We start from the raw sequence: 69501 nt of genomic DNA, 5'->3' as shown, positions 1-69501 counted from the left end.
TTGCTGGGGGTCCTGCAGTCCTCTCCTTGGAGGCATGCAGCTGCTCCTGGTCTGGCTGCTGCATCAGGGCAGTTCAGAGGGACCAGCAGTGGCAGGGGGAAGAGCCTTCCTTCTTCTCCCCCAAAATTCATGTGTGGCTGTGATGCCCAGGGATGCCAAGGATCTGGCATCTAACAGTGTGGGAGCAGTGAGTGAGTCTGAATGGGAAGGAGAGAAGGAGGTACAGTGGCAAAGTCACAGCCCTGCAGAAGTCAAAGGAAGCATCCCCACCCTTGCTGTGCTGTAGCCAGGACCAGCACAACCTTCCCTCCTCAGCCTCCCAGCAAAGGCAGAGTCACCAGAGGAGCAGCTTGCTCCAGAGCGCTTCCAGGGGCAATGGTAGCAACTCAGTACAGAAGAGAAAGGACACAGTCTAGGGGCTGAGATGTTCTCCAGCAATAACAGCAGTGCCTCTGTCCTCTCCCACCAGGCTCTTTTTCAGATGGAAGGGAACAACAAACTGGTGGGAACCATGAAAGGGATGAAGTACATCAACGAACTCAATGGAGATGTCATGACCAGTGTAAGTGGAGAAGAGAAGAGCATGGGGGAGTGGTGCAGGCAGCTGCCTTCAGGGGGCTGGCCCTAGAAAGCCTGCAGAGATGCTGGGGATCGTTGAGAGGTGCTGGAGATCTTTGGGAGGTGGTGGAGATGAGGCCATGCCTGCAGACAGGCTGTCAGCCAAATCTGGTCAGTCAAGCAGGCACTGAAAGCAGTTTTTCATTATAGTCTGGTTGCCAGAATGCTCTTCCAAAGCCCAGCAGACATTTCTGATCAGATCCTCAGGTAAGGAGGGCACATTCTCAGCCAAACAGAACTGTACCTGTGTGCCAGGGCCTGGCACTTCTAAGGAAGACATCAGCAGACTGCTCCCACCTGAGGGATGCCAGATTATCCCTGCTTGCTTTGAGGTACTCTTGAAGAAATCCAAAGCGTTACTAATTGAGTTCACAGGAGATAGACTGCAGGGCAGTGCTGCTTTGATTTGCATGTCAGACGCTGTACAGGCAGAGTCTGGAGCCAAGCAGCATGGAAAGCTAAACCCCTCCATTTGCTTTTCAGGTAGCCACCATGGGTGACCTCACCTACAAGAGGATCATGAAGAGAATCTAGAAGCCCTGCACACCTCTCTGTGTGAAATGTGTCTATTAAAGTCACCTTTGTACTAAAGGCCTCCTCCTTGTCATCAGCTTCTTCCCCCTTGCTCCAAGGAGATGCAAGGCTGGGTACGTTCATGCAAGCCCAGCTAGAGCCTGGGCAATGAGCTGAGCCAGAGCTGTGCTGCTGTTGGGAAATGGAGCTGGGCTAGGCTGCAGCCTTGCAGCCATTGAGTCACCTTCTGGGATGTGCTCCATGCTGCTGAGCACTCTTCCAGATGCTCCTTCCTCCCTGGGGACCAATGCCAGCATCCTGTGGTCATGCCAGTGGTCATGCAGCCACAGCTGCCCTGGCTGGGTGGCTGCAGTGGGCAGGGGAAGGGCTCTGTTCCCAAGAGCTTTGTTCATGGCCAAAATGAGCACAGGGCAGGGCTAAAGGATGCTTTAGGTGGGGCTGAAGGTAGCCTCAGTGATCCTGCCTGGAAAGCTGCCTTGGGAAAGGCAGCAGCATGGGGGGAGTTCAGGTGTCTCAGCCATCATCTTCACCCTCACACCTCTACAACAGGCTCCAGCCCCACAGGCTCTGACCACTCCATCCCCATCACCTCCCCATCCCTTCTCACCAGCAGGAGGGCCTAGACAGTCCTTAGGTGCCCTGTGTGTGTTCCCCCCCAGACCATGGCTGGTAACTGCCTGAGCTGGGTCTGCACAGCTCCCCCAGGGTGAAGGACAGGTTGTGTCTCCTGGCAGGAGATGGGCACTGGCTGCTCACAGTGTAGATACAGAAGGAGCACCAAAGTCATCTCCCACGCAGTTGCTTGCTGCTGAAGGCTGTGTGCAGATGTGGCTTTCTGCTGCACAAAGGAGAGGAAACTTCTCTTCGCTGCCTTTTCCAAGCCCTGTGCTGGGATGACAACTGGGAATGATCACTGGCAGAAGGGTCCATGGCTGGTGTGAGGCACCTAGCAGGGATGATGGCCTTACAACTGCTCAAAGCTGATGAGGATGTTAGGAAAACCAGACGAGGCCTTTCCCACCTCCTTCTGCAACCCCAGCACATGCCACCAGTTTGTCCTCAGGTGCAGCTCTCCCCTGACTCCTCTCTCCTCTGGGGAGGCTCTCCTCTGACAGGTCAGCATTGATCCTCTTGCTGAGAACTTACCAATGCGGATTGCCACAGCAGATGGGCACCTCAAGGACAAACCAGAGGGCTGAGCTCAACAGCACCTACAGAGGAGATGCTGGGCTACAGTGAACTCAGATCTGCAGAAACATGGAAGCCAATAGAAGGCATCTCCATGGAGAAACTACCAAAGTTTCCTTCCATACTTGTCAATTCCAGAATCCTTTGCAAGTGTCCCTAGCTGTTTTGTAGCCTTGTCACCTACTACTAAAGCAGGAGCCCCTGTGGCATAGCAGCTTCCCAACCAACTCATTATTGGTTCAGTTTCTCCTCTGAGATAATCTTTTCTTACATGCCTGATTTCCTGCCTGGGTGCGTTAGCTGACTGTATATCATCCTTATCATCATTCTCATTTTCATCATCCTCATCTTCTTCATCCTGCTGTCTCTTAGACATCAGCATCTTCCCTGATAGAAGCCTCTGTTAGATCACCTTAAGTTCAGAATCACCTTGGTTCCTGATCTCTAAGAATTTTTACCCTGTTTTGTATCTTCATCATCTATTGGTGGCTTCACTAATTCAGCAAGATCTTTAAAACAAACTTTCTTTTCCTCCTCATCTCTTTGATCACTCCCTCCTTTCTCACCTTTCTTACCTTTCTTGGCTTGACTTCTTGTCTGCATTTGAGCGGAAGTATCCTCAGACATACCCTCCAAGGGGTCATCTAAGACTGTTTTTTTTTTTTTTTTGTCTGGCAACTCAACTGCAAATCTTCCAGCAGAAGCATATCAATTTGCTATTCCTATTGCAGAAGGTTGCGTGAACAAAGGGAACACTAAATTGATTTTTATGCTAAGCTTGAATCTGATGTTGTAGCAATTATATGACTACTGGCAGCAGCTGTATCAAGAAAGACATTCTGGCAGTTTGCACAGATGTAAAAGAAAACTCAAGAGAGATCTGGAATTAGGTTCAGATTCTGGTTACAGTGTTCAGGGATCACAATTAAGTACAGAGAAGAGAAGGCTTATGAGAGAGCTGCTGATAGCTTTGGCTCAGAGCCAGTAGCTGCAGGAACTCTGCCAGAACCTGAAATGGCTACCGTGGTTACACATGCAGCTGCCATGAATGAGGCACAGTCGTTTCCGCCCTCTGCTGCTGAGATGGAATCAAGCAGTCGCTACAGGGTCCAAAGATACCTGCTGACTCTGCACAGAATCTCTTTCTTCCTGCTGACTCTGCTGTGAACGTGAAAGCTAAGCCAGTGAATTTGGTTGCTGCTTTCACCAGAAAGCGCCAAGGAGCTGCAGGAGGAGGTGCAGAGACTGTAGGAGGAGGTGCAGAGCATGTAGGAGGTGCAGAGCGTGTAGAAGGTGCAGAAGGAGGTCAGGATCCTTCTGTTCAGGGACCCTCTGTTAAGAAAAATCCTTCTGATGAGGAAGAGAAAGTTATCCTTAAAAGTCTAGCAGACCTCATGAGACCACACATAGATGATGGAGATGTAGGACAGGATATGAGCCCTAGTAAATCATGGAAGTGTCTCTGAATTCCAGGAAATTGCACACAGGCTTGCAACAGGAGCACGAGGACAGTGAGTTCAAGAAGAAGATGAGGATGAGGATGATATACAGTCAGCCAATGCACCCAGACAGGAAATTAGACATGTGAGGAAAGATTACATCAGAGGAGACACTGAGCCAATCCTGTCTTGGCTAGGGAGGAGCTTTGATATGGGAGCCCCAGCCTTGGTGGTAGGTGACAAGTCCACATCCCAGTTGGGGATGCTAGGGAGGTGCTTTGGTAAAGTTTCTCTGTGGGCACGCCTCCTACTGGCAGTCCTTATGAGGTATCCCAGCAGAGATGATTTACCATGGAACCCTAAGCCTTGGACCACAATAGCTGAGGGAATCAAGCGTCTGAGAGAGTTTGCTGTGAGAGAAGTACTGTATGGAGATCATAAGACTCTGAATCCTGATGAAATTCCTGTTGGAACAGGCCTTGCCAAAAAGCTCATTAAGCTTGCTCCTCCTAATTATGCTACTATTCTGGCAAGCAGGATTGTGGCAAGAAATTATGGTGGAGTGCCTCCCACTGTTGGCCATTTCACTGAACAAATGAGGCAGTTGGAGGATAGTCTCGCACATGCTTCTTTGGTTTCAGCCATTGAAACTCTGTCTGGACAGCTAAAGAATTGCATGAAAGAGCTGAAGGAGGAACTTAAGACCTCCATATCCAACTTGATGAAGGGGGATGATTCTGATTCCCCTTCCTCCAGATGGATACAAGTTTCAGCTGTTAGGAACAGACGTGCTCCAAGGAGGCCATTCCAGAACAGATCAAACCAAAACAGACAGCAGAGGCAATCACGTGGCAGTATCTGGATAACTCTGCGTGATCAGTTTGGTGAGAACATGAACAGATGGGATGGTCAACCAACTTCTGATCTTTGCAAGAGGTTACAGGAGCTGCAGAGTGGCAGAGCCTGAGGTAACAACACCAGAAGGGTAGCTGTCGCTTCCTCAGTTTCCCAGAACTCTAATAGCTCCAACAGTGATTCCAATTCTGGACGTTGTGCCAGCTGTACATGTGGAGGTAATCCCCACCATTAGGGGTGCCCTGCCTTCCACCAGGGGGAGGTAAGGGATAATGGAGATAACAGAATCTATTGGGATGTGTACATCCAGTGGCCTGGCACTTCAAAATTTCAGAAGAACAGGGTCTCGGTTGACACAGGAGCTCAGTGCACCATAATACCATCAAATTATCAAGGGGGAGAATCTATAACTATTCAGGGAGTCACTGGTGGATCTCAAGAGTTGTCTAAGATAGAGGTTGATATAAGTTTAACTGGGAAACAGTGGAAGAAAGGTACCATTCTAATGGGACCTAATGCACCTTGTATTTTCTGAGAGAAGGGTGTTCCAAAGACCCTAAGGGTTACAAATGGGCTTTTGGAATAGCAACTGTAGAAACTGATGGAGGAAAATTGAAGTTGTCTATCAGACCTGAGCTTTCAGATGAATCTGCAGTTGTGGGACAACATGAGATAGAGGATGTAAAGCTGCCGGTTGCTTCTCAAACTGTGCATCACAGACAATACAGAACCAACCGTGACTCTTTGGTGCCCATTCAAAACTTGATTCGTCAGTTGGAGAGTCAGAAGGTCATCAGCAAAACTCATTCACCTTTCAACAGTCCAATCTGGCCTGTGAGAAAGCAGAATGGAGAGTGGTGTCTGACAGTTGATTTCCGTGCCTTGAATGAAGTAACTCCACCCATGAGTGCAGCTGTGCCAGACATGATGGAACTCCAATATGAGCTGGAATCCAAGCAGGCCAAATGGTATGCTACCATAGACATTGCTAATGCTTTCTTCTCTATTCCCATAGCAGAGGAATGCAGGCCTCAGTTTGCTTTCACCTGGAGAGGCATTCAGTACACATTCAATCGTTTGCCCCAGGGGTGGATTCACAGTTCAACCATCTGCCATGCAGTGATCCATGATGCTTTGGAGAAAGGTGGAGCTCCAGAACACATTCAGTTCATCGATGACATCATCGTCTGGGGTGAGACTGCTGAAGAAGTCTTGGAGAAAGGTAACAAAATCATTGACATTCTCTTGCAAGCTGGTTTGGCTATCAAGCGAGACAAGGTGAAAGGACCTGCCAGAGAAATCCAGTTTCTGGGAGTGCGGTGGCAAGATGGTCGCCGTCACATCCCAATGGATGTGATAAACAGAGTCTCCACCATGGCAAATCCCATCAACAAGAAAGAAACTCTGCGTTTCTTAGGCATAGTGGGATTTTGGAGACTGCACATTCCTGGATACAGTCAGATTGTGAAACCTCTCTATGATGTGACTCGAAAGAGAAACAGTTTCCAGTGGGGTCCTGAGCAACAAGCAGCCTTTGACCAGATAAAGCGAGAGGTAGTCCAAGCAATGGGTCTGGGACCTGTCCGAACTGGTCCAGACATCAAGAACATTCTGTACACGGCCGCGAGTGACAATGGTCCAACCTGGTGCTTATGGCAAAGAGCTCCAGGGGAGACACGAGGACGTCCTCTTGGTTTCTGGGGTCGTGGCTACAGAGGCTCAGAGGCAAACTACACTCCAACAGAGAAAGAGATTTTAGCTGCTTATGAAGGAGTGAAAGCTGCTTCTGAAGTGATTGGAACTGAGTCACAACTTCTTCTAGCTCCTAGATTGCCAGTTCTGAATTGGATGTTCAAAGGCAAAGGTTCTTCACCACATCATGCAACAGATGCTACCTGGTCTAAGTGGATGGCTCTGATAACACAGAGAGCTCGAATGGGAAATCTCGAAAGGCCTGGTTTGGTGGAGGTGATCACAAACTGGCCAGAAGGCACAAGCTGTGCAAAACCTCCAGAGGAGAGAGTAACTCGTGCTGAGGAAGCTCCTCCCTACAGTGATCTGTCTGATGATGACAAGAGATATGCTTTGTTCACAGACGGTTCCTGTTGTCTGGTTGGAAACGAGCGGAGATGGAAATCTGCAGTGTGGAGTCCAACATGCAGGGTTGCAGAAGCAAGAGATGGAGAAGGAGAATCCAGTCAATGTGCAGAGGTAAAAGCTGTCCAGCTAGCTCTTGACATAGCTGAACGTGAGAGATGACCAAAGCTTTATCTCTATACTGATTCATGGATGGTAGCCAATGCCTTGTGGGGTTGGCTAAAGGACTGGAAGAAGAATGGATGGCAGAGAAAAGGAAAGCCAATCTGGGCTGCAGATCTGTGGCAAGACATTGCTGCTCGCATGGAGAGAATCCCAGTGAGAGTGAGACACATTGATGCTCACATTCCTAAGAGCAAAGCTACTGAAGAACAACACCACAACCATCAGGCAGATCTAGCTGCAAGAGTTTCTCAAATAGATACAAACTCTGATCTGTGGTGCAGGCACCCTATGCCCAGAATTATGGCCCCAAATACCAGCAAAGTTGTCCCAACATGTTTGGGCAAGTCCCCTCTTCCACCCTCCTTTCTGGAGTGGGGGAACAAAGGCCCAGGCACCATCCTGTCTCCTAAGGGGTAAACAACTACATGAACCCATCGCATGGCATGCTCATGTTCCTTCCATCTAAGGGCATAATTCTAACTTCACGCTTTTTATAGGCTAAAGCAGGTTGTTGACAAGAGTGCCCATCGGCCAGATCCAGCCTCGAGAAATCTATAACTATTACTCTCATTTGTTTACAAGTTGCTCTTTCCTTTTGCTTTCTCTCGCTTTGCTTGAGCTACATAAGCTCGCAGCGCCTGTAAGTCTTCTCACTCCCACATGCAAGCCTATCAGCAGCCTCTGCAACATGGAGGAGAAGCCAGCTCCCCGAGCTACCCAAGGAACCAGCAAAGGAGATCCCTTCACTGAAGCTACGAAAGCCAGCATCGTAAGTCCAGTCAATCTCAGCGAGGACTGGAACCCTGAGGGTAAGCTTTAGCCCAGAGGCGGAAGGACTAGCCTAAGCTTGGCAGTCCAACATCTGCTACAGCTGTAAGCAGCTGATCAAGCAGTCACGCGTTCTGCGTGACCCAGCTGTTCACGGGGGAAAACTAGAGCCCTGCCGCCTCAGCACTCCACAGCACTGTGCCATCAGAGTAATGTAACCCAAGATTTCCTGAGAGAGAGAGAGAGAAACCCTCTCCTTTGAGTCAAGCCAAAGACTGCATTGTAACCTTAATGGGAAGCAGTCACTGAGAGATTCGGCATTGTCAGCTTCACTTCGAGCCGAGGGGAAGCTCAGCTCCATTGTGCCCCTTCTCCAAAGCCCATCTCCGGGATCGGAGACGTCAGACCCCTCCTACCGGGAACCGTCACCCCACCCCACCGTACGGGCCGAGTTTGAGAGGGCTGACCCCAAATGGCCTGACCCCACCATGCGGGACCACCCTGCCAAGGGAAGCCACTGATCAGCGGAAAGTCTCCTCCTGCGGAGGTGGGAGGAGAAGGAAAGTCGCCATCTGGAGGAAAGCCCCCCCCGTGGCCCACCAGCAACTCAGCCACAGCCTCAGCCCCCAGAGCCTTCCCCCGCTCAGTCCTGGGCCAGCCCTGGGCAGACAGACAGCAAGCAGACAGCAGTGAGCAGCCAGCATAACCCAGCAACTTGCTTCGCTGCAAAGAAAGACACAGTGTATTTTTTCATGTGTGCAACACTCGGTAACATTCAGTTCAAAGCAGCTGTGTCTCACCGCGTGGTATTGCAGCTTGAATTGCCTCTTGATAGCATTGCAAAAATCTCTGTATATAGTTACAGCCGCCAAGCGTCTTGTCGAGTCGCCATCTGGTGGACAAGACATGGAACTGCACCCTTTGTTCCCTTAATAGAAATTGGATTCTGTAAATATTCTAATTGGGTCAAATTGCATATACCAGTTATGGAATATGTTTTCACAACCATGCATTAGAATCAATATATAAAGTGATTAATAAATTATTAATAGTTTTAATAACTAATAAAATATTTTCCAAAATTCATAAATTAATAACAGCCTCTTCATCCCAGATCTTGAGCTTGACTGGAAACACCGAGGTGAGCTGTTCTTAGCTCGGTGGGCTCATGACTCCCAAGACATCAAGGCAGAGATGCAACCTACTGATGGGCTCCTGACAGATCCATTGACATTTCCATGGATGCTATCACACAACTCATCCATGACTGTGACATTTGTGCTGCTATTAACCAGGCTAAGCCAATCAAGAACTTATGATATGGTGAGACATGGTTGTGGTGAATGATGCCTGTGCCCAAGGCTATATCCTTAAAGTGGTGGGACATGGCCCACGTGTTCAGCTGGAACCCCCTCTCCCCTCTGGAGTGGGGGGGGAAGGCTGGGCGCCACTCTGTCTGAGTAGACAATTTCCTGGGTCATTTGGGACAATGGCACTCCGACGACATGCCCGTTGCCCTTTGTTCACAAGTTATGTTCACATTATATTTGGGTGAAACACCAGTTCATTGGTCAATTGCTCTGTTTGACAAGGATGCTCACTAGACCATTGTCCGTGTGGCAAATGTTAAATAGGGGTTGTTTTGGACAACTCATGTTCCGTGCCCGGTATCCGTGTTCGGTGCTCCGTGTTAATACCCGCGCCTGTTGCCGTGTGCGTGCCCGTGTTTGCCTCGTGCCTTCTGCCGCCGAGAGATCCGCCTTGCCGGGGACTCGAACCGGCAGAGTTCGAGTGCATTGCTGCAAGTCGCCGCTTCTGCCCAAAGGACCGGCACCCTCCCCAGCCGATCTCCGTAAGATCGCGGAAGGGATCGCTCCAGCTTCGCAGAGGAGCCGCTTTTGGCCGTATCCTGCGGCCGCATCGACAGGGGTTTTCCCCTGGAGCGGCAAGCTTGTTTACACAGCGCACTCGGCGAACTGACTTGCAAAGCCTCCGGGAATCCCCGGTAATCTTCCAGGACCCTTTGTTCCGAGAGAAGCCGCTACCACGCGGCACGGCACCACGCGGCCGGCGCCATTTGTATCACGTTGTTAGGATACATCCGTGCTACGATTTCCGGGAATATAAACAGTATCAAGAAAAGGACCTCCAGAACTTTCTTCGGTTAGTGAGTAAACTGAACATTTCTTCATAGAGTTTCTGGGGCAGTTTGTGCAAACTGCCTGTTTGTGGCCTTGCCGATTCCCGACAAGCACTCACCCCACACACCACACCACCACCCCCCCCCCAATTTAGTTTCACTTTCTAAACGTATAGATTTCCTCAAACTATTCAAAGTTCCTCTATATATACATTCTGTAGAGCTGATTCTTTCCGACTGAATACTAGAACCTGTAAATACCAATTGTATATCACTTGTAATATAGTGTTAATAAATATTTATTAAACATTTATAAATATCTCCGCCGTTTATTTTCGGTGAGAATTTACATTTCACAACAATGGTCTAAGTACAAGTATGGTGAAGCCTCGCAGATTGACTACATCACTCTACCTCGTTCTCCATCTGGTAAGCAGTATGTGCTGACTATGGTAGAGGCAAGCACTGGATGGCTGGAAACTTATCCAGTTCCTCATGCAACTGCACCTAACACCATCCTTGGTCTGGAGAGACAAATCCTGTGGAGACACGGAACTCCAGAGAGGATTGAGTCACACAACAGAACTCATTTCAAGAACAGTCTTGTAAAGAACTGGGCCAAAGAGCAGGGCATGGAGTGGATATTCCACATTCCCTACTATGCACCAGCTGCAGGGAAGATTGAATGTTACAACAGTTTGCTGAAAACCACTCTGGTGGATCTTTGAAAAACTGGGACAAACATTCAGCACAAACAACCTGGTTGGTGAATAGTAGAGGTTCAGTAAATCGAGCTGAACCTGCTCCTTCAGATTTGTTACAAAAGGTAGAAGGTGATAAAGTTCATTTTATTTGAGAAAAGAATCTGTTAGGAAAAACTTTTTGGGCATTTTCCCCTTCAGGAGAGGCCAAACCAGTCCAAGGCGTGGTCACACTTACTGGGTAATGCAAGAGAATGGCGAAAATCAGTGTATTCCACAAAGAAATCTCTCTTTATCTGAGAGAGTTTAAACTCAGGGTGTATAGTTAAGCTGTTAGGAATTTCTGTTTCAGGTACAACATCATGAATCTATGAGGAATCTATGGTGCATAAGCACGAACCCTGAGAGACCTGAGTCACTAAGGAGAGCTTGTTCTAGTCCTCACCTCATCTGCAAAGAGATAAAACTGTTTTCTTATTTCCTATTTTTTGAACTTTTGAATCACCTACATCTAAGGTAGCCAAAAAGGAGGATGAACACAAAATATGGACTTTACTGCTCATTAATGTAGATATTGTTTTAGATTAGATGGATAGTATTAGCAAACAATGGAATTATTTAGAAGGGATGGATTGTGGCAGTTTTAGGCTGTGCCTAGGAAATTTTCCACCGATGTTGTGTAGAAAAGTGGTAGAATGTAAATAAATTACCACTGGATGCAAAAGAAAAATAATGATGATGTCTACCTAATGCCATTGGTCTGAATATCTAACATAAAGTTAGTTTTGAAAAACGAACTCTTGGTCTTTTCAGCTTCCCCAGATACCAGCAGATACCAGCTGGTAGCTTTTGCTTGGCTGTGTCTGACCTTGGCTGCGTTTCTCATTGTGGCTAAGTGCCACAGCTGCTCTCTGCTCTTCTCTCTGTTTTACCTTGTTGTATTGGCTTTGGCTCAGCTGGACTTAATTGTCCTCAGAGCATCCTTCTAGTGCTGTGTTTTGCAGCAGTATTTGATAACACAGCGGTGTTTTGGATACTGTTGAATAAGTATCCAGGCTATGTCTTTTCAACATTTCCCTGCCTCCAGAGTATGCTGAGGGGTGGGCGAGCTCTTGGGAGGGGACACGGCTGAGACGGCTGGGCCAGACTGGCCAGTGGGGTATTCCATGGCATATGAAGTGAAAGAAGGAAGTTGGGGGGATTGGTCCATGGCGTCTGTCCTCCTAAGGAACCACCAAGCTCAGAGAGCCCTGCTGCCCGAGGCTGACCATGTCCTGCTGATGGGGAGCAGAGACTAACAGCTCTCAGCTTTTGCTTCTGTGCTATTGCCTTTGCTTATTATTGTTATTAAATTGCTTCTGGGCGTCTGTCCCCTAGGCCAGGCCCAAACCACCACGCTGGTATACAGTGGGGGCAGGGGATGCTGTTGGCAATCACCTGGTTTTGTCCGGGGGGGGGATCTTGTGTTCTTTATAAATTGTAAATCTACAGAAATATTTTGTCTATTTTGTACATAGTCATGGCATTACATATTTCTAGATTGCAGTTTTGCTTGTACATACAGCTTAATTTGTTTCCACTAAGCTGATCTGGCAATTTTATTATGGGGGGTAATGTCAACCCACCAGAGAGCCAGGTACAGAGGGCATTTCCCACCCACAGCTTGGCCTTCACCTTAGCAGTGGTTCATCAGAAGGGCAGGAATAACCTCCCGTGGGAGGAGGCAGAAGAGAGCAGAGTGATGCTCAGCCCCTTCTCAGCCATGCAACAGCTGCACCTCTTGCATCCCAGGACTCATCAGGAGCACTCATTCCCAGTGCTGCACTACAGCAGAGGCTCAGAAGAGATTTTAGGGAATCCTTTGCACCTTTCTGTGAGTTAATCCAACCCTTGGCCTTGAGCTGGGAGCACAGAGATAAGCATGTGCCAGTGTCCATTCTTCTCCTCCCAAGTAGGTGGGAAGGGAGATATGGAAATGGAAGTGCTGGGCTCAGCCTCTGCCATCCATAGGAAAGCAGTCAGCAGCCAGGTTGGCCTTGGGTACAAGGTCCTGGTGATAGGAAACTACACTGATAAAGGTTATAGCTTTGCTGCAATGCTACAATCTTAGAGCACTGTGGCTTGAAAGCTGCTGGCAGAAAGGGACCTGGGGGTGCTAATGGGCAAGAGCTGAAGAGGAGACAGCAGTGCCCAGGTGGCCAAGAAAGCCAAAGGCATCCTGGCTGGGATCAGCAATGCTGTGTCCAGCAGGAGCAGGGAGGGGATTGTCCTCTGGGACTCATCTCTGGGGAGGCCACACCTGGAGTGCTGGCTTCAGTTTCGGGCAGCTCAATCCAAGAGAGATGTGGAGGTGCTGGAGCCAGGGCAGAGGAGGGCAAGGAAGCTGTGAAGGGCCTGGAGAATAAATCTGATGAGGAGAGACTGAAGGAGCTGGGAATGGTTAGTGTGGAGAAGAGGAGGCTGAGGAGAGACCTCCTGGCTCTCTACAACTACCTGAAAGGAGGTTGTGGAGAGGTTGGTGCTGGTCTCTTCTCACAGGTGATTAGTGATGGAACAAGAGGGAATGGCCTCAAGCTGTGACCACATAGGTTTAGACTGGACAGTGGGAGAAATTTTTCATGGAAAGAGTGGTCAGGGATTGGAATGTGCTGCCCAGGGAGGTGGTGGAGTCCCCAGCCCTGGATGTGTTTAAAGGTGATTTGGATGTGGTGCTTGGGGATTTGGTTTAGGGGTGACCCTTGTAGAGTAGGGTTCTGGGCTGGACTTGGTGATCCTGAGGTTCTTTTCCACCCTGAATATTTCTGGGATTCTGTGACATTTGTATTCATTCCAGCCTCCTATTTTATTAAAACCCTGTAGCAGCCTGTGAGCTGGTTAGGTGATTTGGCTCTCTCCTCTAGAGAGATAATTAATCTCTCTGCACATTTATGTTGCTATCAGCTCTCTATGGATGCCATGTTGCTCCCTCCATAAAATGGGCTGTCAGGACTTTCCCTGCTAATTCCCCCACTGCAAATCCAGGCCTGCACAATGCAGAGCCATTTATCTCTGGACCCTGATCAATTTGATGTTAATGTTTGAACAGATCCATAAAATAATTGCATCACCTCACCTCTGCCCAGCCATGGGGCATTATAAAGCAAAGCTCTGCTGCCCAGCACAGCACCTTCTCTTGGCACAGGGGACACAGGGAGCCCTGCCACCATGAGCTTCACTGGGAAGTACGAGCTCCAGTCCCAGGAGAATTTTGAGCCTTTCATGAAAGCCCTTGGTAAGTGCCTGCATGTGCCCTGAGCCTGCATCTGCCATCTGCCTACATCTGCCTACATCTGACATCTGCCTGCATCTGCCTACATCTGCCTACATCTGCCTACATCTGCCTGCATCTGCCTACATCTGCCTGCATCTGCCATGTGCTGCTTTGCCTCCTGAGCTCCCAGTGCTCCCTGGCAGCCCAGCTCTGCTGCTGCTCTAGACTGAAAAGTTCTCCCAGTTTCCCTGCCTCTGTGCTATTGCAGTCCTTGGGGCTTTTTAAATGCATGTGCATGGAGATATGATCTCAAAACAGAGGAGAGAGCATCTCTGCCTGGTGGCTGGGGTTCAGGAGACCCTCGGTGAGATTTTGTGGCCTGCAGGGAACTGGTCCCAGCAGGCTGTGCAGCTGACAAGCAGTGACAAACAGTGACAAGCAGTGACAGCAGTGACAAATGGTGACAGCACAGACAGCAGTGACAGCAGACACAGCAGTGACAGCAGGAACAGCAGTGACAAACAGTGACATCAGGGAGAGCAGTGACAGTAGTGAAAGCAGTGACAAGAAGTCAAAAGCAGCGACAGCAGTGACAAGCAGTGACAGCAGTGACAAGCACTGACAGCAGTGACAGCAGTGACAAGAAGTGACGGCAGTGACAAGCAGTGACTGCAGTGAGAAGCAGCGACAGCAGAGACAGCAGAGACAGCAGTGACAAACAGTGACAGCAGTAACAGCACTGACAGCAGGGACAGCAGTGACAAACAGTGACAGCAGGGACAGCAGTGACATCAGTGACAGCATTGATAGCAGTGACAAGCAGTGACAGCAGTGACAAGCACTGACAGCAGTGACAGTAGTGACAGCAGTGACATCATTGATAGCAGTGACAAGCAGTGACAGCAGTGACAAGCACTGACAGAAGTGACAGTAGTGACAGCAGTGACAGCAGAGACAGCAGTGACAGCAGTGACAGCAGAGACAGCAGCAACAGCAGAGACAGCAGTGACAGCAGTGACAGCAGTGACAGCAGAGACAGCAGAGACAGCAGCGACAGCAGAGACAGCAGAGACAGCAGTGACAGCAGTGACAAGCAGTGACAGCAGAGACAGCAGAGACAGCAGTGACAGCAGTGACAGCAGTCACAGCAGCGACAGCACAGACAGCAGTGACAGCAGCGACAGCAGAGACAGCAGTGACAGCAGTGACAGCAGCGACAGCACAGACAGCAGTGAGAGCAGTGACAGCAGAGACAGCAGTGACAGCAACAGCAGTGACAAGCAGTGACAGCACTGACAGCGGCGACAGCAGAGACAGCAGTGACAGCAGTGACAGCAGTGACAGCAGCGACAGCACAGACAGCAGTGACAGCAGAGACAGCAGTGACAGCAACAGCAGTGACAAGCAGTGACAGCACTGACAGCAGCGACAGCAGAGACAGCAGCGACAGCAACAGCAGCAGCGACAGCAGTGACAGCAGAGATAGCAGCGACAGCAGTGACAAGCAGTGACAGCAGTGACAAGCAGTGACAGCAGTGATAACAGTGACAGCAGTGATAACAGTGACAGCAGTGACAGCAGAGACAGCAGTGACAGCAGTGACAAGCAGTGACAGCAGCGACAGCAGAGACAGCAGCGACAGTAGTGACAGCAGTAACAAGCAGTGACAGCAGTGACAGCAGTGACAAGCAGTGACAGCAGTGACAAGCAGTGACTGCAGCGACAGCAGTGACAGCAGTAACAAGCAGTGACAGCAGTGACAGCAGTGACAAGCAGTGACAGCAGCGACAGCAGAGACAGCAGCGACAGCAGTGACAGCAGTGACAGCAGTGACAGCAGTGACAAGCAGTGACAGCAGCGACAGCAGAGACAGCAGTGACAGCAGTTATAGCAGTTATAGCAGTGACAGCAGTGACAGCAGCGACAGCAGTAACAAGCAGTGACAAGCAGTGACAGCAGAGACAGCAGTGACAGCAGTGACAGCAGTGACAAGCAGTGACAGCAGTGACAAGCAGTGACTGCAGCGACAGCAGTGACAGCAGTAACAAGCAGTGACAGCAGTGACAGCAGTGACAAGCAGTGACAGCAGCGACAGCAGTGACAGCAGTGACAAGCAGTGACAGCAGCGACAGCAGAGAGAGCAGCGACAGCAGTGACAGCAGTGACAGCAGTGACAAGCAGTGACAGCAGCGACAGCAGAGACAGCAGTGACAGCAGTTATAGCAGTTATAGCAGTGACAGCAGTGACAGCAGCGACAGCAGCGACAGCAGTAACAAGCAGTGACAAGCAGTGACAGCAGAGACAGCAGTGACAGCAGTGACAGCAGTGACAAGCAGTGACAAGCAGTGACAGCAGTGACAGCAGCGACAGCAGTTATAGCAGCGACAGCAACAGCAGCAGCGACAGCAGTGACAGCAGAGATAGCAGCGACAGCAGTGACAGTAGCGACAGCAGTGACAAGCAGTGATAACAGTGACAGCAGTGACAGCAGTGACAAGCAGTGATAAGCAGTGACAAGCAGTGATAAGCAGTGACAGCAGTTACGGCAGTGACAGCAGTGACGGCAGTGACAGCAGTGACAGCAGTGACAAGCAGTGACGGCAGTGACAGCAGTGACAAGCACTGACAGCAGTGATAACAGTGACAGAGACAGCAGAGACAGCAGTGACAGCAGTGACAGCAGCGACAGCAGTGTCAGCAGCGACAGCAGTGACAGCAGAGACAGCAGCGACAGCAGAGACAGCAGAGACAGCAGTGACAGCAGTGACAGCAGTGACAGCAGCGACAGCACAGACAGCAGTGAGAGCAGCGACAGCAGAGACAGCAGTGACAGCGACAGCAGTGGCAGCAGTGACAGCAGTGACAGCAGCGACAGCAGTGACAGCAGTGACAGCAGCGACAGCAGAGACAGCAGTGACAGCAGTGCCAGCAGCGACAGCAGAGACAGCAGTGACAGCGACAGCAGTGACAAGCAGTGACAGCAACGACAGCAGAGACAGCAGCGACAGCAACGACAGCAGTGACAGCAGCGACAGCACAGACAGCAGTGACAGCAGCGACATCAGATACAGCAGTCACAGCAACAGCAGTGACAAGCAGTGACAGCAGTGACAGCAGCGACAGCAGAGACAGCAGCGACAGCAACAGCAGCAGCGACAGCAGTGACAGCAGAGATAGCAGCGACAGCAGTGACAGCAGCGACAGCACAGACAGCAGTGACAAGCAGTGACAGCAGCGACAGCAGAGACAGCAGCGACAGCAACGACAGCAGCGACAGCAGTGACAGCAGTGACAGCAGTGACAGCAGTGACAAGCAGTGACAGCGGTGACAGCAGTGACAGCAGTGACAGCGGTGACAAGCAGTGACAGCAGCGACAGCAGAGACAGCAGCGACAGCAGCGACAGCAGCGACAGCAGTGACAGCAGTGACAGCAACGACAGCAGCGACAGCAGTGACAGCAGTGACAGCAGTGACAGCGGTGACAGCGGTGACAGCAGTGACAAGCAGTGACAGCAGCGACAGCAGCGACAGCACTGACAGCAGTGACAGCAGTGACAGCAGTGACAAGCAGCGACAGCAGCGACAGCAGAGACAGCAGCGACAGCAGCGACAGCAGTAACAAGCAGTGACAAGCAGTGACAGCAGAGACAGCAGTGACAGCAGTGACAGCAGTGACAGCAGCGTCAGCAGAGACAGCAGCGACAGCAGTGACAGCAGAGATAGCAGAGACAGCAGCGACAGTAGCGACAGCAGTGACAAGCAGTGATAACAGTGACAGCAGTGACAGCAGTGACAAGCAGTGATAAGCAGTGACAAGCAGTGATAAGCAGTGACAGCCGTGACGGCAGTGACAGCAGTGACAGCAGTGACAAGCAGTGACAGCAGTGACAGCAGTGACAGCAGTGACAAGCACTGACAGCAGTGACAGCAGCGACAGCAGTGACACCAGAGACAGCAGTGACAGCATTGATAGCAGTGACAGCATTGATAGCAGTGACAAGCAGTGACAGCAGTGATAACAGTGACAGCAGTGACAGCAGTGACAGCAGAGACAGCAGTGACAGCAGTGACAAGCAGTGACAAGCAGTGACAGCAGTGACAGCAGTGACAGCAGTGACAAGCAGTGACAGCAGAGACAGCAGAGACAGCAGTGACAAACAGTGACATCAGGGAGAGCAGTGACAGCAGTGACAGCAGTGACAGCAGTGACAAGCAGTGACAAGCAGTGACAGCAGTGACAGCAGTGACAACAGTGACAGCAGTGACAAGCAGTTACAGCAGAGACAGCAGTGACAGCAGTGACAAGCAGTGACAAGCAGTGACAGCAGTGACAGCAGTGACAGCAGTTATAGCAGTGACAGCAGTGACAGCAGCGACAGCACAGACAGCAGTGACAGCAGAGACAGCAGTGACAGCGACAGCAGTTAGAAGCAGTGACAGCAGAGACAGCACAGACAGCAGTGACGGCAGTGACAGCAGTGACAGCAGCGACAGCAGCGACAGCAGAGACAGCAGAGACAGCAGCGACAGCAGCGATAGCAGCGACAGCAGTGACAGCAGTGACAGCAGCGACAGCAGTGACAAGCAGTGACAAGCAGTGACAGCAGAGACAGCAGCGACAGCAGTGACAGCAGTGACAAGCAGTGACAGCAGTGACAGCAGTGACAAGCAGTGACAGCAGCGACAGCAGAGACAGCAGTGACAACACTAACAGCAGTTACAGCAGTGACAGTAGTGACACCAGAGACAGCAGTGACAGCAGTGATAGCAGTGACAGCAGTGACAGCAGTGACAGCAGTGATAGCAGTGACAAGCAGTGAGAGCAGTGATAACAGTGACAGCAGTGACAGTAGTGACAGCAGTGATAGCAGTGACAGCAGAGACAGCAGTGACAGCCGAGACAGCAGTGACAGCCGAGACAGCAGTGACAGCCAAGACAGCAGTGACATCAGCGACAGCAGCGACAGCAGCGACAAGCAGTTACAGCAGTGACAGCAGTGACAGCAGAGACAGCAGCGACAGCAGTGACAGCAGTGTCAGTGACAGCAGTGACAGCAGTGACAAACAGTGACAGCAGGGACAGCAGTGACAGTAGTGACAGCAGTGACAAGCAGTGACAAGCAGTGACAAGCAGTGACAGCAGTGACAAGCATTGACAAGCAGTGACATCAGTGACAGCACTGACAGCAGTGACAAGCAGTGACAAGCAGTGACAGCAGTGAGAAGCTGTGACAAGCAGTGACAGCAGTGACAAGCAGTGACAGCAGTGACAAGCATTGACAAGCAGTGACAGCAGTGACAAGCAGTGACCTCAGTGACAGCAGTGACAGCAGTGACAAGCAGTTACAGCAGTGACAAGCAGTGACAAGCAGTGACAGCAGTGACAGCAGTGACGGCAGTGACAGCAGTGACAAGCAGTGACAGCAGCGACAGCAGTGACAGCAGAGACAGCAGTGACAGCAGTGAGAAGCAGCGAGAGCAGAGACAGCAGTGACAGCAGAGACAGCAGTGACAGCAGTGACAGCAGTGACAAGCAGTGACAAGCAGTGACAGCAGTGACAAGCACTGACAGCAGTGACAGCAGTGATGGCAGTGACAGCAGTGACAAGCAGTGACAAGCAGTGACAGCAGTGACAGCAGTGACGGCAGTGACAGCAGTGACAAGCAGTGACAGCAGCGACAGCAGTGACAGCAGAGACAGCAGTGACAGCAGTGAGAAGCAGCGACAGCAGAGACAGCAGTGACAGCAGAGACAGCAGTGACAAACAGTGACAGCAGGGAGAGCAGTGACAGCAGTGACAAGCAGTGACAACAGTGAGAGCAGCGACAAGCAGTGACAGCAGTGAGAGCAGTGACAACCAGCTGACATGCATGTGACAAGCCGTGGTAATTTTAGGCTGCACATTTAACATGTTCCACAGATCTTGAAAATTAAGTGGGAGAATGTGAGTAAATCACTTGGGTGTCCCAAGGAGAACAGTGATAGTTCTACCCAGTCCCACTGGGAGACATCTACTACAACCGTTAGTCTGCACAACTTCCTTTCTCTTTTTCATTTTACTCACTCTGGGAGGTAGGAACTTTGTGCTCCTGTTGGCTTCTGCTCACCTTGGCTGCAATGTTTTGGCTAAGTCTAACAAAAGGGCTCTCTGCTCTTTGGTCCCTTTGTGTCCAGGGGACAACGGGGAGCAGGGAGTGGAGAAGCTATCAGCTCCCCTGGTTTTTGGCCAGGGGGGTTCTTGTGCTGTTTATCAATTGCAAACCCCTGCAAATGTTTTGTACACATTCACTGCATGCTATTTTAGTTTTGCTTTGCTGCTCTGCTGCCAGCCTGATAGTGGCCCAAGGGAGATGGCTAGTTCCCGTGCAAAAGCCAGGGGGATAGCATTTCTTCTCCAGCCTCCCCAGCAGACTCAGGGCCATGTGGTCCTTGGGGAGCCATCAGTACTCTAAAGCTTTTCCACATGACAATAGAAACCCTCCCAGATGTGGGTCCCCAGATGCCACCACATTAATTTGGCATTACCAATGGCTCCACCTAACAACTCTTGTTCCTGGGCAGGACTTCCTGATGACATGATCGAGAAGGGCAAGGACCTCAAGAGCACCTCAGAGATTGTGCAGGATGGGAAAAAGTTCAAGGTCACTGTGACCACTGGCCCCATGGTGATATCAAACGAGTTCACCATTGGGGAGGAGTGTGAGTTAACAATACCAACAGGAGATAAAGTCAAGGTGAGTCCCCAGCTCCTCCTCTGCCATGGCTGGGGAGGCTCAAGGATATTAAGTTTCCTTTCCAGCCACTGCCTCTGCACTTGAGCACAGGGAGGGACCAGAGCAGAGGTATTAAAGCTGACAGAGGGAAGAGCCCTGGGCAGTCTCTCACAGTTTGCATGCAGGACTTGATGTGATGGGAAGGGGCAAACTGCTGAGACCAAGTCTGCAGGCGTGGCAGCCACTGCCCTGCTCCCTGCAGGCCCTCAGTCCTCTCAGGAACACTTCCTGGAAAGGAGAGTCCATTCTGGAGTCACCTTCCCAGGAGCCCAGGGCTCTGAAGTTCCCCAACCAGCACTTCTGCAGCTTGGCATTTCTACAGCTACATAGCCAGGTAGCACAAGGCCAGAGGCCAGAGTCTTCAGAGCCCATGTGGGGATGGGGGATGGAGATGCTTTGGTAAACTTTCGTGACAGCAAAAGGTCTGAAAGCTTTGAGGTGGGAAATGGTTGACTTTCTGTCCTGTTGCAGTATTGAACATCTCCCACCCAAGTTTTGCTAACTCAGAGGCAGTGCAGGACAGGTAGCCACTCAGTCACAAACCAACACATCTCTCCTTCAATCCCAGCAGCTGGCAGCCTCTCTGCCAGCCTTTTCCACTGCTGCTGTTTCCACTGGGGGAGATGATCTGGTGAGGTGAGGATTTGTCACCCTTGAGACTGGGTCATCTCCTGTTCCTGGACATTAGCTTCCAATGGGTCAGAAAATGCCAGGACAACAGCACCAGCAGCAGCAAACATTGCCTAGAGGCCTGCCTTGGGAGAAGTTGCCCCTGCAGGGACCTTGGTGAGCAGGAAGGATGATCAAAGAAATGCTCCAGTGAGCCCCAGCAGCTCAGTCACCATTTCCAGCATCACTGAAATCCCTAAGCAGAAGCTGTGGGGAGTTTTGCCCTCTGTAAATCCGCAGCTGCAGGGCAGAGGAACATGTCTGAGAGATGGACAGACAGAGGAACAGACAGGGGCCTTGCTGGGGGTCCTGCAGTCCTCTCCTTGGAGGCATGCAGCTGCTCCTGGTCTGGCTGCTGCATCAGGGCAGTTCAGAGGGACCAGCAGTGGCAGGGGGAAGAGCCTTCCTTCTTCTCCCCCAAAATTCATGTGTGGCTGTGATGCCCAGGGATGCCAAGGATCTGGCATCTAACAGTGTGGGAGCAGTGAGTGAGTCTGAATGGGAAGGAGAGAAGGAGGTACAGTGGCAAAGTCACAGCCCTGCAGAAGTCAAAGGAAGCATCCCCACCCTTGCTGTGCTGTAGCCAGGACCAGCACAACCTTCCCTCCTCAGCCTCCCAGCAAAGGCAGAGTCACCAGAGGAGCAGCTTGCTCCAGAGCGCTTCCAGGGGCAATGGTAGCAACTCAGTACAGAAGAGAAAGGACACAGTCTAGGGGCTGAGATGTTCTCCAGCAATAACAGCAGTGCCTCTGTCCTCTCCCACCAGGCTGTTGTTCAGATGGAGGGGAACAACAAACTGGTGGCAACCATGACAGGGATGAAGTACATCAACGAACTCAACGGAGACATCCTCACCAGTGTAAGTGGAGAAGAGAAGAGCATGGGGGAGTGGTGCAGTGACCAGTGGTGCATTGATTTGCATGTCAGACCCTGTCCAGGCAGAGTCTGGAGCCAAGCAGCATTTGTCTTTCAGGTATTCACCAAGGGTGACCTCACCTACAAGAGGATCATGAAGAGAATCTAGAAGCCCTGCACACAGCATCCACCTCTCTGTGTGAAATGTGTCTATTAAAGTCACCTTTGTGCTAAAGGCCTCCTCCTTGCCATCAGCTTCTTCCCCCTTGCTCCAAGGAGATGCAAGGCTGGGTACGTTCATGCAAGCCCAGCTAGAGCCTGGGCAATGAGCTGAGCCAGAGCTGTGCTGCTGTTGGGAAATGGAGCTGGGCTAGGCTGCAGCCTTGCAGCCATTGAGTCACCTTCTGGGATGTGCTCCATGCTGCTGAGCACTCTTCCAGATGCTCCTTCCTCCCTGGGGACCGATGCCAGCATCCTGCCAGGGATGTGCCAGTGGTCATGCAGCCACAGCTGCCCTGGCTGGGTGGCTGCAGTGGGCAGGGGAAGGGCTCTGTTCCCAAGAGCTTTGTTCATGGCCAAAATGAGCACAGGGCAGGGCTAAAGGATGCTTTAGGTGGGGCTGAAGGTAGCCTCAGTGATCCTGCCTGGAAAGCTGCCTTGGGAAAGGCAGCAGCATGGGGGGAGTTCAGGTGTCTCAGCCATCATCTTCACCCTCACACCTCTACAACAGGCTCCAGCCCCACAGGCTCTGACCACTCCATCCCCATCACCTCCCCATCCCTTCTCACCAGCAGGAGGGCCTAGACAGTCCTTAGGTGCCCTGTGTGTGTTCCCCCCCAGACCATGGCTGGTAACTGCCTGAGCTGGGTCTGCACAGCTCCCCCAGGGTGAAGGACAGGTTGTGTCTCCTGGCAGGAGATGGGCACTGGCTGCTCACAGTGTAGATACAGAAGGAGCACCAAAGTCATCTCCCACGCAGTTGCTTGCTGCTGAAGGCTGTGTGCAGATGTGGCTTTCTGCTGCACAAAGGAGAGGAAACTTCTCTTCGCTGCCTTTTCCAAGCCCTGTGCTGGGATGACAACTGGGAATGATCACTGGCAGAAGGGTCCATGGCTGGTGTGAGGCACCTAGCAGGGATGATGGCCTTACAACTGCTCAAAGCTGATGAGGATGTTAGGAAAACCAGACGAGGCCTTTCCCACCTCCTTCTGCAACCCCAGCACATGCCACCAGTTTGTCCTCAGGTGCAGCTCTCCCCTGACTCCTCTCTCCTCTGGGGAGGCTCTCCTCTGACAGGTCAGCATTGATCCTCTTGCTGAGAACTTACCAATGCGGATTGCCACAGCAGATGGGCACCTCAAGGACAAACCAGAGGGCTGAGCTCAACAGCACCTACAGAGGAGATGCTGGGCTACAGTGAACTCAGATCTGCAGAAACATGGAAGCCAATAGAAGGCATCTCCATGGAGAAACTACCAAAGTTTCCTTCCATACTTGTCAATTCCAGAATCCTTTGCAAGTGTCCCTAGCTGTTTTGTAGCCTTGTCACCTACTACTAAAGCAGGAGCCCCTGTGGCATAGCAGCTTCCCAACCAACTCATTATTGGTTCAGTTTCTCCTCTGAGATAATCTTTTCTTACATGCCTGATTTCCTGCCTGGGTGCGTTAGCTGACTGTATATCATCCTTATCATCATTCTCATTTTCATCATCCTCATCTTCTTCATCCTGCTGTCTCTTAGACATCAGCATCTTCCCTGATAGAAGCCTCTGTTAGATCACCTTAAGTTCAGAATCACCTTGGTTCCTGATCTCTAAGAATTTTTACCCTGTTTTGTATCTTCATCATCTATTGGTGGCTTCACTAATTCAGCAAGATCTTTAAAACAAACTTTCTTTTCCTCCTCATCTCTTTGATCACTCTCTCCTTTCTCACCTTTCTTACCTTTCTTGGCTTGACTTCTTGTCTGCATTTGAGCAGAAGTACCCTCAGACATACCCTCCAAGGGGTCATCTAAGACCTGTTTGTTCGTCTTTTCCTTTGCTTTGCATGGAGGTGGGTTTGGAGCTAGATCAGAAGGATCCTTTTCCACAGAGGCAACCAGGTTTACAGACACTGCTGCTGCTTGGAACAGCACAGCTGGTTTGGCAGAAGCAGTTGGCATAGCAGAGCATCACCAGCTGCTCATTGGGTCCCCGATGCTGCCAGTGCTGGATTCACTTCTATTCCAGGCACTGTGGGCAGAAGTCTCCATGCCTTGGTAATGGTCATGGCCGCTGGAGTTGCCACCCCCGCTGCCATTGCCGCCGCTTGGGCAGGGTCTGCCGGCAAAGCTACCGGGACCGCTGCCTTCACAGGTGCAGCCAGGCTGGCCACCGCTGCCAGGCACAGCCAAGCTGGGAGCAGGGCTTGCGGGCACAGCCGGGCTGCCGTGGTGTCTGATCTGGTTCAAAGCAGTTTTCTCATTAACTCATGTCTGCCAGCTACTACCTGGCACTGCTTCAGCTTCTCCTACCTCCACCTCTTCCTCACTACTAGAACCACCTGCATTAGACCCAGATCTGTTATGTCTCCTTCTCTCTTTAGAGACAGCGCAATCAGCTGCACGTCTCTCTCGGCATGATGCTATTAACAGACCTATCATTACCACCACAAATAGCAAATTTAGGCATAATGAACAGACCATCTTGAAAGTCAAATCACCAAGATAACTCTCACTTACAGGCACTCTAAATTCAAGAAACTCAGAAGGAACACTCACAGTCTCCTCAAGGCCAAACCGGTGGGCTTAGCTCAACAGTACCTACAAAGTAGATGCTGGGCTACAGTGAACTCAGATCTGCAGAAACATCAGCAAAATCTCTGAGAAAAGGCAAAGAGGAAAATTCTACTTCTGTTTTCTTGCTCTTCTGCTGAGGAGCAGGTAGAGAAGTCTTAAATAAACCTTCTCTTCATCTCCTGGCTGCCACCAAACGTCTGGAGCAGACCAGCTGGACTTGAAGATAGACAGACTGCAAAGGCCTGGTTCTATCTAGACCTCCAAGCACTGTCTTGTGATGTTTTCTTAGCTCTGTGTGCTGTCCACTGGCAGCTTGCCCATGGACCTTCCCTTTTTTGCTCAGTGCAAAACTGGTTGAGCCCCTGCCCAAGCTGAGAGGCAGGTGCTGAAGGACAACCCAGCCCCCAGCTCACCCGGGGGGTGAGCAAAGGTGAATTTTCCTCCCTGGAAACCACTTGTGCATGCAGAGCAATCCACACAACCAGAGCAACTGGCCTCTGGCACAGACTCCTCACATCCTTCTGCTGCCATCACTGCAGCCATTTGCTGGGTTGTAGCTAAGGAGTCTCCTTCACTGATTGATTTATCCTCATGGAGGAATTCCACCAAGTGCCACTTGCAGCATTAGCTGCAGAAGCATTTTGCAGCATCAGAAACACAACCCCTGGCTCTTGCTCAGACTCCACTCCCACAGGCATATCTGACTCTTTTTGGAATCAGCTTCCCAGTCCTACCATTCCTTGTTCATCACCCATGAACATCACTGTGAAGAAACAATGGCAGCATGAGCAAGTGATGGGGATACAAAAAAACACTCAGGGAAGAATCAGTTAAAATGTAACTGAGACTTCAGGGTCAGGACTGGTGTAGAGAGAAAGAGTTCCCCAGCAAGAATGGAAATGATTTTGCAACAGGCTTTCTGGCTTTGATTTTAATGCTGGTGGTAGAAAAAAGGATGTTGTTTCTGCCAAGATCTCTTGTGCTTTGCACCCTCAGCAGAGCTTTCAGGACTCTCTCCCAGCAGGTCCATGCTGTCAGTCTGGAGCCACTGGAAATAAGAGCTGAGGATAGGCCACAGCATTAGTAATGATGGGAACATTATCCACGGGCATGGATTTGGGTCAAGGCATGGGTTTACTCCTTCTTGTGGAAGAGGCTTGGTGAGGTCTCATTGCTGGGTTCAGGCATGATTTGGATCTTTTGGTTTTTGAGGGCAGCTTCCCTCATCTTGTAGTACATGAACTCGTTCTGCTGGAACATGCGCAGCTCCATCTCGGTCTGGACACGCATGACCTGCAGGGCACAGCAGGGCACAGCCTGTGAGGCAGAGCATATCCAGGGGAGCAAACAAGGGGCACTGTCCTAGGCCATAGTATGGCATGCAGCTGGCTTTAGATGACCCTTCAGCAGGACACAGGACACAGGAATCCAGAGACTTTCTCCAACCTGGCTGCCTGTGAACTCTGAAGGTGATGAGGCCCTTCCTGCACCCACCTTTTCCAAAGGCTGCTGGGCAGCCTCATTATGCCAGACCTGGCACAGGACCTGGAGGTGATGCCATGCAGAGAAAGGTACAGAGGGCATTTCCCACCCACAGCTTGGCCTTCACCTTAGCAGTGGTTCATCAGAAGGGCAGGAATAACCTCCCGTGGGAGGAGGCAGAAGAGAGCAGAGTGATGCTCAGCCCCTTCTCAGCCATGCAACAGCTGCATCTCCTGCATCCCAGGACTCATCAGGAGCACTCATTCCCAGTGCTGCACTACAGCAGAGGCCCAGGAGAGATTTTAGGGAATCCTTTCCACCTGCCTGTGAGTTGATTCAACCCTTGGCCTTGAGCTGGGAGCACAGAGATAAGCATGTGCCAGTGTCCATTCTTCTCCTCCCAAGTAGGTGGGAAGGGAGATATGGAAATGGAAGTGCTGGGCTCAGCCTCTGCCATCCACAGGGAAGCAGTCAGCAGCCAGGTTGGCCTTGGGTACAAAGTCCTGGCGATAGGAAACTGCACCGATAAAGGTTATAGCTGTGCAGCAGTGGGGACTAAGCAGGAAAGGATTTCATTCACAGAGTCACAGATTGCATTGGGGTGGAAGGGACCCTCAAAGGGCATCTTGTCCAATCATCCTGCAGGCAGCAGGGACACCTCCAGCTAGAGCAGGCTATTCAGGGACACATCCAGGCTGATCTTGAATGTCTCAACCACCTCCCTGGGCAGCCTGTTCCAGTGTCTCCCCAGCCTCACTGTGCACAACTTCCTCCTGATGTCCAACCTAACTCTGCCCTGCTCCGCTTTCAAACCATTGCCCCTTGGCCTATCCCCACAGCCCCTTCTGAACAGACCCTCCCCAGCTTCCCTTTACGGTCTCATGCACTTTCTTTTTGTTAATAAAGGAGAATTCTGTAAAGCCAACAGATCAGGTAAGTTAAAGCAATGGCAGATCTCCCCTGCAGCTGTAAAGAGTCCATCACAGCTGAGCAGCTGTAAGCCCTGGGACCTGCAGCTCTCAGCCCTAAGCTAGGGCTGCCAGTCACCGTGCAGCTTAGAAGGACTGGGGAGTGGGGGAAAAAGAGAAATGGACACCAGTAATGAAAACCAGTTGGTATACTGGGAGCATCCACCACATGTCAAGTCAGTACAGTCAGCCTGTGATGCTATCCACCCAAAAGCTCTGTGCAGAATGGGAGACTCTGGCCTTGGGCACAGCAGTGCCAAAGAAGATTTAGGGGCTCAGTGGCCATTTGTAATGGTGCAGGAGAAAAGCTGTTCTCTTGTGACTGGTGGCCAGTCACAAGTGGTGTTCCCCAGAGCAGGGTACTCTGTTTAACACCTTTATCAATGAGCTGGGTGAGGGAGTTGAGGCAGGTGACACCAAGTTGGGTGGCAGTGGTGATCTGCTGGATAGTAGGGAGGCTCTGCAGAGAGACCTGGCCAGGCTGGATTAATGATCTGAGGTCAGTGGGATGAGGTTCAACAAGGCCAAGTGCTGGGTCCTGCACTTGGGTCACAACAACCGCAAGCAACACTCCAGGCTTGGGGCAGAGTGCATGGAAAGCAGACAGCAGAGACAAGACAAGAGATGACACCTACCTCCAGATCCTTGGTGATGGGGTGGGAAGGTCCGTGGGTTATCAGGAGGATGGCATAGGCTTTGCAGATGAGCCCATGCCCTGCTTCAATGAGCCCAGCATGCCAGTGAGTAACCCCTGCCCGCATCACCGCCATGCCCAGCTGGGCATTGTTGGGATGATATATTTTCCTGGGAAAATAATGGAAAAATTCAGCTCAGGAAAGCTTTGGGTTGCCAGCTGTTTGTCAGTGAGGTGATGTGTTTGGCAGGGAGCAGACTGTTCACTCCAGAGGCTGTTGTGTTCAGTGCCACTGAACCAGGGAGCCCTGCTCGGAAAGGGGCAGGCATGAGTGACCCAGGGAAAGGGCACGAGCTGTTGTGAGAGCAGGTGAACACCCTGTGAGCAGGGACAGTTGGACACCTGGGCTGGAGAATGCCAAGCTCTGTCATTCCATGTTGTTTTTGCACAGAGAGAATCCACATCTGACCCTGCAGCCCAGATGGCACCAACTGAACTTCAGACATTCAGTGCAGTGCCTAAACTGAGACTGCAGCAGCCACCAGTGTCTCATCAGAGTGAGCAGAGAAGCAGGCTCCAGAAACTCCAGAAATGTTCATCTCCCCCCTGGGAGACACATGCCTGCCTCTGGGGACTCAGATCACTCTCTATGGTCAGTACCCAAGCTGGGAAAAATGAAACTTGGTCTTTACATCTGACTTGAGATCTGAGATAGTGTTAGAGGCCACTTGGACTTACCCAAAACCCTGCCTTCAAGGGCTTGCTTGGCACCTTGAGCTGGCAGACCTTGAAGCAAGGAAGGGAGGTACTTTTTTCTTTTGAATACTCATTGGCCTTGCAGTAAAACCTCTGTAATACTGAAGTGCTCCAGTTTGACTCTGAACTTTGCCCTGCATCTGTGTGAACTAAGCCTGAATTCATTTCTTCTCACTGAGCTTCTTCCACAGAGCTGTGTTAGTTAGCCCAGACAAAAATCCATGGATTAATCAGGAGTGAGGGGAGCTGGAGCTCTGGAGCCTGGAACAGAGGAGCCTGAGGGCTGCCCTTATTGCTGGGGATAACGATGTGCAGGGCTGGAGCCAGGCTCTGCTCAGGGATGGCCAAGGACAGCACAAGGGGCACTGGGGGCAAGCTGGAGCAGAGGAGGTGCCATGGGAACAGAAGGGAAAACTTTGTCCCTGTGAGGGTGCTGGAGGCCTGGAGCAGGCTCCCCAGAGAGGTTGTGGAGTCTCCTTCTCTGGTGACTTTCAAACCCCACCTGGATGTGTTCTGTGTGCCCTGCCCTGGGTGCCCTGCTCTGGCAGGGGGTTGGACTGGATGAGCTCTGGAGGTCTCTTCCAACCCCTCCCATTCTGTGGCTCTCTGCTATCTTGAGCAGCAGCCATTTTGCCATAGTTTACTCTGCAACTTCCGCCTGCAGGGTGCAGTGCAACAGGACGTCTGTGGTGACAGCCCCTCTGTCCTGCACCTAGGATGGGTCTTGCTACCGGGGCAGCCCTAAGATGCTGCTGAGACAGAACAAAAAGGCTAATGAAAGATGTACCCAAACACTTTGTCTGTTACAGTGTAGTAAATCAAGATGTTTGGGAGCTCTTGTGCATTCCAGAAGGGGTCCCTCTCTGTCTGGTGATACAATCAGGTCACAGTCTGAATGCCAGTGCTGATGGGAGCACATGATTCCTGTAACACACTGCCTGGCATTGCATAACCACAGAGAGCTGCCAGAAATAAGGCACAGACATACAGGTAGCCATCCACCATCCTCTTGGCGTAGTCAGCTGCTTCCTCAAACATCTGGAGGTAGGAGAGCACCTCAGAGGCAATGCTGAGGATCCTCAGGAGGTAGATGTTGGTGTCCCCCAGCACAGGCTCCTGTTTCTTCAGACACTCCCGGCACAGCTTCACGACCTGTGCCCGGAGCAAGCAGGCAGAGGAAGAGCAAAGTCAGCCCCCCAAAGGCCTGGGTGGTCTGTACCAGTCCCAGAGGAGCAGTCAGCCTCCCTGAAGGCTGGGGAAGGCAGGACATGCTTTGATTTGCCAAGAAACATCAGCCAGGCAAAGTGCTTGGTGCTCAGAGCACTTTCTCCCAGTTCATAACACTGGTGAGGAAGAAGTGATGTTAGCACCCAGGAGAAGAGAGCTCAGCAAGCTGGGTCAGGCACCAGCTGCCTGCAGAACTCCAACACCATCACTCAACCTCCTACAAGCACTTGATGCAGTGAATGCTCCTAAACACCCCACAGGGCTGGAGACATGCAGTCACACTGTGCCCTGCCTGTCTGCTCAGCGGTGTCACATCTGCTATGACCCATGTCCAGAGATCTGCTTGGGGGAGCTTCAGCCTTTTCCTGCAGTAAGTTCAAACCCAGAGATTGTTGCTCAGCCTGGAGAGTTTTACTGAAGCTGTAACACTCTGAAGAGAACCATTAAATACTTCCTGGGTCAGCAAAAGAGGGAGAAAGGAGGAAGTGATTTGAGTTCTCCTATCCTTTGCCCTTGTGGCCTGTGCTCCAGGTGTGCCATGGGTCTCCCACACCACACATCCACGCTCAGCACTTAGCAAACAAGCACCATGCAGGAGCCAGGAGGTGAGGAAGAGATCAGCACAGACAGTCACAGCCCACAGCTCAGTGGGGCAGGGCCACTGACCATGCTGGCCCTCTCCCCAGCTCCCCATCCCCCCTTTGCATGAGGCTACCTGACCCAGCTGACTCATCACATTCTCTCTGGGACTCAGGTCTGCCACCCAAGAGGCCCTTGGTTCAAGTCAGCTGAGTCTCCTTGTGTCACCACTCCCCAGTGAGTCAGCCTGGGCTGCTGCCCTGGGCTGCTCTACAGAGGGCAGAAAGGGACAGAGGGAGCAGGAAGCAGACAGAGATATTCAGGGCACAGCAGTGGGGGTTTGTTTCATCCTCCCAGCACCAATGCAGAGGGGTCAGGACCTGCTGTCCCTGGCAGTGCATTCTCAGTAAGCTGCAAAGCGCTCACCTCATGGTACAGTCCCTCCATCCTGGCCTTGTTGATCTTCTCCAGTGTGTCCTTGGAGAGCTGCACCACCTCCTTCACTGCTTCTGCAGAGGGCTGGGGACAAGGTCAGGGAAAACAGTGAGGAAAAGGCAGTGCCTGGCACATGCCCAAATACCCTGGCTGAAGGGATGCTGGTTCCAGAGTCTGGGAACCCAGACCAGTTCAGTGGGCTGCTTCCCACACCACCTGCTGGTTGTACATCCCAGAGTGCCTCTCAGGCCTGCCCAAGGCTGGGCTGGAAAGGTCTCACCACCAAGCTGAGAGCTGAAGCTCCTGCTGACTTCAGCAAGAGTGGTGCTGCTCAGGATGGTGGCCAGGTACATCTGGCATACAGAACTTGGTTCCTTAACTCTTCTCCCTACTTCCCTCCACTGGAAAAGGGTCAGAACTGACCTTGCAACTGGGAGTTCTCACAAGACTCCCAAGAGCCTGTGAAAGCCAATAGCTGGTGTGTATCAGCTTGCTCCTAGTGCAGCTGCTTGGGAGGAATGAGGATCTTGAGTGAGGGCTGGGTGCAGTGAGGCTAAGAAAGGCCACCACACTTCCCTCCTTCTGCACAGTGCTGTTCTTAGCTCCAGACACCATAACGTACTCAGCCTCAGATTTCAGCTGCACCCAGAGACTGAAATGTGGTTTCCCACACACTTCAGAGGAGTTTGGATCTCACCATGCATTTGAAGATGTGGTACACATCTAAGTTTGCCTGGCAAAGCACTGCCTAGCTGCATGCCCTCCCTTCGTGCAGTGCTGAAACATGGCACAGTGATACCCAGCCCCATCCTTCACCTCCTGCTGCTCTCAGCCTTTGAAACTTGCATTTCCAAACCATTCCATCTGATCTTCCCTTCTGGAAACCTGGCATCTCATATCAGCCCACCAGCACAGGACTCCAGGAGCTTGCAGGAAGGGCCTACTCTGGAGACATGCAATAGGGAGCAGCCATGAGCTCAGGACCTCTGGGTGTGGATCAACAGAAGCTCAACATTGCAGTGAAGGACACAACGATTTGGAGTCAGAACTGTAGGACTGTCGCATTGTCTTCTTCCCACATCTGGTCAATCAGACTTCTGATAAGGCTGAAGGACAGGATGGTGCCATCCAGAAGGACCTGGACAGGCTGGAGAGGTGGCTGAGGAGAACCTCATGAGGTTCAATAAGGACAAGTGCAAGCTCCTGCACCTAGGTCAGGGCAATCCTCAATATCAGTCCAGGCTGAGGTATGATGAGACTGAGAGCAGCCCTGCAGAGAAGGGCTTGGGGGTGCTGGTGGGGGAGAAGCTGGACAGGAGCCAGCAATGGGCACTGGCAGCACAGAAGGCCAAGAGCAGCCTGGGCTGCATCCAAAGCAGTGCGGCCAGAGCTGGAGAGAGAGGATCCTGCCCCTCTGCTCTGGGGAGACCTCACCTGCAGGGCTGGGTCCAGATATGGGACCCTCAACACAAGAGGGAAAAAGGAAGAAGTGACTTGAGTTCTCCCACCCTTTGCCCTTGTGGCCTGTGCTCCCCAGCAACGTGCAGGAGCCAGGAGGGGAAGATAAGATCAGCACAGACAGCCACAGGACTCCCAGAACAGGGACTTCAAGCAGCACTTCCACAGTGCCCAAAGCCTGCTGGAAATATAAACAGTGAGAGCTTTGCTGCTGGTTGGCAGGGGTGAAGGATGGGAGGTGAGAACTGTGTTTGAGCAGGCAAGCTGAGCATCTGCTGGGCACTGGCAGAGCCTTACATAGAATCATAGATTCATAGAATGGATTGGGTTGGGTTGGGTTGGGTTGGGTTGGAAGGGACCTGAAAGTTGATCTACTCCAAGCCCCTTGCATGGGCAGGGACACCTCCCACCAGCCCAGGTTGCTCAAGGCCTCATCCAGCCTGGCCTTGAACACCTCCAGGGAGGGGCCTTCCACATCCTCCCTGGGCAGCCTGTGCAAGTGTCACACCACCCTCACTCTGAAGAATTTCTTCCTCATCTCCAGCCTCAGCCTCCCCTGTTCCAGCTCAAAGCCATTGTCCCTCATCCTGGCACTATCAAAATTCCCTCCCCAGCTCTCCTGGAGCCCCTTCAGGTACCGGAAGGTTGCTCTACAGTCTCCCTGCAGCCTTCTCTTCTCCATCCTGAACAGCCCCAACTCTCCCAGCCTGCACCACAGGAGAGATGCTCCAGCCCCCTGATCAGCTCCATGTCCCTCTTGTGCTGGGGGCCCCAGAACTGGAGGCAGTAGTGCAGGTGGGGTCTGAGCAGAGCAGAGCAGAGGGGCAGAATCCCCTCCCTGTGCTGCTGCTCTCCCTGCTCTGGATGCAGCTCAGCACACAGCTGCCTGCTGGGCTGCCAGGGACCATTGCTGGCTCCTGGGGAGTTTGTCACCACCTGACACCCCCAAGGCCTTCTCCTGCAGCCTGCTCTGGAGCCACTCCTCACCCAGTTTGTGTTTGTGCTTGGCATTGCCCTGACCCAGCTGCAGGACCTGGCACTTGAATTTGTTTAACTTCATGAGGTTGGCTTGGGCTCAGCTCTGCAGCCTGTCCAGGTCCTCTGGATGGATCCCTTCCCTCCAGCCTGTCAGCCACACCACACAGCTTGGTGTCATCCACAGACTTGCTGAGGGTGCCTCAATGTCAGTGACACAGATGCTAAACAGCACAGGTCCCAGTACAGAGCATTTGGACACTGAGCTACTGACTGCAGCCCTCTGAGTGCAGCCCTCCAGCCAGGTCCTTATGCAGGCAGTGGCCAGGACCTCCTGGCCTGTCAAAGGCTTTACACAATTTAGGAGAGCCAAGAGGCAGCTGTGAATGTAAACAAGGGGAACTTTGCTGCTGGCTGGCAGGGCTGAAGGGCAGGAGGTCAGAGTGGTGGCTGAGCTTACAAGCTGAGCATCTGCTGGGCATTGGTAGAGCTTTTCCAAGCAGCTGTGAGAGAAGGAGCCTGAGCTCAGCACATGGCATGGGCACCAGCCTGCTCCACGGGTGAGCTCGGGCTGCACACCTTGGCTGTGCATGGAGGGCAGTTGGAGCAGCTGAAACCATGCACCTGGACAGCTGCAGGCTGCTCCTGCACAGGCACTTCACACCCAAAGGTGCAGGTCTGCCCACAGCGTGCCATAGTGTCACAAAATTCCTGCTCCTCCAAATGTTTCACAAGGACAAACTCAGACTCAGCAATCCCCAGCTTCTCCTGACACGTACATGAGACAAGAGTCACAGGAGGAGGCCATGAAGATGCTCAGAGGGCTGGAGAACCTGCCCCATGGGGACAGGCTGGGAGAGTTGGGGCTGTTCAGGCTGGAGAAGAGAAGGCTGCAGGGAGACCTTAGAGAAGCTTCCAGTACCTGAAAGGGCTCCAGGAGAGCTGGGGAGGGACTTGTGACAAGGGCTGGCAGTGCCAGGATGAGGGACAATGGCTTTGAGCTGGGAGAGAGGAGATTGAGACTGGAGATGAGAAGAAATTTTTTCTAGTGAGGGTGGTGAGACACTGGCACAGGTTGTCCAGGGTTGCTGTGGCTGCCTCCTCCCTGGAGATGTTCAAGCCCAGGATGGATGAGGCCTTGAACAGCCAAATCTAGTTGAGAGGTGTCCCTGCCCATGGGAGGGAGGGTTGGAGTAGATGATCTCTGAGGTCCTTTCCAACCCAAACCATTCTAAGATGCTGTGATGGACCATGTTCTACACACCATGCAGCACGGGTCAGTCCTGTCCCCAAGAACCTCAGAATTACAGAATCCCAGACTGGTGGTTGGAAGGGACCTCTGCAGATCATCTAAGCCAACCTCCCTGCTAATGCAGGTTTGCCTTTAGTAGGTTGCCCAGGACCACATCCAGGTGGGTTTGGAGTGTATCCAGAGAAGAAGACTCCATCACCTCTCTGGGCAGCTTGCTCCAGGGCTCCAGCACCCTCACACCAAAGCAGCTTTTCTTCATTCACCTGCAACACATTTTCCTTTCTGCTGCCCTAAACTTTTGATTCCCTTTCAGTTCCCAAATCCCCACAATCTAAACACCATCATTTCTTCTCAGCTCTAGACCTAATTTTCCAATATTTTAGCATTCTGCTTGTTGATGGACTTTTAGGTTACAGTTCAAGGCAACTTCTGTGGGCTTTTTGAAATTAAAACCTGCCCTTGTGTTGCATAATAGGAAAAAAACATAAGGAAAAACTTCTTCCCTGTGAAAGTGACCAAACACTGGAGCAGGCTGCCCAGAGAGGTTGTGGAGTCTCCCTCTCTGGAGAACTTCAAACCCCACCTGGATATGTTCCTGTGTGACCTGCCCTGGGTGCCCCTGCTCTGGAAGGGGGGGTTGGACTGGATGAGCTCTGGAGGTCCCTTCAAACCCCTCCCATTCTGTGATTCTGTGATCCTGTAAGCTGGCCTTGCATGGTGGGCTCAGGTTGGTGCTGGGCTCAATAAGGACTGAGTTCTGCTCTTGTTTGTTACATTGGCAGTAGTGAGGCTGCTGCCAAATCCTGACTCTGCTCTGCACAATAGTGTGTCCATCAGCTGAGCAACCATGGTCACAGAGACACACACAGAGGCCTTGATGGGGGAGACAGAGTCACCTCTGGGTTTGGACACTGCAGGACAACCCATACCTTGCTTTCCCCTGCCTTCACTGCCAGCATCAGGTCGTCCTTGATCTGTTTCTTGCAGTGCTCACAGGTGCAGTCAAAGTAGTACTGCCTCCTCAGCTGCCGGCGCCGCTCCTCGCTCAGGCTCAGGAAGTCCACGTAGGAAACACTCAGCTCCTCCCCTGCAGAAATCTTGCTCAGTGCCCTCAGCTCGATCCTGGGTGCAAAGGAGCCGAGAGGTGGTCTTGGAGAAGCAGCAGAAGCAAAGGTGCAGCCACAGAGCCATTGTCAGGAACTAACGCTGGGAGCTGCCCTTGCCCTGAGCTCCTGCTGTAGCTCTCCAAGGAGGCAATGTGCAGATGGTTGACTGAATACAGGCCAAAAACATGGTCACAGCAGCTTCTCCTGCCCCTCTGTGACTCCCTGGCAAGGATACTTAAGGGTCTAAACGACAACCAGATTACAGCTCCACTACTTTACCCAGATGGGGGATGAACCTAGACATAAACTATCATTATGTGCAGGGGATTTCAGCAGAGGAAAGCCTTGGGATCAGGACTACCCCAGAGGCCTTGCACGACGCTGAGCTTGGACTCTGGGGCTTTTTTAAGGCACAGCTTTGCATGCTACCCACCCACCCCTGGCTAGGCTCCCAGCTCTGAGCCATCTGCTTTCAGTATCATCTTCACTCTGAAAAGTGAAAGCACATTCTCTCTAGTTGCCAGGTAGGAGATGCCCTCAGCCTGTTCATGAAGGCTTAGAAACAGCTCTCTGGGAACAGTCTGATTGTTCTATAGCCCTCTGGGTGCTTGTTCTATAGCCCTCTGGGTCTGATATTGCTAATATTAACCAAAAGGAAACTGCATGTCCCTGTTGCTAAATCAGAATTCCCAGCAAATCCTTAACAGCAGGCTTCTCGAGAGCCAGATTCCTACCTTTCTGGCATGGCTTTCCCTGCAAAAGCTTTTCAAATAACACTCAGAACTATTCCCTTGATGTTTCACTTCAGCTCCCAGTTATCCTGGGCCATCTCCCACTTACCCTGGGCCATCTCTCAGTTGCAGAGGCTGGAGGAACATAACTGGCTGAAGAACTTGGCCAGAGAAGGCAAAAGTTCCATCAAACACCAGCTGTGAGGTGATTTTTCTCTACCCACCTCTCCCCACCTGCTAGTGACTCTAATCATGGTTAGAATTTGTTCCCTGCCCTTGAGACCTCTGCCCTTGGGCTCTGTGCTCAGAGCAGTTGGTTGGTTAAGCACAGGTTTGCAGGTAGCCAAACTTACTAGTCAGCAAAGCGAGGCCAGTCCTACAGTCTGAGCTCCCACCCTCCTGTCCTTGTCACCCTGCTGCCTGCTACCTCACTGCTGGGGCTCCCTGCCCACAGGCAGCCTGCCTGGATGGCTCTGCTGACCTCAGCAGCATGGTTGCTCTACACCCCTGCTACGAGATGGGCCCGGGGGCACCTCCTGGCTCCCACCTGAACACAATAGCTTTAGGATGGACCCAGGGATGGGCTGACCAAAAGCACAGGTGGCACAGAACCCAACGGTCTCAGCAGGTGCACTTAACAATAAGCCTTAGGAGGAGGACAAGACTTTTTGTGTGTGAATCCACTCTTGCAGGCATTGTAACTCCTCTGGAACTCCTGCCACAAACTCTCAGCACCAAGAACGTAGCTCTGAGCCCTTCAGCTGTGCTAAAGCTGCTGTGAAAACTAGTCTCCAGGGCTGGCCTTGACCATCCCCAGGTGTTACATGACATCAACAGCACATTTCATACAGAACTGCTCACTGCACATGCCATGGTCACAAAGGGCAGCTGTTAGTCATGGTACAACCACAGGGAAGTGCCAGCCAAGAGAGGGTGCAAGCCTCACCCCAGGAGAGTGTGCCTGGAAAGAGCAACTCCCTCAGGAATGGTTGACACAGAGACATTCCTGTTCACGCTTCCCAGGATGCTTGTTAGTTCGAGTCATGCAACCAGAGAAGCAAAGCCTCTGATTTTTATGATGCCCCTGATAGCCTAAGCACCACAGGTATATTTTAAGCACCCAGCCCTTGTGTGGAGGGGATTGTTGGGGATAAGCCTCGGAACACATGGCATAGCTGAAATGCTGTACTTAAAGAGACACTGCCAGCTGCCAGCTTCTTTCCCCATTGTCTGCCCCAGCACCCAGGACCTTGAAAGACACAGAGTCCAACAGCTCAGAACAAAACCTGCCCCGAAATAGCAACTCTCATCAGAACTGAAGATCTTTTGCCCCCTTTTGTAGTCCTATCTCTAATGTACCCAGGGAGCGTCAGTGGTGAAGAGGAGCATCTCACATCTCGCTGAGGAAATGTCTGTGCTTGGTTGAAAGGAATGTTTGAAGACAAGAGAGTCCCTCCAACAGGACTGGCTGTAGCACACCGAGCACAGTGAGCTATGCAGAGAGCTTTAGGGGGGTTAGCATCTGTTTTCAGGATTTCTTCCTTTGGATCAGGCAGCAGTGGCATCATGAAAAGGTAAAACATTCCTCAGGTGTTATGATACAGAAAGGATGAAACCTCCAGTTCCTGTGATGCTGCTGGAGGTGCTCAGCAGGCAGGGCTGGTGGCAGAGGAGTGTGAGCTCTTTAGTATGTCAGTAACACACTCATTGCTCATCCCCCTAGGACCATGGGATTTATTTTGGGCTGTCTAAGATTAGCAAGACCTTGTTGCAACTTTCATGCTCTTGCCATAATCAGGGGAGGAGAAATGAGACATGGAAAGGGGAAATACTGACAGGGAGGAAGCCAAAGGACAGAGTGGGAAGGCAGAGAAGGAGTTTGCTGGGGGGGGAGATAGTCAGAGGATTACCACTACTGTTTTAAGGTGCTACAAAGTGCAGAGTTAAGTGAGGTTTGGGTTTAGTGGGGCTTTAGACAGGGGAGAAGGAGAACTTTGGCAAAGAGGGAAAGTGAATTTTTCTACAAACAGAGGAAGCCCCTTGGGCTGTTTGCAATTTTTCCATTAAAGGTGGGGCATGAGGGGAACAGGGCAAGGGGAAGAAGGATGCTTTCAAGACCAACCCACCTCATCTGTGTGTGGAACATTGATCTTACAGCCTCATGACTGAAAGACAAAACAAACATCTGCAGTTTACACAGGTAGAAGTACGACAACAAACTGATGGGCACAGAGGGTAGGGCAGCAGGATGTGGTCCTGCTGGGAGGCAAGGGGGTTCCCTCTGCCTGGCTCATGTGTCTTTCCATGAGAGCTTTGCTTTGGCTGTGCAGCTGCCATAAAACACAGCCTGGAATGGACATCAGCCTGGGATATCAGCAACAAGGGCTGTGCTCTGTGGGATGGGTCCTAAAGTCCAACACTGTGCCTCAAATGTTTATAGAGAGCATAGTCCCCACAACAGAGGCTCACCAGCAGGTTTCCACAGAAAGAGAAGAAACCTTCACAGACCACAGCTAGCCAATAACCAGCTGCCCAGGGGTAAAGTCAGGGGTAGGATACATGTGGGAGGTTCAAGGAGCCACCAGGCAAACAAAATGTCATTCTTCTACTTACCACCCACAAACTCAGACTTCAGGGCTGCTATCCCTGCTGGTTACCTTCTCCACTTCCCAGGCTTGCTGGGGAGGCTTTCCATCATTCCATTATAGATCTGATCCAGGGCAATTGGATAGCAGAACACAGACTCCAATCCAACTTTGGGTCAGCCCCTGTTGCCCTCCATGGTAATCATTCTAAAGCAGTTTGGTTTTCTCTTTGCTCCTTATCAGCTGCTTGATAAACATTGGCACAGCTTAGCAGATAAAACCAGCAGGGATAACTGGAGGGCTCAAGCAATGTGTTAGTTACAGAAGCAGGGAGGGGGGCCCTCGGGTGCTACCTTACACCACTAAAGTTTGGTGAATATGGGAATTTGTAACATCTTAATGGAGAATGAAGATTAAATACTGTGGCTGTGCAGTCTGGGGCAAGCGTGTTTCCCAGTTATGTCTTGCACGTGATGTAGCTTGCAGGATCAGCAGCAGTTTCCACCTCTTAGAGCCTGGAGGCTGGGAGGGCAGAGCATGCCCCCACTGCAGAGGGCAGAGCATCCCCCCCCCCCCCCCCCCCCCACTGCAGAGGGCAGAGCATCCCCCCCCCACTGCAGAGGGCAGAGCATCCCCCCCCACTGCAGAGGGCAGAGCATCCCCACTGCTGGCTGGCTGCAGCAGCCTCCACTCCCTCTGCTGCTGAAGTATCCCTGCTTTTCTCACTTCATCTCTTTCCACCCCTGCAGAAGTTTTCTTTTATCATAGATTATCACAGAATGTTAGGGGTTGGAAGGGACCTCCAGAGATCACCCAATCCAACCCCCCTGCCACAGCAGGGTCACCCAGGGCAAGGCACACAGGAACCAGATGGGGTTGGAAAGTCTCCAGAGAAGGAGACTCCACAACCTGTCTGGGCAGCCTGCTCCAGGCCTCCAGCACCCTCACACCAAAGAAGTTTCTCCTCTTGTTGAGGTGGAGCCTCCTGGGTTCCAGCTTGTGCCCACTGTTCCTTGTTCTATCATTGGGCCCCACAAGTTCTTACAGGACTTGGCCAGGAATGGGCAATGCCCAGTAGCTTAGGCCATCACCTGCCTGGGTTTGCAGGTGACAGTCACAACTGTCACTAAGGGTTAATCAATGTCTGGTGGATGTGGCACAGCCACCACTCCCTGAGTGTGCCAGGGGTCACACACATCAGCAGCAGGCAATCCACAGCTGACTGCAAGCTGTGCTCATGGAAAGCCTTTGGGTTGTGGACTTGGTGCAACGGTTATGAACTGTGATTGTTCTGTACGAAAAGGCATCACTGGGAGGGGTGATGCAGGCAGCTACTTAGACCTTTATCCACCTGCTCTGAGTCTGCTTTCAAAACTCACAGAAACTCTTTGCTGGTTCAGCAGGTTTGGGGTCAGACTTTGTGTGTTTGTTTAGTGCATCAAGTAATAATTTTTGAAATAAAAACAATGAGAGAGGAAACAGTTCCTCTTTAGAAAGAGAGTCCTGATACTTGTGTTCTGAGCTAGAGAAGGAAAAAAGAGTGAGCAGATGTCCTGGGGCAGGGATTTGGCACTGTGGGGCTAGCAGAGGCTGCTGAGCTGCCAGTTTGGATGCATCCTGCCCTGCCCAAGGGAAGAAACTTCACTCACTTGCCGTTGTTGAAGATGACAGTGCAGTTGGGCCAGCAGTCATGGTTAGCCTGGCACAGGTTGGGGAAGATTCCCACGCCAACAGCCTGCAGTCCTCTCTGGTCACTGAGGGTAAAGCCATTGCAGTTGATCTAGTCCCAAAACACAGGCAGGAAGAAGCATTAAAGGAGAAAAAAGCTGAACTCAGTTGCCACTGATGCTCTGGAAGCAGCATCTCCAGCATCCATCCACAAGCTTTAAGGAGAAAGAGCTTCCTGTAAGAGCACAGAATCACAGTGGTGGGGCTTGGAAGGGACCTCAGAAGATCCTCCAGTCCAACCCCCCTGCCAGAGCAGAGTCACCTGCAATAAATCACACAGCATCACAGTGTCCAGGCAGCGTTTGAATGGCTGCAGAGAAGGAGACTCCACAACCCCTCTGAGCAGCCTGCTCCAGGGCTCCAGCACCCTCACAGGTAAAATTTTTCCTCATGCTTGTGTGGAACCTCCTGGGCTCCAGTTTGTGCCCACTGCTCTTTGTCCTGTCACTGGGCACCACTGAGAAGAGTCTGGCTCCATCCTCCTGACGCTGCCCCGTAACTCTTTATAAGCATTGATGAGAACCCCTCCCAGGCTACTCTTCTGCAGGCTAAAGAGCCCCATGTCTCCCAGGCTCTCCTTGTAAGGTAGAAGTTCCAGTCCTCTCAGTATCTCTCTCCTGGACTCTCTCCAGCAGTTCCCTGTCCTTCTTGTACTAAGAGCCCAGAGTGGACCCAGTACTGTACATGAGGCCTCACTAGGACAGAGCAGAGGGGGAGGAGAACTTCCCTCTGCTTGCTGGGCACACTCCTCTTGGTGGGCTCCAGGAAGCCATTGGCCTTCTGGGCCACAGGGTCGCATTGTTGGCTCAGGTTGGCCTGTAGTCCACCAGGGCTGCTTTCCAGCAGGCCAGCCCCTCACCTGTACTGACACACGGGGCTGTTCTTCCCCAGATGCAGTACTCTAGGCTTGCCCTTGTTGAGGGCAGTTCTCCAGCCTGGCCATTGTAGAAGGTCATCGCAGCAACAAGATCTGTAGTTGGGATATAACAGCAGAAGAGAAGCAATGCAGGACTCATGCAGACAGACCGAGCCAGAGCAGAGCTGAGTAAATGCTGCAGAACAGCTGCTGCTAATAGTCATCTGGGATGGCTGAAATAAATCTGGGTTGACCAGGGATTGCTTTGCTCATATTTGCTTCCTGCAAACAATTCAGAAGAAGGTCACAGGACAGTGAATTGGAGGCAATTCAAGCAGAGCATAGGCAGAAAGCAAATTCATGCAGGTGTCAGTCAGAAATTAAGCTTGAGAGGTGCATTAAACCTGGATGGTCCCACCTAATAATAATCAATTGCTGCAGGTTACGAGTCCCAGACAGTGCCCAGGGTGACTGCTTTTGCAGGATAGGGCCAAGCCTGGATTCTGAGCTCCTCTCCGGTACATTATTACCACATAGGAACAGAGCAGGTTGTAGTTGCAAACATAACCAAAGGAAGTATTTGCAAAGGGGAAACACAACCAGATATACCAAAGGAAAATTAACTCAGCTGCTAGTTATTTCACTCTGTTAATAGTTATATTTCCTTTCTTAACTGATTCTGTACTTTGTACTCTCTTACTTCTGCATGGCCAAACCATGCCAATCACTAGCACACAGGACTCTGCACCCACTGGAGTGGATTGTCTTCGTAGGGTGACTGCCAAGGGATGCTCTGTCCCTTCTCTGCTCCAGGGCTGGCAAAGCAACTTCTCCACCACAGCTACCAGCAGAATGTGCATCAGCCCTCAGCTTCCCCTGGCCCCTAGGGCAGTGCTGCTGCCTGAGGGGTTACTGAAGCCTGGGATGCACTGACCTGTACTAGGGCTGGAGGCCTGGAGCAGATCAGCCTCAGCTGGCTTCTGGGAGTTTCCTTTTCTACTATACTGAGAACAAAATGTGTGGTTAACAAGAAAGCAATGGATGTTATCAAATGTATTTTGTGTATTTTATCTATTTTTATATTATGTATACATATTAAATCTATAATACACATGTAAAAATTCAGTGCACATGATAGAGAATCACCAGTTATGCATTTACTGAACCAGTTCTGTTCCGTTCAAATGTAATACACAAATACTTCTATATATGTTCTGGTGTCCCCAGAACAAGAAGGACATGGAACTGTTGAAGAGGGTCCAGAGGAGACTGTGAAGATGATCAGAGGCTGGAGAACCTCCCCTACAGGGACAGGCTGAGAGAGTTGAGGCTGTTCAGCCTGGAGAAGGCTCCAGGGAGACCTTAGAACAGCCTTCCAATACATGAAGGGGCTCCAGGAGAGCTGGGGAGGGAATTTTGCAAGGGTTGGGAGTGACAGAACAAGGGACAATGGCTTTGACCTGGATGACTCTAGGAATGCTCACTGAAAACCAGATTTCAATTGATTTTCTCATCTCTGCCAGGTGCAGAGAGATGCCCAGTAAGACCTGGCTATCAGTGCAGCACTCATGGCCCAGAGAGCCTCTTGCTGCATGTTTAGCCAGATAATAGGTTCTAGACCTTGCCCTTGCCATGCTTCAGTTCCCAGTGCCAGCACAGAAGCTCTGCTCAAGCTGCTTGGCCAGGCTGTCCCAGGCCTCTTAAGGGTAAGAGAGGGATGACCTTGGGTACCCTCAGCTTGGGCTGGTTTGGAGGAGATTGCCTCCAGGAAGCTGGCACTAACAGCAGCTCCCCACGTTCTCTCCCACCCCCCCAACATACCACTCCAAATATGTGGGAGATGAACTGGATGCCGAACTGCTGGCTCTGGGGTGGCCAGAACTCCAGGAAGCTCTCCACATCCACACGGAGCTCCTTCTTCTCCTCCTCGCTGAAGCTGTCCACGTGGTTCTGCAGGTCGTCGATGGAGACCAGGCAGCCCTCTGCCAGCCCACTGCCTTCCCTCTCTATCCTCCACATGATGCGGGCAGCCAACCTGGGCAGCACAGAGTCCCAATTGTCAGGCCCTCCACCACCCATCACAAGGAGAGGGACTGAAGGAGCATCAACATTCTTTTCATGGGTGGGAAATGTGTGCAGACAGACAAACTGAGACAGGCTCAGCACCAGATAGCTGATGGCTGGTCACCATCCCTGGGCTTTTGAAGGAAAGGGAGATGCAGGGGTTTGCCCTGGCAACTAAGTTCTCATCTGGGGAAGTGCCACAGAACCCCAGGTCCCCAGCCTTCAGCCTTCTCATTTCCTTCAGGATTCCTGTCTTTTCTCATGATGGAGCTAGGCTATGAATCCAATAATTCCTGTAGACAAAGTGGAGAAGAGCCCACCTCCTCTTCTGCTTTTCCACCAATTTCCCATTTTCCTGCACCTCCTAAACAACCCTGGGCAGGTCTGCCTCATCACATTCAGCTGCAGCAGAGTTTTTGGGGCCCCGCACCGGAAAAAATGCAAAAGCACAACCCCCTCACACCCTGGATGTCCTCCAGCTCCCCATTTCCTCATCTCAGGGATGCTCCTGGTCCTTCCTAAACCACATCCCACCTCCAACCCATCCAAATCAGGTCAGCTGGCGCTTCCTCCCCACCCTGCGGAGGGATGTCCTGTGCTGTGGTGCCTGGCAGGCTACGGGTGTGCCCCGGGGGCAGCTCTCACCGGATGTTTTCGGAGGGAGCCTTGCCGTGCCTCTTGAGGGCGACGCACTCCTGCTTGTGCTCCAGCCAGGCTGCTCGCTGGCAGGTCCGGTCGCAGTAGTGAGCAAACTTGCACTGGCCGCAGCGGTGCAGCCTCTCCTGCCGCTTGAAGCAGGTGTGGCAGATGACATGTGTCAGGCTGCAAGGACAGAGGGACCCCTAGGCTTGTACCTGAGTGAAGGGCCAGCCCCACACACAGAGTCACAGAGCCACAGAATCACAAAACCACAGAACACATCCAGCTGGGAGAGACCTCCAAGCTCTTCAAGGCCATCCCTCCACCCAGCACTGCAGGCTCAGTACCAAACCATGGCCCTAAGCACCAGCTCCACAGGCTGCTGGAACACCCCCAGGGATGGGGACTGCAGCACTGCCCTGGGCAGCCTCTGCCAATGTCTGAGAACCCTTCCAATTGAGAAAGATTTCCTGAGAGCCAGCCTGAACCTCCCCTGCTGCAGCTTGGAACCGTCTCCTCTGCTCCTGTCCCTTACCACCAAGGAGCAGAGGCTGTCCCCTCCTCACTCCAACCTCCCTTCAGGGAGCTGCAGAGAGCAATGAGGTCTCCCTCAGCCTCCTCTTCTCCAGCCTGCACACCCCCAGCTCCCTCAGCCCCTCCTCTAGCCCAGGGGCTCCAGGCCCTTCTCCAGCCTCGTTGCCCTTCTCTGGACAGGCTCCAGCCCCTCAATGTCCTTCCTGCAGTGAGGGCCCAGAGCTGAACACAGCACTCGAGGTGTGGCCTCCCCAGTGCTGAGCACAGGGGGATGGTCACCTCCTGTCCCTGCTGCCCACCCTGCTGCTGATGCCAGCCAGGAGGCCTTTGGCTTTCTTGGCCCCCTGGGCACTGCTGGCTCATGGGCAGTGACTGCCAACCAGCACCCCCAGGTCCCTCTCTGAGTTGCAGCTTTCCTCTGAGTTCCAGCTTTCCAACCACACATGCCCAAGTCTGTAGCTCACCCTGAGGTGGTTATGGCCCAGGTGGAGGTTCTGCCAGCTTTGTGCCCCAGGGCTCCACACACCACCAAGAGAGAGCCCTCAAGAGTCTTTGGGAAGCAAAGAAAAGCCCCACCCAGCTTAATGCTCCTGCAGTGCCCAGAACTGCTGCTCTTCCCTTTGGCTGTCAGGACAAATTGTTTGTTTAAAGGAGGACGGCAATAAGGCATTGACCAGCTCACAGCCCTCTTGTCTGCAGCTCCTCCTCATCACAAAGCGGTTTCTGCCTTCTGCTTCCCTCGGTCACAGAACATCTCCTGTCTGCTCACCCTCAGGAGACAGCAGCCCAGAGCCCCAGCCCAGGGTGGGGTTGGGGCCTTCTTGTCTCAGGGATTGCAGACAGACAGGTGCCATGGGTTAGTGAAGGCTGCAGGATCAGAGCAGGGGCCCAGCCAGCCAGAAGCCCCCCGAGCATGAATGCTGAGGCACAAAGGGATTCTCAGCTGCCCAGGGCTGGACAAGGGACACCAAACCACTGGAGAGAGGAAAGATGAACCCTCAAGAGCTCGCAGGAGCACTGTCTGGGCTAGGAGCTGGTGCAGGCTGGCTGCAATGCCAAGGTTAGGGAGCAGCACTTGTGTCTGTGGACACCCTAAGATTTTAGCAATAAGGTCCAGGGGATCTCATCTGCATCAGGCTGGTACACTGCTGAGCTGAGAACATCAAGGAATTAGTGCTGGTCAGGGGCACAGAATGTGCCTCCTACGAGATAATGAGCACAGTGCCTGGTGTGAGGATGAGGGAGCTGGGGTTGGTTAGTCTGGAGAAGAGGAGGCTGATGGGAGACCTCATTGCTCTCTGCAGCTCCCTGAGAGGAGGCTGCAGTGAGGTGGGGGTTGGGCTGTTCTCCCTAGTCTCAGGTGATAGAAGGAGAGGAAATGGCCTGAAATTGTGCCAGGGGAGGGTTAGGTTGGAGATGAGGAACAATTTCTTTGCTGCAAGAGTGGTCAGGGATTAGCACAGGCTGCCCAGGGAGCTGGTGGAGTCCCCATCCCAGGAGGAGTTCAAGAAGCCTGTGGCCATGGCACCTGGGGCCATGGTGGGGTTGGGTTGCTGGTTGGACTGGATGATCTTAGAGGCCTTTTCCAACCCAAAGCAATTCTATGATTCTATTCTATGTGCTCTGCCCTCAGAGCATGAAGTCCTCCCTGCTTAGTCTGGCATCAGCTTTCTGCTCTTCAGGCCACTGAGAGCCTTCCTGTAGACAGGCCAGTGAGGCAGAGCTCTCCTCTAGATGCTCTCTGATGTCAGCAACACTAAATGCTGCTCCTGGCGCTGCGGTTTAACCAGCTAAGAGGCTGCTGTGAGTCAGACAGTGATGGGGTGACTGGGAACACCTTCCAAAAGGAGCAGGCTTCATCTTAGGGGTCCCAAACAGGGTTTCCATGAAACATACTACGATTATACCAACATAACTAAGGTGGGGGGGAATATATCAGAGGATACTGATGAAGAAGTCTTACCTGATAGCCTCCCTCCAAGAGTGTCCAGTGCTAAAAATCTCCCCCAGGTGCCCATTTCACATCTCCAGCTGTTTCATCCTTCACTGGGAAGGAGAAGGAGACAATCTGGTCTTATGCCCAAAAGTAGCTTTGGGACTTTCCCCTTGCTGCTAGAGGAAGCTTTTCCCTGTCTGGTGTCCCCAGCTGTTCTCCAGGCAGCTGCTCACTTGATCTCTGCCTCCAGCCAGGCTCAACAGTATGGGAGGGTTTCAAGTCCCATCCCTTAGGTACTGCTGGTCCCAGGACAGAGGTTCTACCCATGGCAAAAATCTCACTGCCCACAGAGGCTTCCTTACCAAGGGAACACCCCAAGGGAACACTATCAGCTGCATAGTGGGGAAACTGAGGCAGAAAGAAATAAAAGCTGTACTGATGACTACAGGAGGAAGATGTGTCACAGGTGGGAATCAGACCCACAACCCCAGGGTTCCCAGCCCCAAGCCTGTCCTGCCTCCCCACTATGTAATGTATAAACTATACACACGCTGTGTGCACACAGAAGCAGGCACAAGGACATTGCTCTGTGTCACAGCACAGTTAAAGTGCACTGGCACTCCTCTGGCAGCACTGGGTGAGCACTGGGTGAGCTGCTGGCACCACCCAGCCTGCACCTTGGCTCCTGCAGGATTAAGCAAGCTATTGATGTAAAGCAGATGATCCTCAGCAGACAAAACTGGGTGTGAAAAAGAGGTTTGGAAAACAACAGCGAGCAGTGCTGGAGGGAGCTGGGGAGAGGCAAGCACCTGGGCTGGGGCAGCAGGCAGCCTGTGTTAGGGAAAGGGGCTGCAGCCAGCTCCTAGGAGTCAAACGAGCTGCGAGCTGGTGAGAAATGTGAGGCTGTGCTCTGTCAGCTGTCAGGTCAGCGGGGAGAGAGGTGCAAGAGCAACTGCACTCCTTGTAAGGCAAAGGACAGGCAGAGGGCTGAGAAAAGCCACACGGCCGTGCCGTGCCGTGCCGTGCCGGGAAGCACCGGGAGGCACCGCGCCCGGGGCCCCCTCCTGCAGGATCCTGCCACCTGCACACCTCGGGGGCAATCAGGAAGTGAGGAGGCAGTTAAAGGAGTTTCTCTGCAAGAAGTGATGAGTTGGAGGGGAATATTGAGGTTCAACAAGGCAAAGTGCAAGGTCCTGCTCCTGGGTTGGCACAACCCTTGGTAACAATCAAGGCTGGGAGAAGATGAGATTGAGAGCAGCCTGCAGGGAAGGACTTGAGGGTGCCTGTGGATGAGAAGCTCAAAATGAGCCAGCAATGGGCACTGGCAGCACAGAAGGCCAAGGGCAGCCTGGGCTGCATCCAAAGCAGTGTGGCCAGAGATGGAGAGAGAGGATCCTGCCCCTCTGCTCTGCTTGGGGAGACCTCACCTGCAGGGCTGGGTCCAGATAAGGAGCCCCCAACACAAGAAGGACAAGGAGCTGCTGGAGAGGGTCCAGAGGAGGCCACAAAGATGATCAGAGGGCTGGAGAATCTCTGCTATGGGGCAGAATGAGAGAGTTGGGGCTGTTCAGCCTGGAGAAGAGAAGGCTCCAGGCAGACCTTAGAGCTGCATTTCAATATCTGCAGGGGAGCTGCAGGCAGGCTGGGGAGGGACTGTTCAGAAGGGGCTGTGGGGATAGGACCAGGGGCAATGGTTTGAAAGTGGAGCAGGGCAGAGTTAGGTTGGACATCAGGAGGAAGTTGTGCACAGTGAGGCTGGTGAGACACTGGAACAGGCTGCCCACGAGGTGGTTGAGGCTGAAGATCAGCCTGGATGTGTCCTTGGGCAGCCTGCTGTAGTTAGGGGTGTCCTTGCTGCCTGCAGTGTGATTGGACAAGATGCCCTTGGAGGGTCCCTTTCAACCCACTGCAATCTGTGCATCTGTGAAACACAGTGCAGCCAAGCCCAGTTCCTCAGAGGTTTGTCTCCCCCAGCTCTCTCTCTGACAACAGAAAAATTCTGCAATATTGTCTCTTCATTTTGCTCCTCATTGCAGAAGCTCTCCAGAGCTTCCAAAGTAAATCAGCCTGGTGCAGCTTCCTGCCCGTCCTGAAAGGCCTCATTGCTACTGAGGTGCAGAAATGCACAGTGTGACACAAGCCTGCATCCATGGTCACTTACAGTTACTGACCCTGCCAGCCCCTCAGTGCCCCAGGTGACTCCAAGCAGTCACACAAACTCCTGCTGTCCTAGAGGCACTCAGACATGACTGCCCTAAATGGGGACAGCAGCATGGGGCTCTGCCTTGGCCCCGGGGCTGGGCCTTACAACAGGCTCTGATACCACCTCTCCTGGAGACAGACAACACCAAGGACACCAAAGGCCTGCAGTGGTCTCCCCTGTCATCCCCTCTGCAACAGTTCAGGTGCCCCAAGGACAGGGGAAGCAGCCTGAGGCCAAACTCCAGCCTCTCAGCCTGTGGAAATCACTCATCTACAAAAGCCCTCCCTGCCTGGCCTAGAGAATGTCAGCATGTCCCACAATGGCTCCAGGTGGCCCAGATGGAGCTGTCTTCCCCTGTACAGGGAGCTGCCCTTGCCGGTGTGGTCAAGGTGCTGCATGGCCACCCCATGAAGGTTGCTGGGGAGACACTTGGCCCCTAGCCAGGAGCCCTGAATGTCTGCACTCCTACAGCCCCCTCTGCTTTAACATGGGGCCAGTACAGCTGCTTTCTGCTGTGTCTGAATCCACCATGGCTCTGGGGTGATCTCTGGCCACTCCTTCACTGCCATCTTCACACAGATTGAGAACTATTTTATTCACCCTGCCTGAACACAGGATCTTCATTAGCACAGTCATGCCTCCAGCCCACCAAAGCCCTGCCAGGTCAGGGACTTAGGAATGCCCTGGCAGGGAGCTGCCACTTCAGGATGAACTAAATTACTTTCTTGGGAGCCTTAGGTTTCCTTGGCTTCTCATCCAAACATCTACTGAGCTGAGCTCCCAGGGACTCATGAGCTCTGCTGTGACATAGATGGGAAGCATGACTACCACAAATCTTGGATGCAGTCACAAAGGCAATGGTTCAATGCGCCAGCCAACAGATGCAGAAGGTGACAGAGCACTGCCAGCTAAACCATGGCTCCTGCAAGCACAGCTCTCAGTGAAAGCAGAAGCAGCAAATAGCTCTTGAGATTGCTTGAGTTAGATGCAGGTGAATTAAGATCTGTTGTTAGACCTGCCAGCATGGAGGGCTTAGTACTGCCACAGGAAATGCATCAATCTCATCTCTGGGACACACATAACCCAAACATCATCTGCCAACCATTTCTCATGCAGCAGCCTCAGCACCTCCTTCACTGCTCTGGGAAAGCCAGGTGAGATGGCTGCAGTGCAAAGGAATAGAGGAGGATTCACAGAATCACAGCATGGTAGGGGTTGGAAGGGACCTCAGGAGATCATCCAGTCCAACCCCCTGCCAGAGCAGGGCACCCAGGGCAGGGCACACAGAACACATCCAGGAGGGGTTGGAAAGTCTCCAGAGAAGGAGACTCCACAACCTCTCTGGGGAGCCTGCTCCAGGCCTCCAGCACCCTCACAGGGACAAAGTTTTCCCTTCTGTTCCCCTGGCACCTCCTCTGCTCCAGCTTGCCCCCAGTGCCCCTTGTGCTGACCTTGGACATCCCTGAGCAGAGCCTGGCTCCATCCTCCCCACACTGCCCTGCACACCTGAATCAGCAGCAATGCTTCAAGCTCAGAGCCCCAGCTCCCTCAGCCTGGCCTCACAGGGAGCTGTAGAGAGCAATGAGGTCTCCCTCAGCCTCCTCTTCTCCACACTAAACACCCCCAGCTCCCTCAGCTGCTTCTTGTACAACAGCCTCCAAACCCTTCCCCAGCCTCACTGCTCTTCTCTGGACACCCTCCAGCACCTCAATGTCTTTCCCATACTGTGGTGCCCAGAACTGAACCAGGAGCTCAAGCTGTGGCTTCACCAGTGCCCACCACAGGGACACCCTACTCCTGATGGACACTGTTCTTGATCCAGGCCAGGATGCTGGTGGCCTTCTTGGCCACCTGGGCACACTGTGGCTCATGTTCAGCTGCTGTCAACCAGCACCCCCAGATCCTTTTCCACTGGGCTGCTTTCCATCCACTCTGCCCCAAGCCTGGAGTGTTGCTTGCAGTTGTTGTGACCCAAGTGCAGGACCCAGCACTTGGCCTTGTTGAACCTCATCCCACTGACCTCAGATCATTAATCCAGCCTGGCCAGGTCTCTCTGCAGAGCCTCCCTACTCTCCAGCAGATCACCACTGCCACCCAACTTGGTGTCACCTGCAAACTGCCTGGGGGTGCCTCATTCCCCTCACCCAGCTCACTGTTAGACAGAACTGTGCTTAGTCCTTTGTTGCTTAGCTCCAGCTCCCTTTTTAAAGGACCAAAACTGTTTTCATGCTAATAATTCACTACTACAGGTATACTCAGTTGATGCCAGCTATTGAGTACCTCCCTTGTCCTTTCTCTGCTGGAAGAGTAGGTGCCCTTCCTTAGGCACTTGTGTTTAATGGAGTGTTAGAGCCTTGGCTTTGATAGCCAAGTGGGCTTTGCCTACATCTTGGACTGTTCTTATGCTGTCCTCTGTAGGATGTTGAGGAGAGAGATTCCAAGCTAGCCGATAATAATACGGAGCAGGAGGACTTAGGTGTGATTTAGGTCACCTGTACAGAATGGAATAAACTCAGGTTAAATGGTTTGTGAGCTTCTCCACATCTCCATTCAGTGATATTCAATGCCCAGTTGATAGGACAAGGCACAACAGGGACAAGCTGGGACACAGAAGGTTCCACCTCAACATGAGGAGAAACTTCTTTGGTGTGAGGATGCTCTGATGAGCTCTGGAGGTCCCTTCCAACTCCTAACATTCTGTGATCCCATGAGCAGCACTGATGAGGTCCCACCTCAGTTTTCTCTTCTCTGGGCTGAAAAGCACCAAGTCCCTCAGCCTTTCTTCCTAAAAGAGATGTTCCAGTCCCCTAAACATCTTCATAGCCCTTTCCTGTACTTCTCTAGCAGTTCCCTGTCCTTGAACTTGGGAGCCCAGAACTGGACTCAGAACTCCAGACATGGCCTCACCAGGGCAGAGTAGAGGGGGAGGAGAACCTCCCTCCACCTGCTGGCCACACTCTTATTGATGCTCCCCAGGATGTCCTCGGCCTTCTTGGCCACAAGAGCACATTGCTGGCTCATGGCCATCCTGTTGTCCACCAGCATTCACAAGTCTTTTCCCACAGAGCTGCTTCCCAGCGGGTCCCCCCTCACCTGCACTGCTGCAGGGTTGTCCGTCCCCATGGGAGGTTAACACAGAAATTAGTTCCTTTTGTCCTTCAGGATCATTCACCGAGTTGAAGGGCAGAAGCGGCACCTACCAGCCACACAATTGAATGGTGTTCCTCCTTGAAACAAGCAGCAGGAAAACAAATTCCTTTGCCCCAGAATTCTGTTTCTGGCTACATCAGTGGGGCTACAGCAACATAGAGACACTGGAACAAGTTACCCAGGGAGGTTGCAGATGTTCCCTCCCTGGAGGTGTTCAAGAACAGGCTGGATAAGGCCTTGAGCAACTCGGGCCGGTGGGGAGGTGTCCCTGCCCATGACAGGGGGTTGGAACTGGGTGATCTCTGAGGTCCCTTCCAACCCAAACCATGAATCTATGAACAGAAATTTAAAACTAGTCTCATGCAAGAGTGAAAGCAGAAACTTGTCTCCAGTGAGCTCAGCTGGCTATAAATACAAAGTCACTCGAACAGAAGCAGTATCACTGGCACATCCCCACTGGATGCCAGTTGGAAGGCAGAAAGTGATGACACTGAATGGTGCAGCTGGGAGGAGGTACACCTGAGTGGAGAAGGCTGGAACTCACTTCAGAGAATCAGCAAATCACAGAGTCATTAAGGTAGGAAAATACCTTTAAGATCATCGAGTCCAACTGTAACCCAGCTACCATGACCACTATACCATGTCTGAAGCACCACAGCTACAGCCTCTTGAACACCTCCAGGCATGGGGACTCCACCACCTCCCTGGGCAGCCGGTGCCAATCCCTGAGCACTCTTGCAGCAAAGAAATTTTTTCTAATGCCCAATCAAAACCTCTCTGGCACAACTTCAGCCCATTTCCTCTCATCCTATCACTTGGGAGAAGAGAACAAACCCAACCTCACTGCAGCCTCCTTCCAGGCAGCTGTAGAAGGCAATGAGGTCTCCTTCAGCCTCCTCTTCTCCACACTAAACACCCCCAGCTCCCTCAGCTGCTTCTTGTGCAACCTGCCCTCCAAACCCCTCCCCAGCCCCACTGCTCTTCTCTGGACACTCAGTGTCTCTCTTTTCACACACAACACCTCGTGGCTTCAGCAAAGCCAGCCTGAGATTGCTGTCCCCGAGCTACACCAACTCCTGGCCATTCCCCAGAGCGCAGCATGGGTCTGACTTTGTGCTGCACCTCAGAGCACACCCAGCTCCTGCTAAGAGCTGACAGCACCAAGCACCTTGCAAAGACACATCCTGGAAGCAGACTGCACCATATGAAAGGTAAAAAAACTGACCTGAGCCCTGTAAACTGTGATATGTTTTTACTGAAGGATTTCTGACTCCCCTTCATGCCCTTCTCTGACAGTGTCCAGACACTTCCAAACTTCTCCCCATCCAGCCAGATGAAATTTTGCATTGAGATCGTTTTTGCTCTGTGTTTACAAAGTGCTTTTCTCTTACCTGTCAAAAACCACAGCTGCATAGGCTGGCTCTGCAAAGATGACATCCCCAGGCAAGAATTCCTTCTGTGCTTTCAAGCCCCTGCCTTTGCCTTCCGACGTGAACAGTTCGACCGACTCCATTCCCCCTTTGGTCATCCCAGGGACCCCGAGGCTTGTGAGGTGGTGAGCCAAGTGTCACTGTCACTCCTGTCAGCTTTGCCCTGCCACAGTGCCTCGCTGACAAACAGCCTGGCCTGTCCCCACCCCCACCACACCACTTCCCATAGAAGGGAAGGGAGTGAGAGCAGCAGAGGCAGGAGGCAAAGATCCCAGAACTGTGCTGGGGCTACTGCTTCGTGAAGAACCCCCTGCCCGAAAGCCACCTTTGGGGTGGCTTCTCTCAGCCCCAGGCAGCTGTGTACGTTCTGGCTGGGATTAATTTATACTCTCCCATTGGAGAGGGAAGGTTTTCTCTTTGCAGGGTATTTTTAGCAGTCACATGCTTCTGTCTCTCAGGAAGCAACAGCTGAGAGAGTGGGCTGGGAGGGCTGCTATGGATAGTTCTGACCCTTCCACTGTCATCTGGCTTTTTCCAGAAATTAAACAATGCTGCTTTATTTTTACCCTCCAGGAGATAGGCAGTGTGTTTAGAGGCAGGGATAACTGCAAAACACACACCCTGAGATTCTCAGCATCCTCCAACATCACCAGAGCCTGGAAAAAGAGAGTCACTTCCCAAATGCTGACAGCTGTGGGTCCACAGAGCAGCACGGAGGGAGGTGGAAGGACAGCAGCAGTTCAGTATGGGCTATGGAAGCAAGAAGGACACCTTAGATACTTGTACAGTCTGGGATGCACTAAACCTCCTTGAAAGGGTCCTGCACTTGAGAGCTCTCCCCACCTCCAGGGCTCAGCCATGGAAGAGATAGGGCAATCTGAGCCATGTGAGTGAAAAGTAAAGTCCCCCAGACAGATTAAAGCTGTGAGAAGCCAGGCCCTGGCTTTGCTCTTTGCTCCCAGCAGCCAGTACAGGTTTGGGGACACAAGCTCACAGGCTGCCCTGAGAGGCTGTGGAGTCTCCTCCAGAGTCATTCCAAATCCACCTGGACATTGCAATCCTGGGCAACCTGCTGTGGGTGCCCCTGCTTTAGCAGGAGGGTTGGGCTGCTATGAGGACAGGCTGAGGGAGCTGGGGGTGTTCAGCCTGGAGAAGAGAAGGCTCCAGGGAGACTTAATAGCAACCTTCCAGTACCTGAAAGGGGCTACAAGAAGGGTAGAAAGAGACTGTGTGCAAAGACTTGCAGGGACAGGACCAGGGGCAATGGTTTCAAACTAGAGCAGAACAGATTGAGATTGGAAATTGCTGGAAAGCAAGCTGCTGGAACACTGCAACAGGTTGCCCAGGGAAGTGGTTGAGGCCACATCCCTGGAACTATTCAAGGTGAGGCTGGACAGGGCTCTGGGCAACCTGATCTAGTGGAGGATGTCCTTGCTGCATGCAGGGGATTGGACTGGATGAGCTTTGGAGGTCTCTTTCAACCCAGACCATTCCGTGATTCTATGAGTGGATGATCTGCAGAGGTCTCTTCCAACCCTACCAGTCTGTGACTCTCATTCTGTGAGATGCAAGGGCAGGCCTGCATGTATAACAGTGAACCTTGCTGTGCCAGCCAAACCCAGCCCAGATCATTGTCCAGCATCTTTTTATCATTTCATAGTGCTTCGTGGGGCTGGTTCCTGCTAATCTCAGCCTCCTACCACTAGAAAAGCTGATGCTATTTCCTCCTGATGTCTAAGCACTGCACAGGTACCAATCTTTGCAAACCCTTTCACACACCTCTGTGTGTGACACCCCTGCCTGTTTGAACAGGGAACGTGAGGTGCAGAGAAATAAGAGTCTCATTCCTCTCCACCCCTGGACTCAACAGAAATGCTTTCCCTTGCCAAGGCAGTGGGAAGCCTCAGTGGTGCTCTTCAGGACAGTCACAGAACGGCTCAGTATCAGAAGCTCCTGGCACTTCTCCTTGCCTGCACATGAAGCATGGTATAGGGTTCCAGCACGAACAGCCTGTGCTGCAGCTTGTCCGTGTGTGCCAAGCAGAAACAACCCAGCTCCACAGCTCCATAAATTCAGGGTGACAGGGTGTGCATGTGGCTATGAGCAATCTGCCCCAAACAACTCCTCCACCTCTTGGGAGAGGGGCCAGAGCTGACACAGAGCCATCAGCACAAACCTTCCAGCATTTAGACTGTGCAGGGTAGGAAAGCCACTGCTGGCACTTAGCACCTGCAAGGAATTGCAGCTTTAATTGTAATGCTTTGTTTGTGTGATACCTGCTGTCAGGATGCTGTTATCTCATCTGTTACCCAGGTTTACTTCTCCTGGCTGTGAGCACCTTCTGGGTATGTATGGTCCTCGTACAACCTGCCCTCCAAACCCCTTCCCAGCCTTGCTGGGACCCTCTGGACACCCTCTAGCACCTTAATGTCTTTCCTATACTGTGGGGCCCAGAACTGAACACAGTATTCAAGTTGTGGCCTCACCAGGGCCAAGTACAGGGGCACAAGAAAAAGGCCAAAGCTCAGTACCTGCTGCCCTCAGCATTTGGACACAGTCCAAGACATTGTCTGGCACTACCACCTGGGCTTATGTATTTCAAGAGCAGGGGTTAGTGTTAGCTCACCTTCAGCCACAACAAGTCAGGCTTGCACTGGGCTAGGTGCAAGAGTACTTCTGCTTGGTCTAGTTCCCCCCAAACCAACCTACTGATTTATGACTCACAAATCCCTCCTAGAGCTCACACTGTTCCTGGAGCACCAGGATCTCAGCTGAGGTTAGAGAAGATTGCAAGCTAGCCAGCTTCAATTTGGAGGAACTGACAGCTCTGAGGATAGATGTTGGGCTGGAGGGCCAAGTGGCCCTGTCATGCTGTCAGGAGAACAAAGCAACCCCCTGCTGCCTTCTAAACATTTACACAAAGCACAGTGTTGCCAAACTTAGTCACAGCAGCTTTGCACAGGGGCAAGCAGTACCTAGGTCAGCTGTGAATTAGACAGAGGGAGGGAAAAAAAAAAAAAAAAAAAAAAAAGCAGAAGGGAAAAGCTAATTGTCCCAGGTGGGTGCCCCTCAGACTTGTCCTGTCATTGTAATTCAGCTTTACATGTTCACTGTGATGGTGTGCAGGGTAAGGATGGGCCCTGCCTCCTGTAAACCCCCTTTTGGGGTGACTGGGGAACACTGGACTGAAATTACACCCCTTATTCTTCTGGGGACCTGCATTGAGGATGAGGGGAAGTTGACCCTGAGAAGGAATGGATCAATGGTGTGGTGGAGGGGAGGCCTGGCTGGTGGATCAGCAGCAGCTGGGGGTATTCTGGGGTGTTTAAACAGGCTCACAGGATGTTAGGGGTTGGAAGGGACCTCCAAAGATCATCGACTCCAACCCCCCCAGCCAGAGCAGGACAGAGAATTCAGCACAGGTCACACAGGAACACATCCAGACAGGGCTGGAAAGGCTCCAGAGAAGGAGACTCCACAACCTCTCTGGGCAGCCTGCTCCAGGGCTCTGGGACCCTCACACCTCCTGTGCTGGTGTTTCCATCCATTGCCTCTTGTCCTATCACAGGGTACAACTGAGCAGAGCCTGTCCCCTCCCTCTTGACCCCCAAGCCCTCAGATATTTATAAACATTTATTAAATCCCCTCTCAGCCTTCTCCTCTCCAGACTAAACAGCCCCAGGGCTCTCAGCCTCTCCTCCCCAGGCAGTGCTCCAGGCCCTTCAGCATCCTTGGAGCCCTCCCTTGGACCCTCTCCAGCAGATCCCTGCCCCTCCTGAACTGGGGAGCCCAGACCTGGATGCAATATTCCAGGGGAGGTCTCAGCAGGGCAGGGCAGGGCAGAGGGGGAGGAGAACCTCCCTGGCTCTGCTGGCCACACTCCTCTGAATGCCCCCCAGGACCCCCTTGGCCTTCTTGGCCCCCAGGGCACATTGCTGTGCCATGCAGAACTTGCTGCCCACCAGCACTCCCAGCTCCTTCTCCCTGGGGCTGCTCTCCAGCAGATCCCCTCCCAACCTGTCCTGCTGCAGTTTATTCTTCCTTCCCAGATGAAGGACTCTGCACTTACCCTTGCTGAACCTCATTAGGTTACTCCTTGGGTGCCGGGTGGGGAGGAGCCTGCAGGTAGGAGTAGTTACTAGGCGAGTTATGTTAGTAGTCATCAGGCAGGTATTAGTTACTGGACTTTTACTAGTAGCTATTGAGCAGTGATTAGGCAGTAGGTCTGAGGCAGTTACTAGTAATTACTAATAAGTGTAAAAGTATCTTCAAGGCAGATAGTCTGCTGATACTGGTAGTTACTACTAGTTATTGGGCAATTACAGAATCACAGCATCCTAGCAACATGGTGGGAGTTGGAAGGGACCCCTGGAGATCATCCATTACAAGCCCCCTGCTCCAGCAGGGCACCCTCAGCAGCTTGCCCAGGATCACAAAGGCGGTGGGGGTTGGATGGGACCCCTGGAGATCATCCATTACAAGCTCCCTGCTCCAGCATGGCACCATCAGCAGCTTGCCCAGGATCACAAAGGCGGTAGGGTTGGAAACTCTCCAGAGAAGGAGACTCCACAGCCTCCCTGTGCAGCCTTTGTCACCCTCACAGCAGAGCAGATTTTCAGTGAGTTCAGGACCCCCTCATGTGTTCGTACCGCAGTCCTCGGCGGGCTGCGGGCCCCCGGGGGGCGGGAACGGGCGGGAAACCCTGAGGCGAGAAAGCCTGAGGCGGGCCCGCGGGGGCGCAGGTGGCCTTCGAGAGGAGCTCGTCAGAGGGGAGGCGGCAGCTGGGGCTTAGGGGAAGGGGGCCCAGCCCCGAGGCCCAGTCAAGGCGGCACGGCTCATCTCTCAGCCGGGAGCGCCGGGGCCATGGCCGCGGCGAGGTGAGGAAGCTGCTTCTGCGGCCGCCGCCAGCCGCCAAGGTGAGTGAAAGAGGCCCGGCCGGGGAGCCGCAGAGGGCCCTGAGGAAGGAAGGAGGAGGTGGTGGTGGTGATGATGCCCGGGGCCTGCCAGAGTATGGTACAGGTATGGGAGTGAAATAAAGTGTGTCCTTGTGATGGTAGTAGCCTCGGTGGAAAAAGCAGGAATTTGATACCAAAGGTAGAAATTAATGAGCAGCAAAATGCATTGAGAGCCTTGTCTGTGTTCTGTATGTGGGAAGAGCAGGCAGAAAGTTGGTCCAAACTGATCTGCAGCTCTGAAGAGGCAGTCTTGTATTTTTTATGAATCTCATATCATCCATCTTTTGCAATTATGCTTCTTGTTTCAAATCCTATGCATCTTTGGCACACAGAAGGCCTTGCTCTAGTTTCATTAAGCAATCTCATGGGACAATAAGATGAAAGATAGGTGAATTTTATACACTAGGCCCTGGAATCATCTGTAAGATGATCAGAGGCTGGAGAACCTCTGCTATGGGGCAGACTGAGAGAGTTGGGGCTGTTCAGCCTGGAAAAGAGAAGGTTCCAGGCAGACCTTAGAGCACCATTGCAGTATCTGAAGAGAACCTGCAGGCAGGCTGGGGAGGGACTGTTCAGAAGGGGCTGTGGAGATAGGACCAGGGGCAGTGGTTTGAAACTGGAGCAGGGCAGAGTTAGGTTGGACATCAGGAGGAAGTTGTGCACAGTGAGGCTGGGGAGACACTGGAACAGGCTGCCCAGGGAGGTGGTTGACGCTCTCTCTGTGGAGACATTCAAGATCAGCCTGGATGTGTCCCTGGGCAGCCTGCTGTAGTTAGAGGTGTCCTTGCTGCCTGCAGTAGGATTGGACAAGATGCCCTTTGAGGGTCCCTTCCAACCCAGTGCAATCTGTCAATTAAATCTTAAGGTTGTGGTTGAGAAGTGATGAGAACTCTCCATGCCCTGTCCTTCTAGGTAGTCTCTCCATGCTGTCTTCTTCCCATGTAATCTCTTCTGGGAGACATCATTCTGCTGAAATCTAGGGAATAGCACCCCCAAAAAAGTCTGTGCTTCAGGTACACCAAGCCATTCAAAATAGGTTTGAAATACTTGCTTCTTGAAAGGCTTTGGTCCTGAAAGACATACAAAGTACTGACTGTTCAGCTGTGTAATGAAAAGCAAGTTTTTAAAAAGCCATATACTTAACAATGCCTCAGTACAGAGTTTTGTTAAACACAGCCTCAAGCTGCACTGGTGGAGGTTTAGGCTGGACGTTAGGAACATTTTTTTTCACTGCAAGGGTGGTCAGGCACTGGCCCAGGCTGCCCAGGGGGGTGGTGGAGTCACCACCCCTCGAGCTGTTTAAAGGTTGTATAGATGTGCTCAGGGGTACAGATTTGTGGTGCACAGCAGGGTTAATGCTTAGACCTGATGATCTCAAGGTCATCCTGAGTGATTCCAGGTTTCTGTGTGAAACATCCATTAACAGCAGACTTGCCCATTGTCAGTTAGATTTAGTAGTACTCTCAAACAGAAATAACTGTAATGGAATGAACCCCTCTGAAAAGCTGACAGCTATTTTAAGCAGCCAGCTTTCTGCAGTTACAAAGCAGTACAAGTATGCCTGCTCTGCCTGCTGTTAAAGGGCTATCCTTGGGGAAGGTTAGGAATGTGGTCTTGCTATGTTTGGGTTTGAAGTGTGTTTTCCACACGTATTTCTGGAGCTGAATTACCATGTTCCTGAACTCCAAAATGTGCTTTGGTGCATCAGCAGCAAAACCTTTACTTTAGAAGTACCTTCACCACCTGGGTGTGTCAAGGGGTTTTGAGGGTCTGTAGGTTGTTTCCTTAATTGTCAGTGTTCAGAGGTGCACAACTGGCACAGGCTTTGTGAGCCAGACACAGCAAGGATTGCTGGTTGTGCTTGTCAGTTCACACCTGTGCCAGAACAGCTATGGTACTGGACGTCAGAGGCCATTTCTGGTTTGACAGCTTGTGGAGAAGGGAGGATGTCCTGTTTTAATGTGCAACGTTGGCAGTAACTTTTCCAGAGTGACAGAATTGTAGGGGTTGGAAGGGACCTCCAGAGTCCAATCCCTCTGCCAAAGCAGGACCACTTAGGGCAGGTCACACAGGAAGACTTGCAAGTGGAATTTGAGAGTCCCCAGAGGAGAATCATAGAATGGTATGGGTTGGAAGGGTCATCTAGTTCAGCCCCCAGGTGGAGCAGTAAAGGAGCAGGCAGGCTGGCTCTGTGTCATGGCTGGCCCTGTGGTTTGGCTGCATTCCTTTCCTCACCTATCCTAGCATCCCTGTTTGTAAGGGGACACGGCAGGATTTGTGATTCCCCAAAGATTAGATGACTCCAAGGGCTGCTTGAGGCAAAATGTTCTGAGTAATGCTAAGAGCTCTGACAGTGCCTGAGGTGTAGTGCTGTGACATGAGCTGGCCTTTGCTTGTGGCTCTGCCTTATACAAATAGAATCACCAAATAGTAGAGGTTGGAAGGGACCTTCAGATATCCTCCAGTCCAACCCCCTGCCAGAGCAGGGTCATCCAGGGCAGGTCACACAGGAACACATCCAGGTGGGGTTGGAAAGTCTCCAGAGAAGAAGACTCCACAACCTCTCTGGGCAGCCTTCTCCAGGCCCTCACACCAAAGAAATCTCTCCTCATATCGAGGTGGCACCTCCTGGGTTCCAGATTCTACCTCTTATTCCTTATCCTGTCCCTGGGCACCACCAAACAGAGCCTGGCCCCTTCCTCCTGACCCCCAGCCCTCAGCTATTGATAGACATTGATCAGATCCCTCTCAGCCTTCTCCTCTCCCCACTAAACAGCCCCAGGGCTCTCAGCCTTTCTTCACAGCAGAGATGCTCAAGTCTCTTAATGCAGGTGTTAAAAGCAGCCTTTAGTGAATGAAGTCCCAGTGCCTGGGCCTGTCCCTGCCTGGATGCTTGTGGCTGAAGCAGGAATAATGCCAGTGTCTTCCCAGGGCAAAAGGCGTGCTTGGAAGGTTCGTCTGTATGCCCAGAGGTGCGGTGAGGAAGCTGTGAGGTGGAAGCGTGGCCAACGGCGGAGAATAAACCATGTCCCTTTCCAGGTGACTGGGCCCCTTCAGTGCTGCCTTTTAGACTGCAGGCAGTGCTTGGCACTGAGCCTGGCCTTGTCTGCTTTCAGGTGGACTGGAGTTGGGGAGTGGGCAATCACGGGTACTGCAATCCCTGCAATGTGTTTTGTCCTGCCCCTATTGCTGCTTTGTCTCACTGCTTGGGAAAGGTCCATGCTAAAAAGGTGAAGCAGTTTTCAGGAGACCAAGGCCACCTGCCAGCACAGCCCATGCAGCCTGTTCCTGGTAAGAGCTAAACAACTGAACTGCTGGAAGAGGTCCAGAGGAGGCCACAGAGATGATCCTCTGATGGAGACCAGATGAAAGTTGGGGCTGTTCAGTCTGGAGAAAAGAAGGCTCCAGGGAGAGCTTAGAGCTGCTTTCTAGCACCTGAAGGGGCTGCAGGAGAGCTGAGGAGGGACTTTTGACAAAGCCTTGTAGGGTAAGAGGCAAAAGATTGAAGCTGTGAGAGAGGAGATTTAGATTGGGGATTAGGAAGAAATGCTTTAGAGTGAGGATGGGGAGACACTGGCACAGGTTGCCCAGGAAGGCTGTGGATGTCCCCTCCCTGGAGGTGTTCAACACCAGGCTGGATGAGGCCTTGAGCAACCTGGGCTGGTGGTAGGTGTCCCTGCCCACGGCAATGGGGTTGGACCTGGATGATCTTTGAGGTCCCTTCCAACCCAAACCATTCTGTGATTCTATGAATCTCAGAATTTGGTTTGCACCTGTTTTCTGTCACTCTCTGAAACAAATACAGAGAAGTATCTGTCTACACTTGCCATGTCTCTGTGCCTTTCTGTTCTGCTGAAGTTGTGAAGCTGTCTCAGGGTAATTCCATAGGTAAATAAACAAAGATACTCCCCAGTGCAGCTCTCAAGCCTTGGAACCTTGCTTTCAAATTCCCTCTGAGGCTCGACAGGGCTCTGGGCAACCTGATCTAGCTGAGGATTCCCCTGCTGACTGCAGAGGGGACACTGGACTGGATGACCTTTGGAGGTCCCTTCCAACCCAGATCATTCTGTGATGTTGTGATCTTTCATTGCCTGACACTACAGGCAAATATATCTGATTTTTTTATTAATGAACCATGTTTGTTGCAGTTCTGAGAACTCACTCCAGTCCTGATAAGATGTTCCTCTGATAATACAGTCATTAATTTAAAAAACCACTTAGTCCATGAGCAGCACTTACTTCATGTCCTGTGCAAGCTGCTGAACTGTGTTTCAAGGTGAAGCATAAGTGTGTGCACTCTGAATCACCCTCTGCAGGGGTCATCTCCCTCCTTGGAGCTTTCAAACACAGCTGATCTGTAGGTATCTAATGGTGGACTTCCTAAGGTTGTATTCCTTATCAGTCTTTGCATTCGTATCCTTGCAAAGATTAAGATGTTTTCTAGTTTTTTGTAAGCAGTTCAGCACCCAGCAGCCTGTTCTGCCTTCCAACTCTAGTTCTGCAGTCACCTGCTTTACTCCATGGGATTGTTTTAGCTTTTCCTTTGCTGAGCTGGCAGTACATTTGTCCCCACTTCCTTTTCTCCAGCTTTACAGAAGCTTGAAAAACCTCTGCTGCCTTCAACAGCAGAAGAGTCTTCATCATCCTCCAATGCATTGTTGAAATTTACAGATTCAGACAAGTACTGCAAAGTCTGCTGTGCTCCCTTCAACAATCCATTTATGGCCCAGGAACATTATGGTGGTAAGAGACACAGGAAAAATGAAGTACGGAAGAAGATCCTGGAGAAGCTGGGGGAGGAAGTTGTCCCTGCAGAATTCAGGATGAATGGTAAGCAGAGGCTCAGCAAGTGTTGCAGTCTGCATGAGTGCTCAGTTCTGATTTGCTCAAGGTACTCCTCTGATCTGTACAGGGAAACGTAAGTCTTCTCCTGTGTTCAACAACAAGTTCATTTCTCCCTTTGTTTTGTCTTGGAACTGCTTAAGTTCTGTTTCTGGCAAGTGTAGATTGGAAAATATTTCCTAGTGATTTGAAGTCCCAAATCCAGTCCTCACAAAATTCTGCAGTCAAATTCAAAGGACCATAGAAAATAGTCCAGTCCCCTAAATCCAAGACCAGCTGTATCTCTGTGGTCCCTAATATATTTGCCCACCATGAAAACCGTGCATGCGAGAAACTGCACAACCTCCACAAAGAACATCTCCCAGGGCTTCTTGATCTTTACTTCCTGAATCATGAAACCTTCTACTGACACTGAGCTGGGCTCCCTCTGGCAGCAGGTGATTCTGACATTGCATTGCTGAGAACTCACCTACAGTGCTGTAGCTGGAACCCCCAACATGAGGACCTGCTGGAGTGAGTCCAGAGGCGGCCACAAAGATGATCAGAGGCTGGAGAACCTCTCTGATGACAGGCTGGGAGAGCTGTGGCTGTTCAACCTGGAGAAGAGAAGGCTCCAGGCAGACCTTAGCTGCATTTCAATCTCTGCAGGGGAGCTGCAGGCAGGCTGGGGAGGGACTGTTCAGAAAGGGCTGTAGGGATAGGCCAAGGGGCAATGGTTTGAAAGTGAAGCAGAGCAGAGTTAGGTTGGACATCAGGAAGAAGCTCTGCATGGTGAGGCTGGTGAAACACTGGAACAGGCTTCCCAGGGAGGTGGTGGAGGCTCTGTCCCTGGAGACATTCAAGATCAGCCTGGATGTGTCCCTGGGCAGCCTGCTCTAGCTGGAGGTGTCCCCTTCAGATATCGAAATGCAGCTCTAAGGTCTCCTTGGACCCTTCTCTTCTCCAGGCTGAACAGCTCCAACTCTCCCAGCCTGTCCCCACAGTAGAGGTTCTCCAGTCTCCTGATCATTTTCATGGCCTCCCCTGGAGCCTCTCCAGCAGGTCCAGGTCTCTCTTGTGTTCAGGGCCCTAGAGCTGGACACAGCCCTGCAGGTGAGGTCTCCCCAGAGCAGAGGGGCAGGATCCTCTCTTCATCTCTGGCCACACTGCTCTGGATGCAGCCCAGGCTGCCATTGGCCTTCTGTGCTGCCAGTGCCCATTACTGGTTCCTGTCCAGCTGCTCCCCCACCAGCACCCCCAAGTCCTTCTCTGCAGGGCTGCTCTCAGTCTCATCATCCCCAGTCTGGACTGATAGCAAAGATTCCTCCAATCTAGGTACAGGACATGGCATTGTGCCTTATTGAACCTCATGAGGTTCACCTGAGCCACCTCTGCAGCCTCTCCAGGTCCCTCTGGATGCCATCCTGTCCCTCACTTTTGCCAACCACACCGCTCAGCCTGGTTTCACCTGCATTATTCTCATGTAACAGCTCAGAAGAGCCTTCAGATCTGTCTGTAAACATTGTTTGTGGGAACATTGTGTTGGGGACTCTGGGGTAGGATCATCATGTGCTGTAAGTTTTGCCTTTTGTTTGTACTCTAACCTTCAGATTCCTTTTTTTCTTTTCCCAGTGTTTGGGCTTGGTTATTACTTGTGCCGCGTGTGTAATGTCACAATTACAGCCATAGAAGCATACCTGTCCCATGTGCGAGGCAATAAGCACCAAATTAAGTAAGTCAGGAATCTTTTTGTTGCTGTTCCTCTCTAGTTTGCCCCTTTCCAACCTTCTCACTAGCCCTGTTTGCTGCAGTTGAGTTTGCTGGTTCACAGCTTCTCTGGCTTGATGTAGGTGGGATCTTATTGCTTGGTTTAAAGGGTCTGAAATTTAGTCCTGGTGTTCCCACAGCTGCATCCTCAGTGACAGCTCACAATGAAAAGGTCCTGAGATATGTAGTTTTCCCACTTCTTTCGCTGTCTGGGGACAGCAGCACCTGTTCTGGTACAGGCTCTTCAGTGATCAGTCCAGAAGGAAATTGGACAGCAATGTTCCCTGGTGGCCAAGGAGTACAGTAGTATGCTGGGGTCCATGAAGGAGTGTGGCCCGCGGGTAATGGGAGGTTCTCTTCCCCCTCTACTCAGCCCTAGTTAGACCACATCTGGAGTATTGTGTCCAGTTCTGGGCTCCCCAGTTCAAGAGGGGCAGGGAACTGCTGGAGAGAGTCCAAGGGAAGGTTACAAGGACGCTGAAGGGACTGGAACATCTCTCTTACAAGGAAAGGCTGAGAGGCCTGGGGCTGTTTGGTCTGCAGAAGAGAAAGCTGAGAGGGGATCTGATCAGTGTTTACAAATATCTGAGGGTGGCTGTCAGGAGGATGGGGCCAGGCTCTTTGCAGTGATACCAGCGGTGAGAGCAATGGACATAAATTCAATCACAGGAAATTCCATCTCAGCATGAGGAGAAACTTCTTTCGTGTGAGGGTCCCAGAGCCCTGGAGCAGGCTGCCCAGAGAGGTTGTGGAGTCTCTTCTGGAGACTTTACCAAACCTGCCTGGATGTGTTCCTGTGTGTCCTGCCGTAAGTGATCCTGCTTTGCAGGGGGGTTGGACTCAGTGATCTCTGGAGGTCCCTTCCAGCCCCTAACATTCTAAGATGGTCTGAACATAAAACTTCCTAGTGACAGGGCAGAGAAAACCTTAATCCCAAAGAGTGCCAGGTCTCCATCAGCTGCTCGGGATTCATCAACATGCATCCACATTTGCCATGAGATCACTTATGGGGTAGATGATAGCTGTTGTACTTTGCTTCTTACCCAGAGGAGAGCCTGTAGCCTGCATCCATTGGAGAAAGGACAGGGTGGTGATTCCAGGGGTACTTTTCAGCCACTGTTGTGCAAGTAGGCTAGATACCAAACCTGCCTCCTTGATAAGCATCTTGCTAAGAGATATTTGAAGTGATGATGTAGTCATGATATAACCACAAGAGACTGATGTAGAACTGCTAGGATTTAAAATGTTTGTTTAGTGAAGAGACTCCCCGAAAACTGGAGTCTAGGGGACTGCTGAAGGCCATCCATAGTATAATAAAATGAATCTATAAAGCTATAAGGCAGAGCAAGGCACATTTAAGGGATGGGTCTTCAGAGCTGCCCTTCCCACAGGGGATTTCTTTGTTGTCTGACCATTTCCTCTTCCAGCCTGAGGAAAGGGAGAGCAGAATATAAACTGAGGAGTAGTTTTGCCTTGGGAGCACCTTTCCCTTGTCTGGAATGCCAGGCAGTGTGGATTGGCTGTTTCTGACCTCTTGTTTCTGCTGTGGAGTGACAGAGTGCCTGACACTACCACACTGCTGCTGTTCAGTAGCAGGAATTCCACACAGCAATCAGTAACTGTAGTACCTGAGTACAGAATGTGATTGCTTCTTCTCTGCACCTAACTGGGGATTAGGTAATTGAGAGAACCAGCATAGACTCACCATCATCATCATCACAGAATGGCTCAGGTTGGAAGGGACCTCAGAGATCATCTACTTCAACCTCTCAGCTAGACTGGGTTGCTCAAGACCTCATCCAGCCTGGCCTTGAACACCTCCAGGGAGGAGGCAGCCAACAGCCTCCTTTGGCAGCTTGTTGCGGTGTATCATCACCCTCACACTGAAGAACTTCTTTCTCAGCTCCAGTCTCACCCTGCTCTCCCTCAGCTTCAAACCATTCCCCCTTGTCCTGTCTCTAGACACCCTCAGGAAAAGTCCCTCTGCAGCCTTCCTGTAGGGTCCCTTCAGCTACTGGAAGGCAGCTATGAGGTCCCCCCGGAGCTTCCTCTTTGTAAAAACACATGCAGTCATTCTAAAAGCATCTTACTCTTGTCATGCCCTAGGGCACAAAAAAACTCCATTTCTTTCTGAAGTTCCTCTGTGATTTTATGAGCACAGTGTGTCAATAGGTGAAAACACACAACTCCCCCTCAGAAAAAACAACACACAACATCAGAATATTTTACATTAGCATCACTCCTTCTCCAAAACTGCCACAAAACACTGAGCTGTTGAAGCTCAAGTTTAATAAAATTGTTCACAATGACACAGTTTCTATTTTTCAGCTATAAGAATTCTGGACAGAAAAGTACTGAAGTGTTTCTTGTCTTCTAACCATCTTCAGGTGCTGGAACAGGCTGCCCAGGGAGGTGGTGGAGTCCCCATCCCTGGAGGTGTTTCAGAAACCTGGGGCCATGGTGGGGTTGGGTTGCTGGTTGGACTGGATGAGCTCAGAGGGCTTTTCCAACCCGAATAATTCTATGTTTCCATGTTTTTTCTTTAACATACAGCTAGACAGATAGCACCCTCTTTGCACTCCTCAATGCTGAATGCAACATTTTATTTGTCCTTGCCCATGGCAGGGGGATTTTGGACTAGATAATCTTTAAGGGTCCCTTCCAGCCCATTTTATGATTCTCTATGGTTTTTGGGTTTTCAGTTTTCCAAAAGAGTAGAATCTCTAACTTCAGCTTTACAGATGAGATCAGGTGTAACAGGGTCCATGGAGCAACACAGAACAACACTCTTGGAATGTTCTGTCTCTGACTCTGGAGATCTGCCTTGTGGGGGAGGTTAACTCAGCAGATGCTAAGCAGGTGTTGTTAGTGTTAATAACTAAGGCTTTCTCTCCAGTCTCTGCAGACAGGCAGTGCTTGTCAGTCAGCAGGCAGCAGCTTGTGAGCAGGCACAAGGAGAGACACCTAACAGGCACTCTAACAAGGGATACTCTAAAGAGGAGCAGGTGTCTGAGGTGGCCACTGTCACACAGAAGAGCTTCAACCTGTCAGTTTCAGAGTCTAAAGATGGCTACCAGCTTCTGTTTGCTGAAACTTCTACCAGCTTCTACAGGAAAGAACAGAAAATCCAGATAAAAATTGAGGAGGAAAAGTAACCTCAGTGAAGAGATGAAGTGTTGGAAAGAAACCACAAATAAAAAAAAAATAAAAAAAGAAAAATAGTGAAAGTGCAGATTTTGGGGAAAAAAATGAGAAGCAGAAGATAATTAAATCTGAGATAGACTTGGGAAATGGGAAGAAGTCAAGATCTCATAAAGGCAAAAGACTTAAAGGAAACCTTACTGGGAAAGAGAGCAAAAAGCCCCAAAAGGGTAAGAAGAAGCCACAGACAGATGACAAGAGAGAAGAGGAGCTACCTTGGGATGAGTCTGGCTTGGTTTTGCTTAGCTTTAAGACGTTGGTTCTGTTTGTAAGCTCAGTTGGCCATTTTGTGCTATACTGTGACTTTTTATTCAGCAAAATGTTTGTTCCAGTCTGAAAAGGAGGAAAAGCCTTTGAAGTTTAGGGGCAGTGGGTTAGGAATCAGTTGTTCAGTGCTCTACATGCAGAGCAGGCAGGGCAGCACTGGGAGCTTGAGAGTCTGCACTCTCTTTTGGAATACACAACAAATAAAGAGTCATTAGCTTGGAGAATGCTGCTGGAGCATTCCTTCAGGTGTTAATGATTTCTCCTGGGGAGGCTTCTGTCCTAGAAAAGTCCACACGTACTGCAGTGTTCCCCGCCATGTCTGTGCTTCCTCTCTGACAGATTTAAAAGGAGATGTGAAAGGCTTTTGTTAGCAAATCTTCTTTGGGGATTTGTTGAGTTTTGTTGGGTTTGGTGTTCTGTCAGTTCTGAGTGGAAAATGAGTCTGTTAAACATGGACATGGATGTCAGAGCTGTGCTGGCCGGCAGATTTTTCTCATTGTAATCCTGCTTTCAGTTTAGTTCAAGAAACACAGCAAAGGTGCACTCTGCCAAATTAATTGCTGACATGAGGCTACGTCCTGCTTCATCCACTCCAAGTAATGCATAGAAGTTAGAATGAAGCTGGATTTGTGACCCAAAACATACCCTGAAAATTCAATAAAAGCTTTGTGTTTCCGCTTTAAATGTGTTACCAGACCTTCCTTCACAGTCGAGTCATGTGGTTGATGAACACTGATGTCTTACAGAGCTGCAATTCAAGCTGGGATGATGGGGTTCAAACTCTTGTGTTGTTCACAGGACTCTTAGATGAGATCTCCAGTGAACCGCAGGCACTGGATACACACTGGTTTCTACAGGGCCTAGGCCAGGCAGGCTGCCTAGGAGAAGGGGGGAAAAGACTTGGAGACGTGGTGCTGAGTGACATGGT

The 69501-nt window shown here is 51.7% G+C and overlaps 3 protein-coding genes across 4 annotated transcripts in view; 2 read left to right on the top strand and 1 right to left on the bottom strand.

Annotated features, from left to right (window-relative positions):
- The window catches only part of LOC128974842 (fatty acid-binding protein, liver-like), a 5506-nt gene extending 4316 nt beyond the window's left edge, over nt 1–1190 (top strand). The window contains exons 3-4 of the mRNA XM_054391581.1: nt 470–562; nt 1102–1190. Coding sequence (XP_054247556.1) covers nt 470–562; nt 1102–1152 — 144 coding nt within the window. The 3' untranslated portion in view covers nt 1153–1190. The remainder of the gene's footprint in view (nt 1–469; nt 563–1101) is intronic.
- A 12519-nt stretch (nt 1191–13709) lies between these two features.
- Nucleotides 13710–22224, top strand: LOC128974848 (fatty acid-binding protein, liver-like). The gene is made up of 4 exons (XM_054391589.1): nt 13710–13776; nt 20320–20492; nt 21967–22059; nt 22174–22224. The coding sequence occupies exons 1-4, from the start codon at nt 13710–13712 to the stop codon at nt 22222–22224; spliced, it is 384 nt and encodes a 127-aa protein (XP_054247564.1).
- A 3535-nt stretch (nt 22225–25759) lies between these two features.
- On the bottom strand, nt 25760–53694 carry SMYD1 (SET and MYND domain containing 1). 2 transcript variants are annotated; one of them, XM_054391530.1, is made up of 10 exons: nt 53524–53694; nt 44316–44492; nt 43428–43641; nt 40672–40802; nt 38564–38602; nt 35530–35722; nt 30907–30999; nt 29663–29826; nt 27920–28088; nt 25760–26127 (listed from the first exon to the last, which is right to left on the bottom strand). In XM_054391530.1, the coding sequence occupies exons 1-10, from the start codon at nt 53658–53660 to the stop codon at nt 25969–25971; spliced, it is 1476 nt and encodes a 491-aa protein (XP_054247505.1). In that variant the 5' UTR covers nt 53661–53694; the 3' UTR covers nt 25760–25968. The 2 variants fall into 2 exon arrangements, with proteins under 2 accessions (XP_054247505.1, XP_054247504.1); XM_054391529.1 differs by lacking the exon at nt 38564–38602 and having other exon boundaries at nt 53524–53660.
- Between the last annotated feature and the right edge of the window lie 15807 nt (nt 53695–69501).

This window comes from Indicator indicator, chromosome 23, assembly GCF_027791375.1.
Source record: "Indicator indicator isolate 239-I01 chromosome 23, UM_Iind_1.1, whole genome shotgun sequence".
NCBI classification, from domain to species: domain Eukaryota; kingdom Metazoa; phylum Chordata; class Aves; order Piciformes; family Indicatoridae; genus Indicator; species Indicator indicator.
Note: the sequence above shows the minus strand (reverse complement) of the source record. Positions and strands in the feature narration are given on the sequence as shown.

Excerpts from the sequence above, each read along its gene's own strand:
- LOC128974848 (XM_054391589.1), top strand. The coding sequence starts at position 13,710 with ATGAGCTTCACTGGGAAGTACGAGCTCCAGTCCCAGGAGAATTTTGAG. Across the intron at positions 13,777-20,319 it reads GCCTTTCATGAAAGCCCTTG|GACTTCCTGATGACATGATC; the intron begins GTAAGTGCCTGC and ends GTTCCTGGGCAG. Across the intron at positions 22,060-22,173 it reads ACGGAGACATCCTCACCAGT|GTATTCACCAAGGGTGACCT; the intron begins GTAAGTGGAGAA and ends TTTGTCTTTCAG.
- SMYD1 (XM_054391530.1), bottom strand. The coding sequence starts at position 53,660 with ATGACCAAAGGGGGAATGGAGTCGGTCGAACTGTTCACGTCGGAAGGC. Across the intron at positions 44,493-53,523 it reads GCAGCTGTGGTTTTTGACAG|CCTGACACATGTCATCTGCC; the intron begins GTAAGAGAAAAG and ends CTGTCCTTGCAG. Across the intron at positions 35,723-38,563 it reads ATGTTCCACACACAGATGAG|GATCGAGCTGAGGGCACTGA; the intron begins GTGGGTTGGTCT and ends CTTTGCACCCAG.